We start from the raw sequence: 72,089 nt of genomic DNA on the forward strand, positions 1-72,089 counted from the left end.
GCTCAACATCATGAAGGTCCTTAATGATCGTGAGCAGAGGGGCAGGGACTCCGAAAGCACGAAGAACAACCCAGAGCCCAGGCCTACTGATGGTTTCATAGGCCTTAACCAGGTCAATAAAGCAGAGATGTAGCTCTTGTTGGAATTCCCTACACCTCTGCTGTAGCAGACGGACAGAAAATATGGCATCTGTGCAGGACCGCCCCTTTCCTGAAACCGTATTGGGGCTCCGCAAGCCTCTCCTCAGCGTGCCTAGCAAGGCGATGTTGAATATTCCTTGCCAGGACCTTTCCCGGCACACTGAGGAGTGAGATGCCCCTGTAGTTGTTACAGTCTGTGCGGGTCCCTCTTCTTAAAGAGGGGGACCACCAGGGCATCCTTCCAATCATGCGGAATCCGTCCAGTGGTCCAGACTGTTATGATGTCATGTAGGGCAGTCTGTGCACAAACGCCACCCTTCCTCAGCATTTCGCTTGGGAGATCATCTCTGTCTGGTGCCTTTCCTGGTCTCAGACTCTGGATCGCCTTCAGTACTTCCTCAACAGATGGCACCTCAGCCATACACCCACACACGCCAACATGCTCCACACGCCCCCATACACCCCATGCACACGCATACCCACACACACCCACACACTCCACACACTCCACACACTCCACACACTCCACACACACCCACACACTCCACACATACCCACACACTCCACATACTCCACATACACAACCACACACTCGATACACCCACACACACTCCACCCACACACACTCCACACACTCCACACACACTCACGTGTCCCCACACACACACACGGGTCCTCACACACACACGTGTCACCACACACTCCACACACTCACGTGTCACCACACACACTCACTCACGTGCCCTCACACACACTCACGTGTCCCCATACACTCGCTCTCTTTTATGGGCCAACTGCCAACGTGTGTGGTCACTGCCTGTCACCCCCCCACACCCCCCCTGTGAACCCGTGGGAGGGGGGAAGGTCGGGAGTGATAACAGCACTTGCCCTAAAAGTCAGGAATGGGCCCATCCATTTAGTAGGTACGCTAAAATCTATCAAAACTTGACCCTTCCCCCCCCTCCCTGTACGCACACGTACTTTTTACACCCCCCCCCCCTGAATCATATAGAACGGCCGATATTTAATGCACGCAGAAACGATGAAGGATTGATAATATTCACGTGTTTAAGCAAACAGTCCACCGTGGGACTAACTCATTTGAAGGGCAATGTCGACAAATTATTATCGAGGCTTCACCCCCCCCCCCCCGTTTCCTATGTGTACGTACATTGTCAGTAGACCCCCCATACGCAAGCGTACACATTTGGGTTAACCCTCCTCCTCCCCCCTCCATGCGTACTTACTAAACGGATGGCCCCAAAAGCTTTACAAGGGGAGGCTGATCGATGCCCGGGTGCGGTCAAGGGATGCCTCCCTATTGGTCAACCATGTTATGCATGCTGATTGTCTGGTGATTGCTGCTCACTCAGAGGAGGAGTTGGAGGCACTGCTGCTGAACCTGGAGCGTGCCACTCAGAGGTGGGGGCCTTACCATCAGCCCCTCCAAAACTAAGCACCTGCCTGGCTATTTTGAGTCACACAACACCTCGCCCCCTGCACTCCCCATTGGTGACGGGGCAGTTGGAGAGAGAGTGGATAGGCTTCAGTACCGAGGCCGTGTGCTCATTACCAGCTCCGATTTTGCAGCCGCGATTTCACTGTCTCATTCGAGCCGCATTATCTTTTCATCGGCTGCGTTTGGCTGTGTGGAAGCTGCCTGGTCCATCACTCCACATGAAGCTTCGAGTCTTCTCGGCCACAGTCATGCCCTCCCTTCTCTTTGGTTGTGAAACGTGGAGCCCTCTAGAGATACATCTGTGCCAGTTTGAAACATTCATGGCTTGCCTGCCTACAGTTTATCTTGGGTTTAACCAGGCTGGATTTTTTGAGAAGCTCACAGATCCTTCAACATCTGGACAGAGTCCCATCGGTGAGCTCGTTCGGCAGGCGAGGCTGCGTTGGTTGGGTCATATAGCCCGCATGACCAGCCACCGCATGCCCAAGCAACTCCTGTTTGGCCAGATAGAGGAGGCTAAACGGGCGTGGCACGGGCTGAAGAAGAGATGGGTTGATGCAGCACGGGAGGATGTGGAGCTGGGTGGACTTGCCGACGACTGGTACCGGCGATGTCAAGATCAACCTATGTGGAGGAGGCTCGAGAAGGACGCTGGGCAGTTGGAGACAATCGCCCTTCACCAACAATGGAGGGCAGAGGAGCGACGCTCACAACAACGGAGCGCCGGGTGGATAAAATGCAGTTGGCACAGTGGGGGGCACAGGTGGTGCATCGGTCAGTCATCTCAGTCGGTTAATCCATGGCACCTCGGTCTATTCCATGACTTCCTGCCAGGTGTGCTCCGTGGCCTCGGAGCACACCTGGCCTGGCACAAGCGCTGTAGCGACATTACCGCCACTTAGTGGCGAATGGCGGTTGTTGTGTGTGTGTATCTGTGTGTGTATCTGTCTGTGTATCTGTCTGTGTATCTGTGTATTTGTGTGTGTATCTGTCTGTATCTGTGTATATCTGTGTGTGTGTCTGTGTATCTGTCTGTGTGCGCAAAGATGAAATGCCCTTTTCATCTCCGCGCCGTTCCCTTTCCATGGCATTTATTTATTTATTCCACTGAATCGTTTTCTCCTGTTTCCTGCTGCTACCCACTGACCCACACACCTGCCTGCCTGCCTCTCTACGCACCTGAAGATAAACAGTTTTTTTTATTTTACCAGGTTAGGCCCACTGAGCTACGTAGCTCTTCTTCAGAAGCCACCCAGCTATCGCAAGTGGTCGCTCAACGAAAGTGGCTTATCATCATCACCACGTGGACATTTATAGCAGCCAAATACTCCTCCCCCCCACCTGCCCACCCACACACCAACCTACCTACGTGCCTATCTACACACCTATCCACAGACCCACCCACCTGCCCACGCACTTCCCCACGGGCATGTCTGCCCACGTGCCTCCTGAGGTACTTGCCCGGCCCCGTCGCGTGGCACGTGAGCGGGGCGCGTGCTGGCCGTGGAGGGCTCGAAGCGGCGGTTACCCGTGCCCCCCACGTGCTCTCCGTGCCTCCCACGTGCTCCCCGTGCTCCCCGTGACCCCACGTGCCCCCCACGTGCCCCCCACGTGCCCCCCACGTGCCCCCCACGTGCCCCCCGTGGTCCCCATGACCCCCACGTGCCCCCCCCCAAGTGCCCTGCTGGGCACCCTCAGCTGATTGGGCACTGATTCAGCACTCGGGGCTCCTTACCAGGGCTCTGGGGGAGGGGCGGCGGGCAGTGACGGGGGGAGGGGTCGGAGTTGGGGTCTCTGACAGTATCCGTGTGTACCTCCACGCCCGCCTCCCTGCCTACCTGCCTGCCTACCTGTCTGATTACCTAGTCACACGCCTACCCACCTACATAGCGACTCGCCCACCTATCCAATCGCGTACATACCACTCGCCTGGCTTCCCACCCTTCTAACCACTCACCCACCCATCCACCCGCCCTTCTCGCCCACCCATTCAATCACTTACCTACCCAATCTCCTATTTTAGCCCGCCCCCCCACTCGTGCCTGGTCACCGTAGTGGCGGGGCTATCGCGCTGTAGAGAGCAAAGGTTGCTTGTCCAATGCAATGGCAAAGATCCCTCGTACAGCCTTTAACAGACTGTTGGGGTAAGTGCTGTGCGGAGCGAGTAGCAGCGGCCCATGAAGGCCGGCACGGCACACGAGGGGGGTTGATGGCCACCACCACGCCCCGACCGCCTTCGTCTGGCCAGTGTAGATATTTACAGCGCACCGCACCTGGTACTACTCATTTAAGGCTGAGTCGACCTAGGAGAGGCCCAGGGCCGGTTCAGGTAATTGTTAGCGGTGTTGACCGTGAGCGGAAATCGAACTCTGGTAGCCCGGTTCGTAGCACACGACACTAACCACTGCGCCACCGCTCCCAGCACACGCGCACACACACACAGGTACATACACACAGGTACACACACACCCACACAGGTACACACACCCACACAGGTACACACACACAGGTACACACACACACAGGTACACACACCCACACAGGTACACACACCCACACACACAGGTACACACACCCACACACACACAGGTACACACACACAGGTACACAACAACCGCCATTCGCCACTAAGTGGCGGTGACGTCACCACGACGCTTGTGCCAGGCCATGTGCACCCTGAGGCCACGTGAAGTGTCGAACGCCCGCTGGCAGGAGGTCACGGGGCAGACCCAGGTGCCACAGGTCGACTGACCGAGATGACCGAGATGACTGGCTGATGCACCACCTGTGCCCCCTACTGTGCCAACTTGCTGTGCTTTAGCCACCCGGCGCTCCGCTCGTTGTTGTGAGCGTCGCTCCTCCGCCCTCCGTTGTTGTTGGAGGGCGACTGCCTCCAACTGCCCAGTAGCGTCCTTCACGAGCCTCCTCCACTGAGGCCGATCTTGACACCGCTGGTACCAGTCATCGGCAAGTCCACTCAGCTCCACGTCCTCCTGTACCACATCACTCCATCTCCTCTCTAGCCCGTGCCGCGCCCGTTTAGCCCCCTCGATCCGGCCGAACAAAAGCTGTTTAGGCATGCGGTGGCTGGGCATGCGGGCTACATGACCCAGCCAACGCAGCCTTGCCCGCCGGAGGAGCTCACTGATGGGACTTTGCCCAGATCTTTCAAGGACTTGTGAACTCCTCACACAATCCAGCCTGGTTAAACCCAGGATGGATCGTAGGCAGGCCAGCCTAAATGTTTCCAACCGGCGAAGATGCTCCACTAGGGGGGTCCACGTTTCGCAAGCGTAGAGAAGGGAGGGAATGACCGTGGCCGAGAAGACCTGAAGCTTCGTGCGGAGCGACAGACCAGGTAGCTTCCACACAGCGTTACGCAACCGATGAAAAGATATTGCCGCTCGACTGATTCGGAGTGAGACCTCTGCTGATAAACTGGAGCCGGTCATGAGCACACTGCCCAGGTATGGGAAACTCTCCACTCTCTCCACAACTGCCCCATCACCGATTGGGAGTTGTGGGGGCGGAGTGCCCGATGGTACAAAATACCCAGGCAGGTGCTTAGTTTTGGTGGGGCTGATGGTAAGGCCCCACCTCTTAGTGGCACACTCCAGTCTCAGCAGCAGCGTCTCCAACTCCTCTTCTGAATGAGCAGCTATTACCAAATCATCGGCATACATAACGTGGTTGACCAATAGGGAGCCATCCCTTGATCGCACCCGGGCGTCGATCAGCCTCCCATTATATCTGTACCAAATGGAAATTCCCCCGGTACAGCTATTGAAGGCTTCACGAACTACGCAGTCGAAATAGATGTTAAATAATGTGGGAGCCAGAGGACATCCCTGTCGCACCCCAAGGTGTACAGGGAAAGGCTCCGACTCCCGGCCACGTAGTTTTACCCGGGCCCGCTCACCATCATGAAGGTCCTTAATGATCGTGAGCAGAGGGTCAGGGACTCCGAAAGCACGAAGAACAACCCAGAGCCCAGTCCTACTGATGGTATCATAGGCCTTGACCAGGTCAATAAAGCAGAGATGTAGGTCTTTTTGGAATTCCCTACACCTCTGCTGTAGCAGACGGACAGAAAATATGGCATCTGTGCAGGACCGCCCTTTCCTGAAACCACATTGGGGCTCCGCAAGCCTCTCCTCAGCATGCCTAGCAAGGCGATGTTGAATAATCCTTGCCAGGACCTTACCCGGCACACTGAGGAGTGAGATGCCCCTGTAGTTGTTACAGTCGGTACGGTCCCCCTTCTTAAAGAGGGGGACCACCAGGGCATCCTTCCAGTCCTGCGGAACCCGTCCAGTGGTCCAGACTGTTGTTATGATGTCATATAGGGCAGTCTGTGCACAAACGCCACCCTCCCTCAGCATTTCGCCTGGGAGATCATCTCTGCCCGGTGCCTTCCCTGGTCTCAGACTCCGGATCGCCCTCAGTACTTCCTCAACAGCCGGTACCTCAGCCAGCCACTCACAGGGGGTGACCTCTTCCACATTTGAGGCACCGCAGCCTCAGCAGGGTTATCCCCACTTTGTGCCATGATGTTTTCCTGGCTGAGAGATTTTCCCTCCCCCAGGACCTCACAGAAATGCTCAGCAAATCTGCAAACCTGTTCCTGGGGGTCGGAGATTGGATCACCGTTTTTTCCTCTAATGATGGTAATAGGTGTGGCGCTACAGGTTACTTTTTTGATGGAGTTAAATAGTGATTTGTGATCGCGGGCTACTGAGGCAGACTCCATCTCCTCAGCAACCCGCGACCACCACCCATCCATACAGCGCCTCACGGCTCTCCGAACCTCCGAGCGAAGACTGCGGTAAACCTCCTCATTCTCTGACGTGGGATGCTGTAGGCGATGAGAGTGGGCCTGTCGCTTTTTCTCAATTAACCTGAACACCTCCTCCGTCAGCCAGGGTTCCCGGGGAGGTCTGGACCGCGTACCCAAAGCAGCCATTGCAGCTGCATGAGTCACAGTCCTAAACCTTGCCCATTTACCCTCGACATCAGGTGGAGTGGGGGACGATGCCAACCCCAGCTGCAAGCGATGATGAAATTCTCGCTTGCAACTTTCATCAGCTAACTTAGACCAGGCCACTTTTGGTTGGAATGGGATCCTGGGTGTACACCCACCACCGGAGTGGAAGAAAGGCAGGCGCATCTTACAGATGACTAGTCGATGGTCAGAGGGCAGATCAGCTCCACGGTAGGTCCTGGTGTCAAGGACATGGGCTCGCATCCGCTGGTCCGTCACTACGTAGTCCAGCAGATGTTCTTGCTTGGACCCGGCATGCATCCATGATGTTGTGTGGATGCGCCGATGCCGGAAGAGCGTGTTGGTAATTACAAGCCCATGGGCTGCACAAAAATCTAGCAGCCTCCTACCGTTATTATTGAGCTGATCTGGCCCATGCCTTCCAATCACTCCAGACCAGGTGCCAGCATCATGACCAACTCGGGCATTGAAGTCACCCAACAAGATGACTCTGTCCCGAATGGCCACTTTAGCCAGCACCTGTGACAGGAGGTCATAGAAAGCGTCCGACTCATCGGCTTTGCCTGCATCCCTCCACGGATGTTCGTCTTCGGTGGGGGCATAAGTAACCACGACCACCACTCCTCGCCTCTGGTTGATGGGAAGGCGAGCCCAAAGTATCCTGGGGCTTACAGCTTCCCACACCTCACCGCCACGCTCCCACGCCCCCTTCATTCTTTTGTTCAGAAGAAGAGCCACACCCTGTTGTTTGGCAGTCTCCTGCCCCGAGTAGAGGACTGTCCACCCCTCATGGTGGCAGGAGCCAGAACCGGTCCACCGGACCTCCTGAATACCACAGAGATCCAGGCGGTACCGGTCCAGCTCCCGACAGAGGAGTGGCAGCCTCTCCTCCGCAGTGAGCGTTCGAACATTCCACGTGGCCATCCGCAATGGTTTTTCGTTGTTTCTGGAGGAGCCCCGAGGGTTAAAATTCAATCTCCTGGCTCCGCCAAATGGGGTTTGGCCAGGAGACGTCATAAAAGCCTGACCCCCCGGGGCCTCCGGCACAAGCTTATTAATTACAGGTTTATGTTTAATTCGTAGTTTAGTGGTGGTTAATTGAAGGTGGAGGGGTTACCAGCCCCTCGCACCCGTCCAGAGCCCCCGTTTAGCCACTGTGGTGGTCACAGACGCCATGAGGGGAGAAGCCAATGGGCATTGGCCCTCCCCCCACAGCACTGCCCACGACAGTGTTGCCCGTCCGGCACCGCGAGGAGGTAGGAGGTTGTTTTGCCGGACTCAGGTAAAACAGGTACACACACACAGGTACACACACACGTACAGACACCCACATATGTACACACACACACGTACAGACACCCACACAGGTACACACACCCACACAGGTACACACACCAGCACGCAGGTACCCACACCCACACACGTACACACACCCACACACGTACACACACACACAGGTACACACATACAGGTACACACACACATGTACACACACCCACACACATGTACACACACCCACACACATGTACACACACCCACACACGTACACACACACACGTACACACACAGGTACACACACACAGGTGTGTGCAGGTGGGGGTGGGGGGATGGTGGCGGTTTGGGGGGGGGCGTGGCGTGGCGTGGCGGTTACATCATGGAAACTACACGCTTGTGTGTGTGTGTGTGCGCGCGCGCGTGTGTGCGCGCGCGTGTGGTGGTGGGGAGCGGTGGTGTAGCAGTTAGCGCTGCGCTCCGAACCCGGCGGCCCGAGTTCAATTCCCGCTCACGGCCAACACCGGTGACGATTATCTGAACCGGTCACGGGCCTCCTCTCGGTCGACTCAGCTTCAATTGAGTACCTGGTGCGGTGTGTAAACATCGCCGCTGGGGAGACAAAGGCGGCCGGGCGTGGTGTTTGCCACCCACCCCGTTGTGTGTCATGCCGGCCTTCATAGGTGCTCGCTAACAGCAATTGCCCTAACAGTTTGTTCAGGCTATACGGGGGATATTTTTCTTGTTGTTGTGCACATGTGTGCGTGTGTGGGCACTCGCTATGGTGGAAAGATGTTAACTACCTCGCTCGGTATACAGAAGGTCGTGGGTTCGATCCCGACCCTGACGCTTGTTGTCTATTTGGAGTTTGCGCGTCTCTCTCTCAGTGATCACGTGGATTTTTTTCTCCGGCTCCTCCGATTTTCACCTGCACGTTTAGAAAGAACACCGACGCGTTTAGAGAGTGTGGCTTCTGCTATAAATTTCCACGTGATGAGAAGCCACTTCGTTGAGCTATAAATTTGTGGCCCGGTCGCTTCTGAACATGAGCTATATAGCTCCGTGAGCCTTACCTGGTAAAATAAAAAATAGTTTATTGTGCGTGTGTGTGTGCGTGTGTACGTATTTGGGGAGCGGTGGCACAATGGTTAGCACACTGCGCTACAAATCCGGCGACTTCCTGAACCGGTCCTGGGCCTCCCTTAGGCTGACTCGGCCTCAAATGAGTACCTGGTGTGCGGTGTGTAAACATCACCACGAGGGAGACAAAGACAGTTGGGCGTGGTGCCGGCCACCCACCCCCTCGTGTGCCATGCCGCCCTTCGTAGGTGCTGCTCGCTAACAGCACTTGCCCCAACAGTCTGTTGAAGGCTATACGGGGGATTTTATCTTTGTGTGTGCGCGCGAGTGTGTGCGTTTGTGTGTACTTGTGTGTGTGTGTACGTGGGCGTATGTACATGTGTGTGTATGTGTACGTGTATGTACATTTGTGTGTGTACGTGTGTGTATGTACATGTGTGTGTGTATGTACGTGTGTGTATGTACGTGTGTGTGTGTATGTACGTGTGTGTATGTACATGTGTGTGTGTGTGCATGCGCGCGTCTCCAATTTCCTTGCCACTGGTTCGGTCCGCGCCGGTTTTACCTCCCCAGCCACAGAGGCATCGCATATCACGTCCTGAGTGGGGGGGTCGTAGGGGGGGAGTTGAACCAAACGCCCCCGCCTTGTCTCTGTGTCCCTGTGTCTCTGTGGCACCGTGTCTCTGTGGCACCGTGTCTCTGTGGCACCGTGTCCCTGTGGCCCTGTGTTTTTGTGGCCCCGTGTCTCTGTGGCACCGTGTCTCTGTGGCACCGTGTCTCTGTGGCCCCGTGTCTCTGTGGCCCTGTGTCTTTGTGGCCCCGTGTCTCTGTGGCCCTGTGTCTCTGTGGCACCGTGTCTCTGTGGCCCTGTGTCTTTGTGGCCCCGTGTCTCTGTGTCTCTGTGGCCCCGTGTCTCTGTGGCCCTGTGTCTCTGTGTCTCTGTGGCCCCGTGTCTTTTTGTCTCTGTGTCTCTGTGGCCCCGTGTCTCTGTGTCTCTGTGGCCCTGTGTCTCCATGTCCCTGTGTCTCTGTGTCTCTGTGGCCCCGTGTCTCTGTGTCTCTGTGGCCCTGTGTCTCCATGTCCCTGTGTCTCTGTATCTCCGTGGCCCTGTGTCTCTGTGTCTCTGTGGCCCTGTGGCCCTGTGTCTTTGTGGCCCTGTGTCTCCATGGCCCCGTGTCTCTGTGTCTCTGTGGCCCTGTGTCTCTGTGGCCCTGTGTCCCTGTAGCACCGTGTCTCTGTGGCCCCGTGTCTCTGTGGCCCTGTGTCTTTGTGGCCTCGTGTCTCCGTGTCTTTGTGTCTCCATGTCTCTGTGGCCCCGTGTCTCTGTGTCTCTGTGTCTCTGTGGCCCTGCGTCTTTGTGGCCCCGTGTCTCTGTGTCTCTGTGGCCCTGTGTCTCCATGTCCCCTCTGTCCCGTATCTCCGTGTCTCCATGTCTTTGTGTTCCTGGCACTGCGAGAGATGGCGATGGCTCACGAATGCTTCATCCAGCAGTGGATTGATCCTGACTCGCCCCGTGTCTCTGTGTCTCTGTGGCCCTGTGGCCCTGTGTCTTTGTGGCCCTGTGTCTCCATGGCCCCGTGTCTCTGTGTCTCTGTGGCCCTGTGTCTCTGTGGCCCTGTGTCCCTGTAGCACCGTGTCTCTGTGGCCCCGTGTCTCTGTGGCCCTGTGTCTTTGTGGCCTCGTGTCTCCGTGTCTTTGTGTCTCCATGTCTCTGTGGCCCCGTGTCTCTGTGTCTCTGTGTCTCTGTGGCCCTGCGTCTTTGTGGCCCCGTGTCTCTGTGTCTCTGTGGCCCTGTGTCTCCATGTCCCCTCTGTCCCGTATCTCCGTGTCTCCATGTCTTTGTGTTCCTGGCACTGCGAGAGATGGCGATGGCTCACGAATGCTTCATCCAGCAGTGGATTGATCCTGACTCGGCCTATCATCCATCGTTCCCTCTGGGGGTCGATAAAACGAGCACCACTTCGTGGAGAAGATTGACAACAACAACAGTGGTTGTCCTTTGAGTCAACTCGCCTCCACCATAGGAATGTGGAATTTCCAGTCGTGCCTGTAACCAGGAGATGGGCTTGCAAGCGGTTGATAGGTTAATGACCACGACGATGTTGTTGCACGTGTTCCGACCGTAGCGGTTAACTCGCTCCATTCTCCCCCCCACTCCATCCACCCCCCCAGGGCCGCTGCGCTCGCCTCACGGGGCCCGACGATGGCCGCTCGCCCCTCGGCCGCCGAAGTTGCCCGCGGCTAGCGGCCGCGTCACTCGCCCGGCGTCGTTGCGCCACCGACTCCTGCTGCACCTCCTGCTCCTTGTGGCCTCATCAGCAGCAGCAGCCAAGGGGGGAGCAGCCAGGGGGGAGCATATAGGGGGAGCAGCAGGACGGAGGAGACGGGAGGAGGAGGGGGGGGGAGGAGGAGGAGGGGAGGGGTGGGCGGGAGGGAGTAGAAGGGAGTAGGGTGGAAGAGCAGCAGCAGCTGCCAGCCCAGTTAGTCGCAGTTGGCAAATTCATTCCACGTCTACATCCACCACCGCTGACTGCTGCGACTGGCCGGCGACGTGAGGCTGCGATCGGGAACGGGACGACGAGAGATCTACGGGAGCTCGTCGATCGCTGGGGGCGGGCGACACCACGCCGGCCGACATGGCGGACGGGAACAGCACCACCGTGGACTTCCTGCCGAAGGGCGGGGGGGGCGGCGCTGGGGCCGCCGGGGGGGGGCCCCTTTGGCTGCTCGCTGCAGGAGCTGCGCGACCTCATGGAGGTGCGCGGCACGGAGGCCATCGCCAAGGTGGCGGAGGCCTACGGTGGCGTACACGGCCTGTGCCACAGGCTCGGCACCTCGCCCACCGACGGTGAGAGGGGGGAGGGGGGGAGGGAGGGGCGCGGGCCTTTGCTTACACGGGGGTGGGTGGGTGCGTGTGCAGCGTGTAAAACGGGCGTGCATCTGGATGCTGCGTGTGCAGACTTGCACATGCGTGCACATGCCGTGCGTGCGCGTACTTGTGTACGTGCTTGTTGCGCGTACAGGTTGCGCGTACACGTGCGCGCGTGTACATGGTGCGCGTGCGTGCGTGCGTGGGCAGGGCTGAGTGGGAGCCAGGCGGACCTGGAGCAGCGGCGTGCGGTGTTCGGAGCGAACCTCATCCCCCCCAAGAAGCCCAAGTCGTTCCTGGCACTCGTGTGGGAGGCGCTGCAAGACGTGACGCTCATCATCCTCGAGGTGGCGGCCCTCGTGTCGCTGGGACTCTCCTTCTACCACCCGCCCGAGGGCAACGACGAGTGTGAGGGGGGGTACACGCGGGGGGGTACATGCGGGGGGGGTACACATGGGAGACACGGGGGAGACATGGGGACGCGGGGGAGACACGGGGACATGGGGGAGGATACACGGGGGAGACACAGGGACATGGGGATGCAGGGGAACACGTGGGGACGCTTGCGCTCGGATAGAGATGTGATATCACCTGACCAATAACGCAGTAAAAGTATTCTTTGGTTCTTTCGGTAAAGTCACGACGATAGAAATATAATAAAAAATAAAGTGAATAAAAATAAAAAATAAATAAAAAATAATAAAAACAAAAAAACATTAATGTACTGGTTATTAATCGGAGTGGGTGTACTGACAGTCTATAATGTAGACTTATTATTGGTTCTTTCAGTAATAAAAATAAAATAAACAAAACCACGACGTTTCGATCGCAACACAAGTGTGCTGCATGCTGCTGACATACTGGGGCTACGCCCATCCCGAAACCTTTTCAACAGTTTGCCTTTAGAGGCTAACCCCCCTTTTCCTGGTGACGACCGCTGGTGTTGCAATCAAAACGTCGTGGTTTTTGTTTTTTATTTAACATTTATTTTATTTTTATTACTGAAAGAACCAATAATAAGTCTACATGAAAACTCACTCAGCTTAATAACCAGGTTAAAGTCTACATTATAGACTGTCAGTACACTCACTCAGCTTAACAACCAGGTTAAAGTCTACATTATAGACTGCCAGTACACTCACTCAGCTTAATAACCAGGTTAAAGACTACATTATAGACTGCCAGTATACTCACTCAGCTTAACAACCAAGTTAAAGTCTACATTATAGACTGCCAGTACACTCACTCAGCTTAATAACCAGGTTAAAGTCTACATTATCGACTGCCAGTACATTCACTCAGCTTAACAACCAGGTTAAAGTCTACATTATAGACTGCCAGTACACTCACTCAGCTTAATAACCAGGCTACAGTTTACATTATAGACTGTCAATACACTCACTCAGCTTAATAACCAGGTTAAAGCCTACATTATAGACTGTCAGTACACTCACTCAGCTTAACAACCAGGTTAAAGTCTACATTATAGACTGCCAGTACACTCACTCAGCTTAACAACCAGGCTACAGTCTACATTATAGACTGCCAGTACACTCACTCAGCTTAATAACCAGGCTACAGTCTACATTATAGACTGTCAGTACACTCACTCAGCTTAATAACCAGGTTAAAGTCTACATTATTGACTGCCAGTACACTCACTCAGCTTAACAACCAGATTAAAGTCTACATTATAGACTGCCAGTACACTCACTCAGCTTAATAACCAGGCTACAGTCTACATTATAGACTGTCATTACACTCACTCAGCTTAATAACCAGGTTAAAGCCTACATTATAGACTGTCAGTACACTCACTCAGCTTAACAACCAGGTTAAAGTCTACATTATAGACTGCCAGTACACTCACCCAGCTTAATAACCAGGCTACAGTCTACATTATAGACTGCCAGTACACTCACCAGCTTAATAACCAGGCTACAGTCTATATTATAGACTGCCAGAACACTCACTCAGCTTAATAACCATGCTACAGTCTACATTATAGACTGCCAGTACACTCAGATTAGTAACCAGGTTAAAGTCGACATTATCGACTGCCAGTACACTCACCAGCTTAATAACCAGGTTAAAGTCTACATTAGTATTTTTTTTGTTTATTCTTTTTATTTTATTTCTATTAACTTAATTTTGTATTATTATTATTATTATTTTTCTATCTACGAGACTTTACCGAAAGAACCAAAGAATATTAATTCCTGCAGTCACGAAAGTTTTAAGTCAAAATGTAACGCAGTAAAAGGTGCAGTAAAGTATCTACCAGGACGGGATGGGACACGGGGGGGGGGGGGCAGGTGGGGGGGACACTGACGTCACTGGGACAACGATGGAGACCCGGAGAGATGGGGACGTGGAGACGTGGGGTTGCGGGGACATGAGGACACGGGGAGACACGAGGGGAGACGAAAGGGGAGACGGGAGGGGGGAGGGGATGATGGGAGGGGTGACGGGAGGGGGACAGTGACGAGGGGAGACGTTTGAAGGCGGCGGTGGCTTTGAAGTGGCAGCTGCAGTAAAGGGAGGCGCCGAGTCGTCGGCCGTTAGCGCACGGGGAGAGCTCGGGACCGAGACGGGGCCATGACGGGGGTGGGGACGGCTCTGTTAATAACCGTGGTGGTGGTGGTGGTGTTTGTGTCCGTGTGTTTGTCTGTGTATGTCCTTGTTTCTGTGTGTCCCCTTGTGTCTCGGTGCCTCCCCATATGTCCCCCCCATGTCTCCCCCCGGGCGTACCCCCGTGAGTGTCCCCCCGTGTGTGTCCCCCCGTGTGTGTCCCCCCGTGTGTGTCCCCCCCGTGTGTGTCCCCCCCTTCCCCGTGTCACCCCGTCCCCGTGCGTGTCCCACTGTCCCCATGTCTCCCCTTTTCTCCCCGTCTCCGTGTCCCCGTGCGCAGCGTGCGGGAATGCGGCGGGCAGCGGCGGCGAGGAGGGCGAGGCGGAGGCCGGCTGGATCGAAGGAGCGGCCATCCTCCTCTCCGTCATCGTCGTGGTGCTTGTCACGGCCTTCAACGACTGGAGCAAGGAGCGACAATTCCGAGGCCTGCAGAACCGCATTGAGCAGGAGCAGAAGTTCACCGTTATCCGCCAGGGCCAGGTCATCCAGATCCCCGTGGCTGACATTGTGGTGGGGGATGTGGCACAGGTCAAGTACGGTGAGAGGGGGCGGGTGTAGGGTTGGGGGGGGTGCGGCGGTCACTTCACCACCGCAGTCACCGCCACCACCACCATCATCATTATCAACAACACAATGACCATCATCATCACCACCACCAACATCATTGCTACTATCAGCACCACCATCACTACTACCACCATCACCTTCACCACCACCCTCGCCACCACCATCATCATTGCTACCAACACCATCACCACCAACATAATTTCTACCTTCCATCGTCACCATCGCAACCATCGCAACCATCACAAAAACCACAACCATCACCACTACCATCACCACTACCATCAACCATGACAATCGTCATCGCTACTCCTACGACCACCACCACCACCACCACGATCTGGACATCTGTGAAAAAGAGCTTAATAGCTCATAGTTTTTCATCCAGCCAAAATAAAGATTATGATATTGATTTTGATCATCGCAGCCACAACCACCACCATCGCTGCCACCACCACCACCATCGCTGCCACCATGATCATTACCACCACCATCGTTGCTACCACCATCGTTGCTACCACCATCGTTGCTACCACCATCGTTGCTACCACCATCGTTGCTACCACCATTCACACCATCATTGGTACCAATACCATTATCACCACCAACACCCACCATCATCATCATCGCTACCAACACCATCGCCATAGCGACCACCACCACCACCATCTCATTGATGCCACCACTAACGTTACCTCCTCCCCACTCCGGTGCTATACCTGTTGCCGTGGTTGCTAGGCGACCTGCTCCCGGCTGACGGCGTGGTCATCCAGAGCAACGACTTGAAGATCGATGAGAGTTCTCTCACCGGGGAGTCGGACCACGTGCGCAAGGCCGTCGACCGCGACCCCATGCTGCTCTCCGGTATGCACACACACACGGAGACCAGCACTGGCGAGACTTGTACACACAGACACACACACACACCCACACTGGGGAGACTCACAGACAACAACAACAACATCCGCCATTCGCCACTAAGTGGTGGTGACATCACCACGACACTTGTAGCCAGGCCATATGCACCTTGAGGCCACGTGAAGTGTCGAACGCCCACTGGCAGGAGGTCACGGGGCAGACCCAGGTGCCACAGGTCGACTGACTGAGATGACCGAGATGATTGGCTGATGCACCACCTGTGCCGCCTACTGTGCCAACTTGCTGTGCTTTAACCACCCGGCGCTCCGCTCGTTGTTGTGAGCGTCGCTCCTCCGCCCTCCGTTGTTGTTGGAGGGCGACTGCCTCCAACTGCCCAGTAGCGTTCTTCACGAGCCTCCTCCACAGAGGCCGATCTTGACACCGCTGGTACTGGTCATCGGAAAGTCCACTTAGCTCCACGTCCTCCTGTACCACACCACTCCATCTCTTCTCTAGCCCATGCCGCGCCCGTTTAGCCCCCTCGATCCGGCCGAACAAAAGCTATTTCGGCATGCGGTGGCTAGGCATGCGGGCTACATGACCCAGCCAACACAGCCTTGCCTGCTGCACACAATCCAGCCTGGTTAATTCTAGATTTTAAGCTTTCGTGACTGCAAGGATTCATACTCTTAGGTTTGGTTAAACCCAAGATGGATCGTCGGCAGGCCAGCCTAAATGTTTCTAACTGGTGAATATGTTCCATTAGGGGGGTCCACGTTTCGCAAGCGTAGAGAAGGGAGGGAATGACCGTTGCCGAGAAGACCTAAAGCTTCGTGCAGAGTGATAGACCAGGTAGCTTCCACATAGCGTTACGCAACAGATGAAAAAATAATGCCTCTCGACTGATTCGGAGTGAGACCTCCGGAGCCGGTCATGAGCACACCGCCAAGGTATGGGAAACTCTCCACTCTCTTCACAACTGCCCCATCACCAATTGGGAGTTGTGGGGGTGGAGTGTCCGATGGTACAAAATACTCAGGCAGATGCTTAGTTTTGGTGAGACTGATGGTAAGGCCCCACCTCTTAGTGGCACGCTTCAGGTTCAGCAGCAGCGCCTCCAACTCCTCCTCTGAGTGAGCGGCAATTACCAGATCATCGGCATACATAACGTGGTTGAGCAATAGGGAGCCATCCCTTGACCGCACCCGGGCATCGGTCAGCCTCCCATAGTATCTGTACCAGATGGAAATTCTTCCGGTACAGCCATCAAAGTCTTCACGAACTACGTGGTCGAAAAAGATGTAAAGTAATGTGGGAGCCAGAGGACATCCCTGTCGCTCCCCAAGGTGAACAGGGAATGGCTCCGACTCCCGGCCAGGTAGTTTTTAGCCGGGCCCGCTCATGATCATTAAGGAAGGTCCTTAATGATCATGAGCAGAGGGTCAGGGACTCCGAAAGCACGAAGAATAACCCAGAGCCCAGGCCTACTGATGGTATCATAGGCCTTGACCAGGTCAATAAAGCAGAGATGTAGGTCTTATTGCAATTCCCTACACCTCTGTTGTAGGAGACGGACGGAAAATATGGCATATGTGCAGGACCGTCCTTTCCTGAAACCACATTGGGGCTCCACAAGCCTCTCCTCAGCGTGCCTGGCAGGGCGATGTTGAATAATCCTTGCCAGGACCTTTCCCGGCACACTGAGGAGTGAGATTCCCCTGTAGTTGTTACAGTCTGTGCGTTCCCCCTTCTTAAAGAGGGGGACCACCAGGGCATCCTTCCAGTCCTGCGGAACCCGTCCAGTGGTCCAGACTGTTGTTATGATGTCATGTAGGGCATTCTGTGCACAAACGCCACCCTCCCTCAGCATTTCGCTTGGGAGATCATCTCTGCGCGGTGCCTTTCCTGGTCTCAGACTCTGGATCGCCTTTAGTACTTTCTCAACAGATGGCATCTCAGCCAGCCCCTCACAGGAGGTGACTTCTTCAAATATTTGAGACACCGCAGCCTCAGCAGGGTCATCCCCACTTGGTCCCATGATGTTTTCTATGCCGAGTGATTTCCCCTCCCCCAGGACTTTATGGAAATGCTCAGCAAATCTGCACACCTGTTCCTGGGTGTCGGATATTGGATCACCGTTTTTCCCCTAGTGATGGTAATAGGTGTGATGCTGCAGGTTACTTTTTTGATGGAGTTAAATAAAGATTTGTGATCGCGGGCCATTGAGGCAGACTCCATCTCCTCAGCAACCCGCGACCACCACTCAACCTTGCAGCGCCTCACGTCTCTCCGAACCTCCTCATTCTCTGACGTTGGATGCTGTAGACCAGGGGTCCTCAAACTACGGCCCACGGGCCACATGCGGCCCACCGAGGACATTTATCCGGCCCATGGTCACTGATTGCTAATTTAGCTGCGCTTGTGAGCACTTATTGGGCTGCGCTGGTGAGCACTAATTGGGCTGCGCTGGTGAGCACTCATTGGGCTGCGGTGGTGGGCACTGATTGGGCTGCGGTGGCGAGCACTGATTTGGCTGCGCTGGTGAGCACTGATTGAGCTGCGGCGGTGGGCACTGATTGAGCTGCGGCAGTGGGCACTCGGGCTGCGCTGGTGAATGGTTCAATGGGCCAATTGACTGGACTTGCCCCCCAGGCCTAAGGCTGCCAGCCCTCCCCTGGCTGCGCTTGACTGGCTCTCCTTCCCTCAGCTCCCTCACTTGCCCCTCGGCTCCACTCCCAGTGATATTCCTGTGTGCTGAGTAAATGATAGAGGGGTAATAACAGAGTGATCTCTGATCTCTGGAAGGGCTGTCTGCTGTTTTCCCGTGCTGGTCAGTGACAGACAGCCGAGGAGTAGGAACCCCAATTTAAATGACAGTAAGTGCATTTATATTCTGATTGCTATTCAGTTGTATGAGGTTATATGTTGTATGTTGTGTAAGCCCCGGTTCATACTGTTGCGATCTCTGAGCAGTGCGAGTTCAGCCATATGCTTGTATGGCTGAACTTGCATCAGATTCGAAAGAAAAAAGGCACATGTGCCTTCTTTTTTCCTGCAGTGGAATCGGATCGCATGGGTCTTCTCCCCCATGCGATCAGATTCCTATGCGAGTTCGCAGATCGCACTGCGATCTGTGAACAAAACTGCAGGTGTAATTAACTTTTTAATGGCACCCGCACCAGTGTGAGCCTGGGGTAAAAGCGGAGTTCCCCCAATCAGACTGCATTGATGGGCAGTGCAGTCTGTATGTCTCTGTGTGGGCAAAGTTATTGCTGGTATATTGTTTTTGTAGCGCTGTATATATATTGGAATTTTACTAATAGCAATTTTGACTCCCTAGGAAACAATGATGTCAAGAAAGAGAAAAATTGACTCGGAGTGTAGGATATTCAAAGAACAGTGGACTTATGATTACTTTTTCATGCAGTACAAGGAAAGAGCTGTGTGTCTGATATGCCAGAATATAGTGTCTGTGTTCAAAGAATACAATTTACGTCGACACTATGAAACTCAACATAAAGATAAATATGATTGTTTGGTCGGAGAAGTGAGAAAAGATAAAATATTAAAACTGAAAAATACATTAACAACTCAGCAAAATACTTGTGTGAAGCAGAAGCAGCTAAATATTTCATCACTGCGAGCGGGTGTTCAAGTTGCCAAGCTAATAGCGTGCACTGGCAGACCATTCGTGGAGGGAAAATTTGTTAAAGAATGCCTTCTTTCTGTTGCCAAAGAGATGTGTCCAGAGAAGGCCGATTTATTTAGTACAGTGAGTGTTTCAGGACCTACAATTACACGGAGGATTGAAGAAATGGTAGACAATTTGCATCAGCATTTGCAAAACTCCACAATAAAACTTTCCTATTTTTCCTTGTCACTCGACGAAAGCAATGATGTTCGTGATTTTGCACAACTTCTAATTTTTATTCGTGGGACAAATGACTATTTCGAAGTCATAGAAGAGCTTGCTGCACTGCAAAGCATAAAAGGAACAACTACAGGAGAGGATATCTATGAAAAGGTTTGCCAAACTGTGAATGGTTTGGAGCTGAACTGGGCTAAACTAGCCAGTGTGACAACTGATGGTGCTCCTAGCATGGTGGGGTCTAAGAAAGGAGTAATTGCTCGCATTAACCAAGAGATGGACAAACATAACCATTCTCATCCAATAGCCATACACTGCCTCATCCACCAACAAGCGCTGTGTAGTAAATCACTGAAGTGGGACTCTGTTAACTTCATTAGAGCTCATGCACTCAACCACAATTTCAGGAATTTCTGTCTGAGCTAAATGTTGACTGAAGATGTTCTGTACCACACAGAAGTCCGTTGGCTGAGTCGAGGGAGAGTTTTGAAATGTTTCTATGACTTACTTCCACAGATTACAGCTTTTATGCTTTCAAAAAACAAAGAAGTACCAGAGCTCAATGATGCAGAATGGAAATGGCACCTTGCCTTTCTGACAGATGTAACAGAGCTACTCAACAGTTTCAATGTGCAACTTCAAGGAAAGGGGAAGCTCATATGTGATATGCAATCACATGTCAAAGCATTTGAAGTAAAATTAGGCCTCCTCATCAAACAAGTGAAGGAGGAAAACTTCTGCCATCTCCCCACAACTCAAAATCGGTTAGCGGAAAAACCATTGGTTGCATTCCCAAACAAAACATGTGTGGATTCACTGGAAACATTGCAAAAGGAGTTCCAATTTAGATTTAAAGAGCTTCATCTCCATGAACAGGACATACAGCTTTTCCGTAACCCATTTTCTATTGACATTGAAAATGTGGATACAATTTACCAAATGGAACTGGCTGAACAGCAGAATTGTGACTCTCTGAAAGACGCATTTAAGTCAAGCAGCCTTCATAATTTCTATGCATCTCTCCCCTCTGAGACATATCCTCATCTCAGGAACCATGCACTCAAAATGGCAACCATCTTTGGCAGCACTTATGTCTGTGAACAGACTTTTTCCAGAATGAAACATTTGAAATCTACAACCATATCTAGACTAACGGATGCACACTTGCATCACTTGTTACGACTAGCAGTGACAAATATGGAACCGGACATTGACCATCTTATTAGCCAAAAGCAGGCCCATAGTTCCCATTGAAATACTGGCAAGTTTGTTGATTTAACTTTACTTGTTCTTCATTTTAAATATTGTATTTGTTCCCGTTTTGTTTGTTCACTTCAAAATAAGATATATGCAGTGTGCATAGGAATGTGTTCATAGTTTTTTTTAACTATAGTCCGGCCCTCCAACGGTCTGAGGGACAGTGAACTGGCCCCCTGTTTAAAAAGTTTGAGGACCCCTGCTGTAGACGATGCGAGTGGGCCTGTCGCTTTTTATCAGCCAGCCTGAATGAACACATCCTCTGTCAGCCAGGATCTCTGGGGGGGTCTGGACAGTGTACCCAAAGCAGCCATTGTAGCTGCATGAGCCACAGTCCTAAACCTCGCCCATTTCCCCATGACATTTGGAGGAGTGGGGGACGATGCCAACCTCAGCCGCAAGCGATGATTCAATTCTTGCTTGCAACTTTCATCAGCTAGCTGAGACCAGGCCACTAAGGGTTTGAATGGGGTCCTGGGTGTCCACCCACCACGGGAATGGAAGAATGGCAGGCGCATCTTACAGATGACAAGTCGATTGTCAGTGGGCAGATCAGCTCCACGGTAGGTCCCGGTGTCAAGGACATGGGTCCGCATCCGCTGTGTAGTCCAGTATACGTTCACGCTTGGACCCGGCATGCATCCATGATGTTGTGTGGATGCGCCGATGCAGGAACAGTGTGTTGGTAATTACAAGCACATGGGCTGCATAAAAATATTGCAGCCTCCTACCGTTGGTATTGAGCTGATGTGGCCCATGCCTTCTAATTACTCCAGACCAGGTGCCAGCATCATGACCAACTCGGACATTGAAGTCGCCCAACAGGATGACTTTATCCCGAGGGGCCACTTTAGCTAGCACCTGTGACAAGAGGTCATTAAAGCCATCTGACTCTCATCAGCCTTGCCTGCATCCCTCCACGTATGTTCGTCTTCGGTAGGGGCATAGGTAACCACATCTACCACTCCTCGATTCCGGTTGAAGGGAAGGCGAGCCCAAAGTAGTCTGGGACTTACCGCTTCCCACACCTCACCGCCTCGCTCCCACGCCCCCTTCACTCAAACACAGACACCCACACACGCACACAGAGATCTACACTGAGACCCGCACAGGGACCCGTAGACTCACACAGAGACCAGTAGACTCACACTGACCTCTTTACATGTGTACGCATCGCGTTGACTGGGACGTGCCGAGCGCTCCTCTCGCCGGGGGGGCTGGGCAAGTGCTGCCCCCTGCAGTATGTGCGACGTCACCCGACGAAGGAGAAACGACGTTTGTGGTGACCTCGGAGGCTGCTCCGCGGTGTCCAAGGTGACGAGGTAACAACGTCACGGTGACTGCCGGCCCCGCAGGCACGCACGTGATGGAGGGGTCGGGCAAGATGCTGGTGTCGGCCGTGGGCGTCAACTCCCAGACTGGCATCATATTCACGCTGCTGGGCGCCAGCAGCGAGGAGGAGAGCAAGAGCAAGGAGAAGGACAAGAAGGGTGGGCACAGGGGGGGTGGGCACAGGGGGGGTGGGCACGGGGGGGGGGGGGGGGCACCATGCACGCCTCCACTACACACCACCACCACACACCACGACACACCACCACACACACCACCACACACACCACCACACACCACCACACACCACCACACACCACTACACACCACTACACACCACTACACACCACCACACACCACCACACACCACCAGACTTCACTACACACCGCCACACACCGCCACACACCGCCACACACCACCACACACCACCACACCACCACACACCACCACACACCACCACACACCACCACACACCACCAGACTTCACTACACGCCGCCACACGCCGCCACACGCCGCCACACGCCGCCACACGCCACCACACGCCACCACACGCCACCACGCCACCACAGACCACTATACACCACCAGACACGACCACACACGACCACACGCCACCACACACCACGACACACCACGACACACCACCACACACCACGACACACCACCACACACCACTACACACCACTACACACCACCACACACCACTATACACCACTATACATAGGAGCACTGCACATGGCACCACTACACACCGCATCTAGCCTGGCAAAAGCGGTGACATCAGCTCCACTTAGTGGTAATCAGCGGTTGTGGGCGCGTGTATGGGGGTTCATGTGTGCGTGCCTCTGTAGGGTGCGCAGTAGCAAAGCGGTTAGCGAACTATACTGTGGCCCGAGTTCGATTCGCGCTCACAGCCAATATATAAACGCTACCATGATCCCCACACATCCTCCCACCCTCTCCTCTTGACCTTGATCTCCATATCCTAACCCTCTGTCCTCCAGGCAAGAAGCAGGATGCATCAGCCGCAGCGGCCGAGGCAGGCCGCATCAAAGGTACTCGCACCCCTGTCGCACTACTGGTAGCGAGCAGCGCTCGTAAAGGCCGGCACGGCACACAAGGGGCTGGATGGGCAGCACCAAACCCGACCGCCTTTGTCTCCCCAGTCGCGATGTTTACACACTGCACCAGGTATACATTTTAGGCTGAGTCGACCTTGGGGAGGCCCAGGACCAGTTCAGATAATCGTCACTGGTGTTGGCCGTGAGCGGGATTCGAGCTTGGGTTGCGGGTTTGTAGCGCAGCGCGCTACCCGCTACACCACCACTTCTACACTACCACTTCTACACCACCACTTCCACACTACCACTTCCACACTACCACTTCCACACTTCCACACTGCCACCTCTACACTACCACTTCCACACTGCCACTTCCACGCCGCCACTTCTACGCCGCCACTTCTACGCCGCCACTTCTACGCCGCCACTTCTACGCCGCCACTTCTACGCCGCCACTTCTACGCCACCACTTCTACACCACTACTTCTACACCACCACTTCTACACTACCACTTCTACACTACCACTTCTACACCACCACTTCTACGCTACCACTTCTACACTGCCACTTCTACACTACCACTTCTACACTACCACTTCTACACCACCACTTCTACGCTACCACTTCTACACTACCACTTCTACGCTACCAATTCTACACTACCACTTCTACACTACCACTTCTACACCACCACTTCTACACCACCACTTCTACACTACCACTTCTACACCACCACTTCTACACTACCACTTCTACACTACCACTTCTACACTGCCACTTCTATGCTGCCACTTCTACGCTACCACTTCTACACCACCACTTCTACACCACCACTTCTACGCCACCACTTCTACACTACCACTTCTCCACTACCACTTCTACACTACCACTTCTCCACTACCACTTCTACACCGCCACTTTTACACTCCCACTTCTACACTGCCACTTCTACACCGCCACTTCTACACAAACATTTCTACACTACCACTTCTACACTACCACTTCCACGCTGCCACTTCTACGCTGCCACTTCTACGCCACCACTTCTACGCCGCCACTTCTACGCCACCACTTCTCCACTACCACTTCTACACTACCACTTCTACGCCACCACTTCTCCACTACCACTTCTACACTACCACTTCTACACTGCCACTTCTACACTGCCACTTCTACACTACCACTTCTACACTACCACTTCTACACTGCCACTTCTACACTACCACTTCTACACTACCACTTCTACGCTGCCACTTCTACGCTGCCACTTCTACGCTGCCACTTCTACGCTACCACTTCTACGCTACCACTTCTACGCTACCACTTCTACGCTGCCAATTCTACGCTACCACTTCTACGCTACCACTTCTACGCTACCACTTCTACGCTACCACTTTTACACCGCCACTTCTACACCACCACTTCTACACCACCACTTCTACACCACCACTTCTACACTACCACTTCTACGCTACCACTTCTACACTACCACTTCTATACCACCACTTCTACACCGCCACTTCTACACTACCACTTCTACACCACCACTTTTACACCGCCACTTCTACACTACCACTTCTACACCACCACTTCTACACCACCACTTCTACACCACCACTTCCACACTACCACTTCCACACTACCACTTCCACACTGCCACTTCTACGCTGCCACTTCTACGCCGCCACTTCTACGCCGCCACTTCTACGCCGCCACTTCTCCACTACCACTTCTACACCACTACTTCTACACTACCACTTCTACACCGCCACTTCTACACTACCACTTCTACACTGCCACTTCTACACTGACACTTCTACATCGCCACTTCTACACTACCACTTCTACACTGCCACTTCTACACTGCCACTTCTACACTGCCACTTCTACACTACCACTTCTACACCACCACTTCTACACTACCACTTCTACACTACCACTTCTACGCTACCACTTCTACGCTACCACTTCTACACTACCACTTTTACACCGCCACTTCTACACCACCACTTTTACACCACCACTTCTACACCACCACTTCTACACTACCACTTCTACGCTACCACTTCTACACTACCACTTCTATACCACCACTTCTACACCGCCACTTCTACACTACCACTTCTACACCACCACTTTTACACCGCCACTTCTACACTACCACTTCTACACCACCACTTCTACACCACCACTTCCACACTACCACTTCCACACTACCACTTCCACACTGCCACTTCTACGCTGCCACTTCTACGCCGCCACTTCTACGCCGCCACTTCTCCACTACCACTTCTACACCACTACTTCTACACTGCCACTTCTACACCGCCACTTCTACACTACCACTTCTACACTGCCACTTCTACACTGCCACTTCTACATCGCCACTTCTACACTACCACTTCTACACTGCCACTTCTACACTGCCACTTCTACACTGCCACTTCTACACTACCACTTCTATACCACCACTTCTACACTACCACTTCTACACTACCACTTCTACGCTACCACTTCTACGCTACCACTTCTACACTACCACTTTTACACCGCCACTTCTACACCACCACTTCTACACCACCACTTCTACACCACCACTTCTACACTACCACTTCTACGCTACCACTTCTACACTACCACTTCTATACCACCACTTATACACCGCCACTTCTACACTACCACTTCTACACCACCACTTTTACACCGCCACTTCTACACCACCACTTCTACACCACCACTTCCACACTACCACTTCCACACTACCACTTCCACACTGCCACTTCTACGCTGCCACTTCTACGCCGCCACTTCTACGCCGCCACTTCTCCACTACCACTTCTACACCACTACTTCTACACTACCACTTCTACACCGCCACTTCTACACTACCACTTCTACACTGCCACTTCTACACTGCCACTTCTACACCGCCACTTCTACACTACCACTTCTACACTACCACTTCTACACTGCCACTTCTACACTGCCACTTCTACACTGCCACTTCTACACTACCACTTCTACACTACCACATCTACACTGCCACTTCTACACTACCACTTCTACACTACCACTTCTACACTACCACTTCTACACTGCCACTTTTACGCTGCCACTTCTACGCTACCACTTCTACGCTACCACTTCTACGCTACCACTTCTACGCTGCCAATTCTACGCTACCACTTCTACGCTACCACTTCTACGCTGCCATTTCTACGCTACCACTTCTACACCGCCACTTCTACACCGCCACTTCTACACCGCCACTTCTACACCGCCACTTCTACACTGCCACTTCTACACCACCACTTCTACACCACCACTTCTACACCACCACTTCTACACCACCACTTCCACACTACCACTTCCACACTACCACTTCCACACTGCCACTTCTACGCTGCCACTTCTACGCCGCCACTTCTACGCCGCCACTTCTCCACTACCACTTCTACACCACTACTTCTACACTACCACTTCTACACCGCCACTTCTACACTACCACTTCTACACTGCCACTTCTACACTGCCACTTCTACACTACCACTTCTACACTGCCACTTCTACACTGCCACTTTTACACTGCCACTTCTACGCTACCACTTCTACGCTACCACTTCTACGCTACCACTTCTACGCTGCCAATTCTATGCTACCACTTCTACGCTACCACTTCTACACTACCACTTCTACACTACCACTTCTACGCTACCACTTCTACACTGCCACTTCTACGCTGCCACTTCTACGCTGCCACTTCTACGCCGCCACTTCTACGCGCCACTTCTCCACTACCACTTCTACACCACTACTTCTACACTACCACTTCTACACCGCCACTTCTCCACTACCACTTCTACACCGCCACTTCTACACCGCCACTTCTACACTGCCACTTCTACACTGCCACTTCTACACTGCCACTTCTACACTACCACTTCTACACTACCACTTCTACACTACCACTTCTACACTGCCACTTCTACACTGCCACTTTTACACTGCCACTTCTACGCTACCACTTCTACGCTACCACTTCTACGCTGCCAATTCTACGCTACCACTTCTACGCTACCACTTCTACGCTACCACTTCTACGCTGCCACTTCTACCCTACCACTTCTACACCGCCACTTCTACACCGCCACTTCTACACCACCACTTCTACACCGCCACTTCTACACCACCACTTCTACACTGCCACTTCTACACTACCACTTCTACACTACCACTTCTACACTGCCACTTCTACACTTCCACTTCTACACTACCACTTCTACGCTGCCACTTCTACGCTACCACTTCTACGCTGCCACTTCTACGCTACCACTTCTACGCTACCACTTCTACGCTACCACTTCTACGCTACCACTTCTACGCTGCCACTTCTACGCTACCACTTTTACACCGCCACTTCTACACTACCACTTCTACACTGCCACTTCTACACTACCACTTCTACGCTGCCACTTCTACACTACCACTTCTACGCTGCCACTTCTACACTGCCACTTCTACACTACCACTTCTACGCTACCATTCTACACTACCACTTCTATGCTGCCACTTCTACACTACCACTTCTACACTGCCACTTCTACACTACCACTTCTACGCTATCACTTCTACGCTACCACTTCTACGCTACCACTTATACGCTACCACTTCTACGCTGCCACTTCTACGCTATCACTTCTACACCGCTACTTCTACACTACCACTTCTACACTGCCACTTCTACACTACCACTTCTACGCTGCCACTTCTACGCTACCACTTCTACGCTGCCACTTCTACACTACCACTTCTACACTGCCACTTCTACACTGCCACTTCTACACTACCACTTCTACGCTGCCACTTCTACGCTACCACTTCTACGCTGCCACTTCTACGCTACCACTTCTACACTGCCACTTCTACACTGCCACTTCTACACTGCCACTTCTACACTGCCACTTCTACACTGCCACTTCTACGCTACCACTTCTACGCTACCACTTCTACGCTACCACTTCTACACTACCACTTCTACACTACCACTTCTACACCGCCACTTCTACACTGCCACTTCTACACTACCACTTCTACACCGCCACTTCTACACTACCACTTCTACACCACCACTTCTACACCACCACTTCTACACCACCACTTCTACACCACCACTTCTACACTACCACTTCTACACTACCACTTCTACACTACCACTTCTACACCACCACTTCTACACCACCACTTCTACACTACCACTTCTACACTACCACTTCTACACTGCCACTTCTACACTGCCACTTCTACACTGCCACTTCTACACTACCACTTCTACACTGCCACTTCTACACTGCCACTTCTACACTGCCACTTCTACACCACCACTTTTACACTACCACTTCCCAGTAACTTTCCAACCAGCACCACGGTAATTCACTCAGCATCACCACGGTAACTCACTCAGCATCACCACGGTAACTCACTCAGCATCACCACGGTAACTCACTGGCCAGTACCACGGTAGCCGACCGGCACCGCGGTAACCGCCCGTCACTCACCGAGCGGCGCTGTGTAGGCAGGGCGGACGGCGTGGACGGTATGGAGATGGAGATGGAGCCGCTGAAGGGGGCGGAGAAGGGGGAGGGGGAGGGGGAGGAGGCGGCTCGCAAGAAGAAGCCATCGCCACCCAAGAAGGAGAAGTCGGTGCTGCAGGGGAAGCTCACCAAGCTCGCGGTGCAGATTGGCAAGGCCGGTGAGATCGGGGGGGAAGGGGGAGGCTGGGCGATATGGAGAGAGACTGGGAGAGATGGAGAGGGACGGGGGGATTTGGAGATTTACTGGGGGAGATGGGGAGAGATGGAGGGAGATTTAGAGAGACCAGGAGAAATTGTGAGATACTGGAAGAGACTGAGAGACTGTGAGAGATGGGGGGAGATTGGGGGGGAGATGTAGAGAGACCAGGAGAGATTGTGAGAGACTGTGAAAGACTGTGAGAGATGGGGGGAGATGTAGAGAGACCAGGATAAATTGTGAGATACTGGAAGAGACTGTGAGAGACTTAGAGATGGGGGGAGATGGGGGAGATGTAGAGAGGCCAGGAGAGATTGTGAGAGACTGAGAGATGGGGGGGGAGATGGGGGGAGATGTCGAGAGACCAGGAGAGATTGTGAGATACTGGAAGAGACTGTGAGAGACTGTGCGAGATGGGGGGAGATGTAGAGAGACCAGGAGAGATTGTGAGATACTGGAAGAGACTGTGAGAGACTGTGAGAGATGGGGGAGATGTAGAGAGACCAGGAGAGATTATGAGATACTGTGAGAGATGGGGGGAGATGGGGGGAGATGTAGAGAGACCAGGAGAGATTGTGAGATACTGGAAGAGACTGTGAGAGACTGTGAGAGATGGGGGAGATGTAGAAAGACCAGGAGAGATTGTGAGAGACTGTGAGAGACTGTGAGAGACTGTGAGAGATGGGGGGAGATGGGGGGAGATGTAGAGAGACCAGGAGAGATTGTGAGATACTGTGAGAGATGGGGGGAGATGGGGGGAGATGTAGAGAGACCAGGAGAGATTGTGAGAGACTGTGAGAGATGGGGGGATATGGGGGGAGATGTAGAGAGACCAGGAGAGATTGTGAGATACTGGAAGAGACTGTGAGAGATGGGGGGAGATGGGGGGGGGGAGATGTAGAGAGACCAGGAGAGATTGTGAGAGACTGTGAGAGATGGGGGGATATGGGGGGAGATGTAGAGAGACCAGGAGAGATTGTGAGATACTGGAAGAGACTGTGAGAGACTGTGAGAGATGGGGGAGATGTAGAGAGACCAGGAGAGATTGTGAGATACTGTGAGAGATGGGGGGAGATGGGGGGAGATGTAGAGAGACCAGGAGAGATTGTGAGATACTGGAAGAGACTGTGAGAGATGGGGGGAGATGGGGGGGGAGATGTAGAGAGACCAGGAGAGATTGTGAGAGACTGTGAGAGATGGGGGGATATGGGGGGAGATGTAGAGAGACCAGGAGAGATTGTGAGATACTGGAGGAGACTGTGAAAGACTGTGAGAGATGGGGGGAGATGGGGGGAGATGTAGAGAGACCAGGAGAGATTGTGAGAGACTGTGAGAGACTGTGAGAGACTGTGAGAGATGGGGGGGATGGGGGGAGATGTAGAGAGACCAGGAGAGATTGTGAGATACTGTGAGAGACTGTGAGAGATGGGGGGAGATGTAGAGAGACCAGGAGAGATTGTGAGATACTGTGAGAGACTGTGAGAGACTGTGAGAGACTGAGAGATGGGGAGATGGGGGGAGATGTAGAGAGACCAGGAGAGATTGTGAGATACTGGAAGAGACTGTGAGAGACTGTGAGAGATGGGGGAGATGGGGGGAGATGTAGAGAGACCAGGAGAGATTGTGAGATACTGGAAGAGACTGTGAGATACTGTGAGAGATGGGGGGAGATGTAGAGAGACAGGGAGAGATGGGGGGAGGGGGTAGGGGCGATGGAGAGAAGTCGGTGCTGCAGGGGAAGCTCACCAAGCTCGCGGTGCAGATCGGCCGGGGGGAGAGACAAGGAGACGTGGAGAGAGACTGGTGGAGATGGAGGAAGATGGGCGGGAGATGGGGGGAGTTGGAGGGAGGCGGGGGGGAGAGGGGTTGGGGAGAGGGGTTGGGGAGAGGGGTTGAGGAGAGGGGTTGGGGAGAGGGGGGAGATGGGGGGGGGGAGAGAGGGGAGTAGGGGGAGATGCCCGCCACAGTGAGCGGTGCGTTGGAGCCACGGGTGACTTGCCGGGGGCTGTGCGACGGCTGCGTCGTGAACCGCTCCCCACCGCCACGTAACCCCCCGACCCCCCACCACCGACCCCCACCACCGCACGCAGGTCTGGTGATGTCGGCCATCACCGTGGTGATCCTGGTGCTCTACTTCGTGATCGACACCTTCTGGGTGCAGGGCCTGCCCTGGCTGGCCGAGTGCACGCCGGTCTACGTGCAGTACTTCGTCAAGTTCTTCATCATCGGCGTCACCGTGCTCGTCGTGGCCGTGCCCGAGGGGCTGCCCCTTGCCGTCACCATTGCCCTTGCCTACTCCGTCAAGGTGCATTGTGGGAACCCGCAAAATATTGGGGGGGGGGGTTTGGCGCTCGTGGTAAGGTGCATTGTGGGAGACGGAGAGGGGGCGGCATTGAGGTGTGTGGTGGGAGACGGGGTGCCGTACGCGTTGAGGTGTATTGTGGGAGACAGAGAGGGGGGTGGCTGTGCTAGCGGTGAGGTGCAATGTGGGAGAGGGAGGGCTGCTCTAGCGGTGAGGTGCATTGTGGGAGAGGGAGGGCTGCTCTAGCGGTGAGGTGTATTGTGGGAGGATGTGAGGGGAAGGTATGAGTGGGCCGTTCTTTGCGCATCGCCGTGACGACCGTCCCGGTTGCGCTGCTGCTCCTCCTCCGCGTTGCTGTAACGACAGAAAATGATGAAGGACAACAACCTGGTGCGGCACCTGGACGCGTGCGAGACGATGGGCAACGCCACGGCCATTTGCTCTGACAAGACGGGGACGCTCACCACCAACCGCATGACGGCCGTGCAGGTCAGCCGCTAACCACCTCGTTCACCACCAAGCTCGTCACCACCACACTCACCACCACCATGCTCACCACCACCACCACGCTCACCACTACCACCACGCTCACCACCACCACCACGCTCACCACCACGCTTACCACCACGCTCACCACCACCACACTCACCACTAATCGTAGGATGGCCATGCAGGCGAGCCTCGCTGACCACTATGCTCACCAATAACAACGACCGCCATGAAGTGATGGTGACGTCGCTACGGCGCTTGCGCCAGGCTGAGGCTATGTGACGTGTCGAAAGCTCACTGGCAGAAGGTCACGGGACAGACCGAGGTGCCATGGGTTGACTGACTGAGATGACTGGCAAATGCACCAGCGGTGCCCCCTACTGTGGCAACTGCATTTTATCCAGCCTGCGCTCCGCTCGTTGTTGTGAACGTCGCTCCTTTGCCCTCCGCTGTTGCTGGAGGTCGACTGCCTTCAACTGCCCAGTAGCGTCCTTCACGAGCCTCCTCCATAGAGGCCAATCTTTACACCACTGGTACCAGCCATCGGCAAGTCCACTCAGCTCCACATCCTCCTGTACCGCATCACTCCATCTCTTCTCTAGATCATGCCGTGCCCATTTAGCTCCCTCTATCCAGCCAAACAGAAGCTGCTTGGGCATGCGGGCTACATGACCCAGCCAACACAGCATCGTCTACCAGGGTAGCTTACTGATGGAGCTGTAAGCTCCTCACACAATCCAATTTGGTTAAACCTAGGATGGATCATAGGTAGACCAGTCTGAAGGTTTCAAACCAGCGCAGATGTCCCTTTAGGGCAGGGGTCGGCAACCTACGGCTCCGGAGCCGCATGCGGCTCTTTACGGGCTGCTTCTTGACGATATGTACGTATGTACATAGATGCATTGCGGCTCTTGAAATACTGAATTTTGTACCGAATTGGAAAGAAATGGCTCTTTTTGTTATTTTGGTTGCCGACCCCTGCTTTAGGGGGTACCACGTTTTGCACGCATAGAGAAGGGAGGGGCATGACTGTGACCGAGAAGACACGAAACTTTGTGCGGAACGACAGACCAGGCAGCTTCCACATAGCAGCGTTATGCAGCCGATTAACAAATAATGCCGCTCGACTGATTCAGAGTGAGACCTTGGCTGCCAAACCGGAGCTGGTCATAAGCACATTGCCCAGGTACCGAAGCTTCTCCACTCTCTCCACAACTGCGCCATATCTCGTACGTGTGGGCATGCTTGTGTGTGTGTGTACGTGTCTGTGCGTGCTTGTGTGTGTGTACGTGTCTGTACGTGCGTGCAGCTGTTTATTGGGGGCAAGCACCACAAGAAGATCCCCGCTGCGGAGGAGGTGGCGGCGTCCACGCTGGACACGCTGACCACCGGCGTGGCCGTCAACTCGGCCTACACCACCAAGATCCTGGTGCTGCTGCTGCTGCCCCTCACTCGCTCACTCCACCTCCACATCCCTCACTCATGCACTCACTCCCTCACGCATTCACTCGCTCGCTCACTTGCTCACTCACTCCATTTCTCACTCACTCACTCCCGACATCACTCCCTCACTCACTCAGTTACTCACTCCATCCCTCACTCGCTCACTTGCTCACTCACTCCATGCCTCACCTACTCACTCACTCCCTCGCTCGCTCACTCCCTCACTCACTCACTCCCTCCCGACATCACTCCCTCCCGACATCACTCTCTCACTCACTCAGTTACTCCCTCACTCACTCACTCACTCCCACATTCACTCACTCCCACATTCACTCGCTCCCTCCTGACATCACTCCCTCCCGACATCACTCTCTCCCGACATTACTCCCTCACGCACTCAGTTACTCCCTCACTCCGTCACTCACTCCATCCCTCACTCGCTCACTTGTTCACTCACTCCATGCCTCACTCACTCCCTCACTCACTCTGTGTGACAACACCCACCCATTTTTCCATCGCTTCGACTCCCTCCATCCAATCTCCCCTCCTTCACTCTCCCCCAAATCCCTCTCCCCCCTCAGCCCCCCGAGCGCGAGGGGGGGCTGCCGCGGCAGGTGGGGAACAAGACGGAGTGCTCGCTGCTGGGGCTGCTGCTGGAGCTGAAGCGAGACTACCAGGCGGTGCGGGACGAGGTGACGGAGGAGCACCTCTTCAAGGTCTACACCTTCAACTCGGCGCGCAAGTCCATGAGCACCGTCCTGCGCACGCCCGAAGGGGGATACCGTCTCTACAGCAAGGGGGCTTCCGAGATCCTCCTCAAGAAGTGAGCCCTCACCTCCTCCTGCTCCTGCTCCTCCTCCTGCTGCTGCTCTTCACACCTCCTCCACACACCCCCACCATCACCCACGCCTTCTCCATCAGTGTCTAATACAGTGGTTCCCAAACATTTTTGGCACCAGGGACCGGTTTCGTGGAAGACATTTTTTTCATGGACCCGGGTGGGGGGTCATCATTGGGTCTTTCCCACTTTTCAAAGAAGCTCTCCAGCGACGTTTGCTTTTTACTCATTTTGGCTCGGGGTTAGCAGCTTGTGGGCTCACCAAAACGGTGACGGAGACAAGTGCGCAGTGCGGGAAGGAGGCCCGGACGGAAGTGGTGAATAATGAAACAATAGAGGGGGCAGGGGCCACGCTCGGACTCGGCGCTCGCCTCCTGCCGTGCGGCCCGGTTCCTAACAGGCCGCGGGCCGGTACCGGTGCTCGGCTAGATGCACGCAGATTGCCATCATCACGCTCCCATCACCATCGCCTCCACCTTCACCTAACCACTCTCCCCCGTTTCCTCTCGGCGGCGGTGCCCGGCTAGGTGCACGCAGATCCTGGACGCGAGTGGCTCCCCGGGCCCGTTCAAGGCGCGCGAGCGTGAGGAGATGGCTCGCCGCGTCATCGAGCCCATGGCCAACGACGGCCTGCGCACCATCTGCCTGGCGCTCCGTGACTTCCCGCAGGGTACCGAGCCCAGCTGGGAAGACGAGGCGTCCATCGTCTGCGAGCTCACCTGCGTGGCCGTCGTCGGCATCGAGGACCCCGTGCGCCCGGAGGTGACTGCCGCAGAAGCTGCCGCAACCCCCACCTCTCCGCGACCCGCCCATTGTCGACCATCCCCACACACCCTACCGCCCGCTCGCCCGCTCCACCCGCTCGCCCGCACGCCCGCCCGCTCGCCCGCCCATCCGCTCGCCCATCCACCCTCTCGCCTACCCACCCGACCACTCGCACACCCACCTGCCCACCCACTAAGTCTCGCTCGCCCACCCACCCGCTGACCCGCTTACCGATCCACCGCCCCACCCGCCCCCTCCGTCCCGTGCCAGGTGCCGGACGCGATCCGGATGTGCCAGCGTGCGGGCATCACGGTGCGCATGGTGACAGGCGACAACATCAACACGGCGCGCGCCATCGCCATCAAGTGCGGCATCTTGGCGCCCGGCGAAGACTTCCTGTGTATCGAGGGCAAGGACTTCAACCGGCGAATCCGCAACGAACGCGGGGAGGTGGGCGGGGAGGCGGGGGGTGGGGGGTAAGGCTGAAGGGCGGGCGGGGGGGGGAGACAGGAGCTCGCTGGGGTGCTGGGGGTGGTGTATGACGAGCAGGCCGGATTGTGTGAGGAGCTCACAGATCCTTGAAAGATCTGGACACTGTCCCATCGGTGAGCTCCTCCAGCAGACCAGGCTGCGTTGGCTGGGTCACGGAGCCCACATGCCCAGTCAGGCGAGTTGATGCCAAGTAGCTATTGTTTGGCTGGATAGAGGGGGCTAAACAAGCGTGACACAGCCTAGAGAAGAGATGGAGCTGATGTGGTACAGGAGGATGTGGTTTTGAGTGGACTTGCCGATGACCGGTACCAGCAGTGTCAAGATCGGCCTCTGTGTAGGAGGAGGAGGCTCATGAAGGACGCTATCGGGTAGTTGGAGGCAGTCGCCCTCTAGCAACAATGGAGAGCGGAGGTGTGGCGCTCGCAACAACGAGCGGAGCGCCTGGTGGCTAAGATGCGGCAAGTTGGCACAGTAGGGGGCACTGGTGGTGCATCGGTCAGTCATCTCAGTCGGTTAACCCATAGCACCTGGGTCTGCCCCGTGACCTCCTGCCAGCGAGCCTTCGACACTTCATGTGGCCTCAAGGTGCTCCTAGCATAATCGAATGGCGGCTGCTGTGAGCGTGAGGGTGTGGGGTGCCCCAACAGACTGTGAAGTCCATACGGGGGATCTTTGTCTTTGTGTCTCAGATTGAGCAGGAGCGCTTGGACAAGGTGTGGCCCAAGTTGCGCGTTCTGGCGCGGTCCTCGCCCACGGACAAACACACACTCGTCAAGGGTACGCAGCTACACACACACACACACGGCTACACACACACGGCTACACACACGCGGCGACACACAGCTACACACACACAGCTACACACACAGATACACACACAGACTCACACACACAGCTACACACACACACAGCTACACACACACACAGCTACAAAGATAAAGATCCCCCGTATAGCCTTAACAGACTGTAGGGGCAAGTGCTGTTAGCGAGCACCTATGAAGGCCAGAACGGTACACGAGGGGGTGGGTGGCCAGCACCACGCCCGACCGCCTTTGTCTTCCCAGTGGCGATGTTTACACACCGCACCAGGTACTCATTTAAGGCTGAGTCGACCTAGGGGAGGCCCAGGACCGGTTCAGATAATCGTCACTGGTGTTAGCCGTGAGCGGGAATCGAACCCGGGTCGCCAGGTTCATAGCGCAGCGCGCTAACCGCTACACTACCGCTCCCCACACAGCTACACACACAGACTCACACACACAGCTGTCCGTTATACTCACGCTGTGTGTAGCGCTGATGCGGTTGTGTTGGCACCGGTTGTGGTGGTGCGGTTGCCGTGGCGACAGGGATCATCGACAGCCAGACCGGGGAGCAGCGCCAGGTGGTGGCGGTGACCGGGGATGGCACCAACGACGGCCCCGCACTCAAGAAGGCCGACGTCGGCTTCGCCATGGTGACCACTGCACACACGCACATACATACACACAGATACACAACAACGACAACCGCCATTCGCAACTAAGTGGCAGTGACGTCACCACGCCCGCTGGCAGGAGGTCACGGGGCAGACCCAGATGCAATGGGTCGACTGACTGAGATGATTGGCCGATGCACCACCTGTGCCCCCTACTGTGCCAACTTGCCGTACACACACACTTACACACCCATACCGCACAACCGCACACCACACCCACACCACACCCACCCCTGCACACCCACACCGCACACCCACACCATACCCCACCCCGCTTACCCACACGGCACCACCACCACACAAACACCGCACCGCCCATTGATCCACTCACTCATTTGTAATACGAGCAAGGAAAGAGGGGGCGGAGTCTGGGTCACGTGAGGAGAAGGAGGAGTCAGGGTCACGTGAGAGAGAGGATTTAGGGGGAGAACCGGAAGCGATCTGGGAGTTGGGAAGGAGTGGAAATAGGGGGAGGCCACGCTGGGCAGTGGCGAGAGGGTGGCGCCATTTGCCACGTGGTGGGAGGCCACGGCATTGTCGGCCAGTGGTGTACGTGGGGCACAGCAGAGCTAGTGGGATAGAGTTAGTGGAGTCGAGCTAGGGGAGGAGAGCTAGTGGAGTGTGGGAAGCTAGCCGGGTGTGAAGAGCTAGCAGAGTGTGCGGGGCACAAAGAGCAGCAGTGTGGCTGCAGAGCGGAGCAGCGGTGTGGCTGCAAAGCAGGGCAGCGGTGTGGCTGCGGAGCGGAGCAGCGGTGTGGTTGCAGAGTGCACGGTGGAGGAGGTGCGGGTCTGAGTGAGGACGCCGCAGGGGCGAGAGAGACAAGAACCCGAATAAAGGACAACGGAGACCTACACCGTCTGAAGAGTCCTTTATTACACATTCACCCACTCATTAACTTGCTCACTCACATGTCTGTATACAAACTCGCTCACTTGCTCATGCACTCACTCACTCACGCACACACTCACTCAATCACCCACTCAATAGCCTACTCACTCATCCACTGACTCATTCACCCATTTACCCAATGAATCACGTACCATGCTCACTCCCTCATTTATAAACAACCTCACTCTCCCTTTCTCTCACTCACATGTCTGTCTACCAACTCACTCGCTTGCTCAATCATTCACGCAATCGCCCACTCAATCACCCACTCGCTCGCGCTCTTACCCACCCACTCACTCACTCACTCGCTCATCCACTCACTCACCCACTCACTCGCCCACCCACCCACTCACTTGCTCCCTCTCATCCATTCACCTGCTCGCCCACTCACTCACTCACTCACGCATCCACTCGCTCACCCACTCGCTCGCCTACTGACCCACTCATCCACTCACTTGTTCGTTCTCACCCACTCGCCGGCCCGCCCACTCCGCAGGGCATCGCGGGCACGGATGTGGCCAAGGAGGCGTCGGACATCATCCTGACGGACGACAACTTCAGCTCCATCGTGAAGGCGGTGATGTGGGGGCGCAACGTCTACGACAGCATCTCCAAGTTCCTGCAGTTCCAGCTCACGGTCAACGTGGTGGCCGTCATCGTCGCCTTCACCGGGGCCTGCATCACGCAGGTGGGGGCGGGGGGGGGGGGGGGCTCCATGCTGCACTCACGACAACTGCTGCTACTGCTGCTACAGAGACCACTGTTGCGGCTGCTACAGACTCCTACTGCTGCTGCAGATACCACGACTACTACTACTACAGATACTACTACTACTGCTGTGACTGCTACAGATACCACGACAACTCCTGCTACAGGGACTACTACTACTGCTGCTTCTGCTACAGATACCACTGCTGCTGCTGCTACAGAGACTACTGCTACTCCTGCTACAGAGACTACTACTGCTACAGATACCACTGCTGCTACTGCTACAGATACCACTACTCCTGCTGCTACAGATACCACTACTTCTGCTGCTACAGAGACTACTACTACTGCTGCTACAGATACTACTACTTCTGCTGCTACAGATACTACTTCTGCTGCTAATACCGCTGCTGCTGCAACTTGTACCCCCCTCTCTGCTCTCTGCCCACTGCCCCTCTCCCCCCCACCGTCCCGGTGTGCGTGCCCAGGACTCCCCGCTAAAGGCGGTGCAGATGCTGTGGGTGAACCTCATCATGGACACGCTGGCATCGTTAGCGCTCGCCACGGAGCCGCCCACCGAGGCGCTGCTCCTGCGCCGGCCGTACGGCCGCAACAAGCCGCTCATCTCGCGCACCATGATGAAGAACATCCTGGGCCACGCCGTTTACCAGCTCACCGTCATCTTCACGCTGCTCTTTGCCGGTGAGGCGGCCAGGCCTGGAGAGAGCGGCGGCGATAGTAGAGGTAGTAGTAGTTTTAGCAGTGGTAGTAGTTGCAGTAGTTGTAGTAGCAGTGGTAGTAGTAGCGGTAGTAGCGGTGGTAGTAGTAGCGGTAGTAGTCGCGGTAGTAGCAGTTGTAGCAGTGGTAGTAGTAGCGGTAGTAGCAGCGGTAGTAGTAGCGGTTGTAGTAGTAGTTGCAGTAGTAGTTGTACCAGTGGTAGTAGTAGTTGCAGTAGTTGTTGTAGCAGTGGTAGTAGTAGTAGCAGTGGTAGTAGTAGCGGTAGTAGCAGTAGTAGTAGTAGCGGTTGTAGTAGTAGTTGCAGTAGTAGATGTAGCAGTGGTAGTAGTAGATGTAGCAGTGGTAGTAGTAGTTGCAGTAGTTGTTGTAGCAGTGGTAGTAGTAGTTGCGGTAGTTGTAGTAGCAGTGATAGTCGTAGCGGTAGTAGTAGCGGTAGTAGCAGTTGTAGTAGCGGTAGTAGCAGTGGTAGTAGTCGCGGTTGTAGTAGTAGTAGTAGCGGTGGTAGTAGCAGTTGTAGTAGCAGTGGTAGTAGCAGTTGTAGTTGTAGCGGTGGTAGAAGCAGTTGTAGTCGTAGCGATAGTAGTAGTAGCGGTGGTAGTAGTCGCTGTAGTAGCAGTAGCAGCAGTAGCAGTAACGGTGGTAGCAGCAATAGTAGTAATAGTGGCAGTCGTAGTGGTAGCTGTATTGGCAGTAGTAGTAATATTAGTCGTAGTAGTGACAGTAGCAGTAGTAGTAGTAGTGTCGGCAGTAGTAGTGGTGGTAGTAGTAGAGGCGGGTAGTTGTAGCAATAGTAGCAGCGGTCGTAGTAATGGTGGTAGCGCTAGTAGTAGTAGCGGCAGTAGTAGTAGTGGCGGTCGGAGTAGAAGTGGCGGTCGTAGTAGTAGCGGCAATAGTAGCAGTAGTAGGAGCGGTAGTAGTAGCGGCAGTAGTAGTAGCGGCAATGGTAGCAGTAGTAGTCGCGGCAGTAGTAGTAGCGGTAGTAGGAGCGGTAGTAGTAGCGACAATCGTAGTAGAAGTAGCGGCAGTAGTAGCATCGGTAGTAGTACTAGTGATAGTAGTACTAGTAGAGTAGTGGGTTGGGGGAGAGAGTGGGTTGGGGGGAGAGAGTGGGGGGGGGGGGGTGAGAGTGAGGGGGGGGGGGCAGAGTGTGGGGGGGGTGAGAGTGAGGGGGGGGCAGAGTGTGGGGGGGGGGGGCAGAGTTTGGGGGGGGTGAGAGTGGGGGGGGGGGGCAGAGTGTGGGGGGGGTGAGAGTGGGTTGGGGGGAGAGAGTGGATTGGGGGGGAGAGAGTGGGTTGGGGGGAGAGAGTGGGTTGGGGGGAGAGAGTGGGTTGGGGGGGAGAGAGTGGGTTGGGGGGAGAGAGTGGGTTGGGGGGGAGAGAGTGGGGCGAGAGTGGGGGGGGGGGGCAGAGTGTGGGGGGGGGGTGAGAGTGGGGGGGGATGAGAGTGGGGGGGGGCAGAGTGGGGGGGGGGCAGAGTGGGGGGGGGCAGAGTGGGGGGGGGCAGAGTGTGGGGGGGGGTGAGAGAGTGGGGGGGGCAGAGTCTGGGGGGGGGGTGAGTGTGGGGGGGGGGGCAGAGTGTGGGGGGGGGGCAGAGTGTGGGGGGGGTGAGAGTGGGGGGGGGCAGAGTGTGGGGGGGGGGGCAGAGTGTGGGGGGGGGGCAGAGTGTGGGGGGGGTTAGAGTGTGGGGGGGGGCAGAGTGTGGGGGGGGGGGGGGCAGAGTGTGGGGGGGGAGGGGCAGAGTGTGGGGGGGGGGGGGGCAGAGTGTGGTAGCAACAGAGCAGACGGAGCGACTTCTGGCCACGCGAGGGTCCACGACCGTCACTCGTCCCCCGTGGCAACCTCCCCCCCCCCCCGCGTGCCCCCCAGGTGAGTTGATAATGGACGTGGACAACGGGCGCAACGCCCCGCTGCACGCGCCGCCCTCGGAGCACTACACCGTGGTGTTCAACACCTTCGTCATGATGCAGCTCTTCAACGAAATCAACGCGCGCAAGATCCACGGCGAGCGCAACGTCTTCCACGGAGTCTTCCGCAACCCCATCTTCTGCTCCATCGTGATGGGGACATTCATCCTGCAGGTAGACGCCCCCTGGAGGGGGGTTGGGGGGGGGGGGGTCGGGGAGGGGGTGGGCCCGGGGGGGAGTGTCGGGGTACCCCCCTCCTCCCGTCTCCACCCTTCCAAAAGTTCGGCTGGTGGAAGGGCCCGGCCCCGGTTAACGCTGCGGGGGCGCCACGCTAGGAGATGTTGACTTCCTCGCCTGGTAGGCAGGAGGTCGTGGGTTCGATCCCGACCCTGACGATGCCCGTTTTATATTTGGAGTTTGCATCTTTCTCTCTCTCTCATCATCATCATGGTGGCTAGGAGATGTCGACTTCCTCGCCTGGTAGGCAGGAGGTCGTGGGTTCGATCCCGACCCTGACGCCTGCTGCCGTATATTTGGAGTTTGCGTCTCTCTCCCTGTGATCGCGTGTATTTCTCTCTGGGTCCTCTGGTTTTTCCCTCCACATTTAGAATCAACATCAAGCGTTTCGAGTATTTGGCTAACCGCTATACATGTCACCGTGATGATAATGATGAAGATGATAAACCAGCGCTTCATTCACCTGTAATTTGTGATAGCCAGGTCGCTTCTGAACAAGAGCTACGCAGCAGCTCATTTGGTTTAGCGTCGCCTCGTAGCCACACAGGGACAGCTGCCGCTGTGGATGCCCCATGGCGGTGGGGTGAGGAGCGAGCTGCTGCCCCCCCCCCGCCCCCCCCCCCCCCAGTGTGGGGGGGGAGCCAACTCACACGCGTGGTGGTGGTGTCAAGTGTAGCGGTGCGGTTGTGATTGTTGTGGCACGCGTGGTGGTCTGGTTGTCATGGTGGCAGTGACATTCTTGTGGTTGTAGTGGTTGTGGTATGCATTGTGGTGTGGTGGTTGTTGTGGTTGTTGCGACACTCTTGTGATTGTGTTTGGTTGTGGCACTCGTGGCGGTATGGTTGTTGCGGTGGTTGTGACACGCGTGGTGGTGTGTTGTGGTTATTTTAACACTTGTGTTGGTGGTTGTGGCAATTGTGCAGATAATGATCGTGCAGTTTGGGGGGAAGCCGTTTAGCTGCACGGGCCTGTCGCTGGAGCACTGGCTCTGGTGTGTCTTCCTGGGCCTCGGGGAGCTGCTCTGGGGACAGGTGAGCTCTGCACGCTGCCTCCCCACGACTCCCCGTGTCTCTCCGTGTGTCTCTCCGTGTGTCTCTCCGCGTGTCTCCCCGCGTGTCTCTCCGTGTGTCTCCCCGCGTGTCTCTCTCCGTGTCTCTCCGCGTGTCTCTCCGCGTGTCTCTCCGCGTGTCTCCCCCGTGTCTCTCCGTGTGTCTCTCCACGTGTCTCACCGCGTCTCTCCTCGTGCGTTTCCCCGAGCGTCTCCCCATGACTTCCCGTGCCTCCCAATATCTCCCCATATCTCCCTCATCCCCTCCCCCTCGGTCCTCCAATTCCTCTCTACTACCCTCTCCACCACTACTCCCCACCCATGTAGTCCACTCTGTGCATCTCCCCCGTGGCGGTACAGCTGATCGCGTCGGTCCCGTCTCACCGCCTCAAGTTCCTGCGTGAGGCTGGTAAGGGCTCCACGGAGGAGGAGCAGCGGCCGGGCGAGGAGGATGAGGAGGAGATCGACCACGCGGAGCGCGAGCTGCGGCGCGGACAGATCCTCTGGTTCCGTGGCCTCAACCGCATCCAGACTCAGGTGCTGCGTGGGTGTGTGCATGTGTGCACCTGCGTACGTGCGTACGCTTACGCGTGTGTGTGTGTACGCGTGTATGCTAGTATGTACTGGTGTACACACGCGTGTGTGTATACGTGTGTGTGTTCACTTGCATGTGTATACATGTGTATACACGTGTATATACTTGCGTGTCTGTACACGTGTATACGTGTGTGTACATGTATGTATGTTTAACTTCTTTCGCACCATACGTAGCCAACTGTACTAATCGGAGGTGCAATTATCACGGTTCTATCCAAGTGCGGTCACTTGGATACAAACACAACCACCACCTCCTTGGTGGTGCCGTGGCTGTGAGCAATGACGTTAGGGGGTGGGGGGGTGATACCAATCAGCTGTTCCCCACATGGCGCTCACAGCCGCCACGGTGGCCAATGGGGGCTCTGGGTTCAAGTTCATTTATTAGGTATAGCCCTGTGAGCCATTCGGCTCTTGAATCGGGTGCAACCGTAACAAACAAAAACAAAAACACGAACAAAAAACATCTTAAAGTGAATATGTGACTGAGTGCAAACAGAAAATCCAAGAAAAGACAGTAAAATATTGCAGAAAAAGCACCGTACACAAAAATGTGCAAAAATCCCAGTGGGATGCAAGTCAAACAACAACAACAACCACAAGACAACTTAGATTAATGCCATCATTCTAACTCTGTACTACAACAAACAAACATGGCCAAACCAAAAAACTTTTCGAAAATCGCCAAAATAAAGCCATAAAAGCAATGAAACAGTGGTCATAGGAACTGTGACCGAATTTTCACAATAAACGACGTAAACAACATGTACTACCAAACTCTGCAGCCATAGCTGGCTGCATGAGTCACTCCATAACAGTAGGAGCATCAGTCTGAGTATCAACATTTTTCAATGCACCTTTAAGATCCGCACACTAAATCAAAACACAGATCATACTTTGCAGCGATCATCCGGAGCGAAACATTGTATTTTAGGCCACTAAATTGCAGTGGCAGCTAGGTGTGTACAACTCCTCTAGAGCAGTTTTGAGTGAAGATCTCATAGGTAGTGATTCAAGTTGCAGTTTATTGGCAATAGCATTCCAGACCCTGGGGGCATCAATAGCAAAGGCCCTTCAGTATTTGTACGGCAATAGGGAATGTGAAGCTGGTAAATGAGCGAAGACCTTAGGTCAAGTTTGTTCTTTGAAACAGAGAGGAGATCCAGCAGGTAATCTGCGGATTTTTTTGTAAGTACATCATGTATAAATAAGATCTGATGCACAAGCCGTCTAACATTGAGAGATGTTAAGTTTGACCCAATGTAGAGATCACAGTGGTGAGTCCTATATGGGCAGTTCAATGCAAATCTTAAGGCCGAGTGATACATTGAGTCAAGCTTCTTCAGTACAGTACTTGGGGCTGATTTATACACGATGTCACAGTAATCAAGTAGAGGCAGTATGGTAACTTTTATCAATTCCAAACGGAACATAGGGGGGAAGCAGTGCTTGTGTCGATACAGAAAACCAATTTTTATTTTTGTATTTTTACCAATATAATCAATGTGATCTTCAAATTTCAGTTTTGAATCAAGAATGACCCCAAGATACTTATAGATCTTGACTTGCTCTATTTGATAATTATTTAAGGAATGTAATTGGGGAAAAATAACTTCCTGCTTTAGTCCTGGTGAGAAGCATCGCACCTTGGTTTTGGAGGTATTCAGGACTAGTTTAAGAGCAACTAGCTGATGTTGTAGTTTGTTGAAATCACCCTGGAGCTTAGCAATCACGTCATCCGGAGAGCGGCCAGCAGTAATCAGTATCGTGTCATCTGCAAAAAGATTTACCCTGGAATGATCCAGGTCAGTGCCCAATTCATTGACATAAAGAGAGAACAAGAGGGGGCAGAGGATTGAACCCTGTGGAACCCCTTTTGTTATCTTAACACTGTTTGACCTCCAACCATCTGTGAGTACAGTTTGGGTGTGAAAAGAGAGGTAATTTTTTAACCATTCTACTGCGTGTTTGGAGAAACGGAGGCAACTTAGTTTACTAAGCAGGGTGTTGTGGTCGACTGTATCAAAGGCTTTGGACAAGTCAAGAAAAAGACTGGCGCAGTACTGCTTATTATCAAGGCTACTGTAAATGTGATTCAGAGAGTCTAATGCAGCAGATGTGGTGCTGTATTTTTTTCGGAACCCAGATTGTTTTCGATGTAATAGATTGTTGTCGGACAGGAAACTGCTAATTTGGTAGTTCAATAATTTTTCAAAAAGTTTCATCAACGGGGACTAAATTGAGATAGGTCGGTAGTTATTTGGATCATCTTTAGGGCCCCCTTTGTGAAGTGGACGAACATATGAATATTTCCATTCTAGAGGTATTGATGCTTCTTTGATGGACAGGTTGAAAATTTGGGCTATAGGTTTATATATTAGGTGACCAACAGTTAGCAGAGCAAAGACGCGAATACTATCTGCTCCGGTAGAGGAGGACCCTTTGAGGTAGGACAGTTGTTTCAGAACATTACTTTCGTGGATTGGCTGGAAACTAAATTCGTTTAATGTTTGGACAGGGGTGTAGGAATTTGCATGCGCAGGGGTGACTCCCAATACATTATCAAAAAGGTCACCAGCTTCAGAAAAATGAAGGTTAAAATTGTCAACTGTTTTTTGGGGCTCAGAAAAATATTCCCCATTTCGGTTAAGCTCAACGGGCAGATTATCTGTGTTAGATGCCTTTTCGATACTTTTGATTGTTTTCTAGAAGATCCTGGCATTTCCATGTGATTTCAGGAGAGTGGAGGAAAAGTATGCATTTTTTGCATGCCGTATTTTTTTGACGCATCTATTCCTTAAAATCCTGTATTCTAGCCAGTCATGGACCAAATTACTTTTCTGAGCACATGCCCAAGCCCCTTGTCCCTAGTTTTCATGAGCTTAGTAATCAAGGGATCAAACCATGGTGGACGGTTGCCTTTAGTTTTAAATCTAACCAACGGAGCATGTTTGTTAAGAATTTGGAGAAACGTGTACCTGAAAGTCTCCCAAGCCGTAGTCAGGTTTGGGATATCACAGACCTTGTCAATATCCGAGTGAAGCACATCATTAGTAAATGCCTGAATGCTGAAGTGTCTCATGGAGTGCTTCTCAACCAATTTAGGGGGGGCTTTGGGTCTGGCTGATGATCTCACCCCAAATATGAAGGAGTGATCACTAAGGTTATTACCCAGAACACCAGTCAGCGCGAAATTGTGAGGGGCATTTGTTAATAGGACGTCAAGCAGAGATGACTGTCCCGGGTTTTTTAGGTTGGGTCTTGTGGGGACATTTATTAATTGAAACAGGTTAAATTCATCTGTAAAATTTGTGGCCACGGCCGGCGGGTTTAGCCAATTCCAATTGAGATCACCCATTAATATGATTTCACCTTTAGGAAGGCCCACAAGAAGCTCCCTCAGTGCGTTCCCAGCTTCAACATTCTTACCACTAGGCGGTCTATAGCAGCACACTACCAATATCTGTTGATTTTTAGGGAGAGTGATTCTGAGAGCCAGACCTTCAAAGCAATATTTCTTTAACAAGGAATGAGCTGGTGAACATGCAATAGTACTACGAACATATATAGCAATTCCACCTCCTTTAGGCCCTCGGTCAAGTCGAAAAAGGTTGTAGTTGTCAATCGTAATCTGCAAGTCATTGACGGCCGGAGTGAGAAATGTTTCTGTAAGGCAGAAAATGTCCGGGTCCAGATTTGCCACTTCTAGTTTTAGTTGACTTAATTTAATCACAAGCCCTCTGATGTTGACGTGTAGAACACCAACACCTTTTCTGCCAGAAAAATCTACAGAATTAAATGAGTTCTTTACATTTGGGCCAGGGTGAAGCTCAATACCTCCCAGAAATAAGAAAAGTAGAATTAATAGTTTGCACAAGTATTTTCTGTGAATGGATTGGCGAGCGACGAACCTTGGACGAATAGCAGCTGTTTACGTATGGTGACATTTTTAAGAGTAGAATGAAGTTAGGAAGGAGTGCTGGTGAAGTAATAGGACAGAGATAGGGTTTAAAAGGATACAATGATGGAGTGTAGAAGTGGCTATAAGCTGTTTCACTAGCAGGTGTAGTGGCAAATGGAGCATCAACTATGGACTCGAAATAACGAGGGCTGCCAGTGGTGGAGTTGTGTTTGGCACTAGATATGGCCGGGAGGGACAGAAGTAAAATACACAGCAGAACTGCCATCTTTAAAATAACAAAGAACCACAACAGTTAAACACACACGTGAAAACGTACAGGTAGGCCGAGCGCGAGTAATGTCTTGCCGCACTCGTCGCACATGTACGGCTTCTCGCCCCCCCTCCATGTAGGCCTCCACGTAGGCCTCGACGTAGGCCCACACGTAGGCCTCCTCGAAATAGGCCTCCTCGAAATAGGCCTCCTCGAAGTAGGCCTCCTCGAAGTAGGCCTCAAAGCAGGCCTCGACGCAGGTCCCGACGTGGTTTGGGTGGTTGTTGTTGGTGTGGGTGGCTGCGGTCGTTGTTGTTGTTGTGGTGGTGTAGGTGGTTGTGGTTAGTGCTGCTGCGGCGGTGGCCGTGGTTGTGGTGGTGGTCCCCGCGCTCAGCCCGGCGCCCCTGAGCCGCGTGTGTGCACACACACTCACCACACGCACACACACTCACCACGCGTACACACATTCACCACACGTACACACACTCACCACACGTACACATACTCACCACACGTACACACACCCACCACACGTACACACACCCATCACCTACGCCGTCGACACCGCTGGGTGACACACACACCACGCGCACCACGCGCGCTCCCCACCACACACAGGACAACAGCGTTCTCAACAACAACAGCGATCTAAAAAAAAAATCACGTCTCCCTCTCACACACGGCCCACCCTCACACACGTCTCCACTCTCACACACACTCACAGGAGCCGGGGGGCTGGTTACCCTCTCCACCTTCAACTCAATCATCAAACACCCACATATTTTTTATACAGTCTCTGCGCACGCGCGCTTGCCAGGGATTTGGCTCTCGAGCGGTGGGGTTCAAGTTGAAGATTTTTTGCCAGCCAGCACGCCCTAAGCCACGCGGTGGGAATAGGTTATTCCTTTTTCACGTCCCTCACCTTTAAATTAGTAAAATTAGCGTTTTTTATTTTGTATTATTTAATTATTTAGTTTATCTGTTATTTATTTACTTCCCTTCGCCGCGCGCTGGGTGACAACGCAGCCAGCTGCACTTGCGCACAATGCCCACTCGCTTACCCCTAGCAATCTACACGCACCATCGCCCAAGGTAAGTCGCACACTTTTGTATTATATGCATTTCTATAGGCCGTAAGTCGCACGCATTAGTCTTATAAGCATTTATATAATTACACTTTGCACTGCTCACATGGGTTGCCCCTAGCAACGCACACACGATCGGCACTAATTTTCATTTACCTTACACATGCAGCAAAAACACACGAAACACGTACATTCTTCACTGTGCGATGTCCTCTTCTCCCCACTCCACCCCAATGATACCCCAATGCGTCCTGAAACTACTATAGAGCCCCTACATATAATTATTATAGCGCTTACATGCCATTATTGTCGCGTGGCCGGGGCGAGCGGCCCAGCCCCCAGCCTGCCAAGGTCACACCTCGGCGGGCTGGGAAATCTAGGCGAGGCCGGAGGCTCTGCACGGGACTAGGCCTCACCACGGCACTTTGTCTGCTTACTACTTTGTGCTATAGATTCGATATATATACAGTCAGTATGTACTACTGTAGTGCTAGCAGGTACCACCACAGTCACTATGTCAATGTGTGTGCGTGGTGTGCGTGTGTAGACAACTACAATTTTTAATTAGGTTACTTATTTTCACAATTATAATGCCTGCATCTAAGTCCATGTGTGCGTGTGGGTCGATGTGTCTGTGGGTGTCAGTCAATGTGTGTGTGTGTGTGTCAGTCCATGTGTCTGTGTGTCAGACTCGATATGTATGTGTGTTTGTGTCAGTCGGTGTGTGTGTGTGTTAGTCGCTGTGTGTGCGTGGCTCCATGTGAGTCATTGTAAGTCCATTTCTTTGTTTGTGTGTTTTGGTCCATGTGTGCATGTCTGTACATACATGTGTGTGTGTCAGTCAATGTGTGTGTGGCTCTATGTGCGTGTGTGAGTCCATGTATGTTTGTGTGGTAGTCTATGTGTGTACGGCAATGTGTGTGTGTGTGAGAGTCCATGTGTGTGTGTGCGTCGATATATGTGTGTGTGAGTCTATGTATGTGTGTGCGTGGCTCCATGTGTGTGTCTAAGTCCCTGTGTGTGTGTGTCTTAGTTGATATGTGTGTCTTTGTAAGTCCATATGTGTGTTTGTGTAGGTCAATGTGTGTGTGAGTCTATGTACCATCCGACACTCCACCCCCAAAACTCCCAATTGGTGATGGGGCAGTTGTGGAGAGCGTGGAGAGTTTCCCATACCTTGGCAGTGTGCTACTGACCGGCTCCGGTTTAACAGCAGACGTCTCACTCTGAATCAGTCGAGCCGCATTATCTTTTCATCGGTTACGTAATGCTGTGTGGAAGCTACCTGGTCTATCACTCCGCACGAAGCTTCAGGTCTTCTCGGCCACGGTCATTCTCTCCCTTCTCTACGCTTGCGAAACTTGGACCCCCCTAATGGAACATCTTCGCCGGTTAGAAACATTTAGGCTGGCCTGCCTACGATCCATCTTGGGTTTAACCAGGCTGCATTGTGTGAGGAGCTCATAAATCCTTGAAAGATGTGGACAAAGTCCCGTCGGTGAGCTCCTCCGGCAGGCAAGGCTGCGTTGGCTGAGTCATGTAGCCCGCATGCCCAGCCACCGCATGCCTAAACAGCTTTTGTTCGGCCGGATCGAGGGGGCTAAACGGACGCAGCACGGGCTAGAGAAGAGATGGAGTGATGTGGTACAGGAGGACGTGGAGCTGAGTGGACTTGCCGATGACTGGTACCAGCCATGTCAACATCGGCCTCTGTGGAGGAGGCTCTTGAAGGACGCTACTGGGCAGTTGGAGGCAGTCGCCCTCCAGCAACAGCGGAGGGCAAAGGAGCGACGTTCACAACAACGAGTGGAGCGCAAGGGTGGCTAATACGCAGTTGGCACAGTGGGAGATCACAGTGGGGAGCACAGGTGGTGCATTGGCCAGTCATCAACCAATGGTACCTGGGTCTATCACTCACACACTCACTATCACACACTCACTATCACTCACTCACTATCACTCACTATCACTCACACACTCACTCACACACTCACATACTCACACACTCACTATTAGTCACAGTATCACTCACATTCAATATCATTCACTATCACTCACTCACTATCACTCACACACTCACTATCACTCACACACTCACTATCAGTCACAGTATCACTCACATTCAGTATCACTCACACACTCACTATCACTCACACACTCACTATCACTCACACACTATCACTCACACTATCACTCACACACTCACTCACACACTCACTATCACACACACACTATCACTCACACACTCACACACACACTCACTCACACACTCACTCACACACTCACTCACACACTCACTATCACTCACACGCTCACTATCACTCACACTATCACTCACATTCAATATCACTCACACACTCACCCACACACTAACTCACACACTCACGATCACTTTCACACTCACACACTCACTATCACTCACACACTCACCATCACTCACACACTCACTATCACACACTATCACTCACACATACTATCACTCACTCATACACTAAAATACACTCTCACTCACACACTCACTATCACCCACCGAACCACACACTCACTCACACACTCACACTCGCTATCACTCACACACCCACCCACACACTAACTCACACACTCACGATCACTTTCACACTCACTATCACTCACTATCACTCACACTCGCTATCACTCACACACTCACTATCACTCAAAGACAAAGATCCCCCCTATAGCCTTAACAGACTGTTGGGGCAAGTGCTGTGAGCGAGCACCTATGAAGGCCGGCACAGCAAACGAGGGGGTGGGTGGCCAACACCACGCCCGGCCGCCTTTGTCTCCCCAGTGGCGATGCTTACACACCACACCAGGTACTCATTTAAGGCTGAGTCGACCTAGGGGAGGCTCAGAACCGGTTCAGATAATCGTTACCGGTGTTGGCCGCGAGCGGGAATCGAACCCGGGTCGTCGGGTTCGTAGCACAGCGTAGCGCTAACCGCTACACCACCACTCCCCACTCTCTCACACACTCTCACGTGAGTGTATATGTTGAACTGTATGTTGAACTTCTTTCACACCGTACCTAGCCAATCGACCCCACCCCCCTCGAGCTTCTCTACTCGTGCTGCCCCGAAGCCTTCTCTTTGCTGCTTGTCGGAAACGGAGGCCATGATGCCATGCCCGTCGTCATGGAAACGCAACTCCTGTCTCCGTGGCAACACTGCTGCCCCCCTTAGGCCTCATCCTCCGCTAGGCCGAAGCGGCCATTTTTGTCTTGCCCCCCCCCCTCCCACCTTCCCCCCCCCCCCCTCCACCGTCCCCCCTCCACCGTCCCCCCCCCCCCCCCAATGTGTTGGGGTTGCTGCGATGACACTGAGACAGGTCGTACAATGTCATGACCGTGGGCACCGTCATTCACTCACCCACTCACTCATTCACCAACTCACTCACCCACTCACTCACCCACTCACTCACTCATTCACTCACCCACTCAGCCACTTACTCACCCAACCACTCACCCAACCACTCACCCAACCACTCACCCAATCACTAACCCAATCACTAACCCACCCACTCACTCACCCACCCACTCACTCACCCACCCACTCACTCACCCAATCACTCAGCCAATCACTCATCCACCCACTCACTCACCCACTCAGCCACTTACCCAATCACTCAGCCAATCACCCATCCACCCACTCACTCACTCACCCATCCACCCACCCACTCACTCACTTGACTCTCACAGCCAAATTCGGCAGTCAGCTGTGGACTCCCGCATGTCACGACGGTTGATGCTCTAGACCAGCGGCGGTGGCGGTGAGATGTTAACTCTCTCGCCTGGTGTACAGGAGGTCATGGGTTAAATTCCGACCTTGATGCCTGCTGTATATTTGGAGTTTGCATCTCTCCCCCCTCCCCCCGGTTTATTTATCCTCCACATTGAGAATCAACGTTGCGAGGTTTGGACAGTATTCGTCTCCTGCTATAAATTCCCACGTGATGACGAGCCGCTCCGTCAGAGCTATCGCTTGCGAGTGGCTGGGGTCGCTTATGAAAATAAAATAACAAAAAGCTACCTAGCAGCTAAGTTGGGGGCCTTAACTGGTAGAGTAAAAAAAATAGTTTAAATAGTTTGAAAGTGGGACGAGCCTCATGATACAAAACTTTTGGGATATTTGGCGCAGCGCAGAGCGAGGGCGGAAGCACGGGGCTTACCACGAGAGCGGTTGGCCAGACGATCGTCACAGCAACCCCGGCTCCTCCCCGCCGCTGACCCCCACTCCCCCCCCCCCCCCCGTCCTGCCCCACTCTCTCCCGATGGCCCCCCTTTCTCCGGTACCCCCCTCTGCTATCGCTGCTGCTGTCCGCCCCCCCCCCCCCCCTCTCCGGCCCAGATGGGGGTGGTGACGGCGTTTCAGGGCGGACCCCCTTTCCAGGGGACCCTGCGGAGGCAGGCGACGGTGGCGTGTCACTACTCGCGCACGCACGACGCGGGCGGCTCCACCCCACACCACCCGCTCCTCTCCTCCGGGGGGTGTGAGTGCTTCCTCTCGCTTCCTCCTTGCTTCTCCGTCTTTGCCGTTTGTGGACGCTCTGCCTGCCGCGCTCCCTGGGTCATCCCCTCACTCTCCGTCTCACTGCATCTCGCTCCCCCCTCGCTCCCCCCTCGCTCCCCCCTCGCTCCCCCCTCGCTCCCCCCTCGCTCCCCCCTCGCTTGTCTCGTGCTCTCTAGGGACCTCCCCTCACTCTCGCTCCCTCTGGCCCCAACCATCGAGTGCTGATTCACCTCGCTTCCACTCGATTCACCTCGCTTCCACTCCACTCCCACCGTCCCCCTCCTCTCACAGCGCCTCCCTCCCCTGCCAACCTCCCATCATGCCCCTCTCTCCCCACACCCTCGTGCCTCCCTCTTCCTCCTCTTCTCCTCCCCCCAATGCGTCAATCTCCTTCCTCCTTCCTCGGTTTGAGTTCCCCTCGGTTTGAGTTCCCCTCGGTTTGAGTTCCCCTCGTTCCGACAGACATCTCGGGACATTTGCACGGAGTCCGATCTCTCTGTCTCTCTCTCTCTCTGTCTCTCTCTGTCTCATTCTCTCTCCTGCAGCAGTGGAGCAAGCATGATGCAATCATCGTATCTGTGTGTAGGGTGGATTGTGTGTGCGTCACTGTGTGTTGCCATTGCATGTGTGTGCATGCGTGCGTGTGTGCGTGTGCATGCGTGTGTGCGTGTTGTTTAGCTCTTGCACTTTTTGTTTTGTGTTTTTTTTTACCATCACTCGCATCACTCGCACCACTCGCACATCACTCACACATCACTCACACATCACTCACATCACCACCAACACTCATACATCACCACCATCATCACCACCATCACCACCATCACTTGCACATCACTCACACATCACCACCAACACTCACACATGACCACCATCACCACCATCATCACTCACATCACCACCACCATCACTCACACATCACTCGCATCACCACCATCATCACTCACATCACCACCACCATCACTCACACATCACTCGCATCACCACCAACACTCGTACATCACCACTATCATCACTCACATCGCCACCACTACCATCACCACCATCACTCACACATCACCACCAACACTCACACATCACCACCAACACTCACACATCACCACCAACACTCACACATCACCACCAACACTCACACATCACCACCATCACTACCATCACTCACATCGCCACCACTACCATCACCACCATCGCGCTGGTTTTGGTTGGCATGAATTGGTGTACGAGTCATGCATTACCACGAACCATGACCCCTAACCTTACCTGTGCATAATCCACAATCCCTAACCTCTAACTGATAACCCCAATTCCAAACCCATAACCCATACCCGCTTACCATAAACCAAACCCACGATCCCGAACTGTAATCCCTTTACAACCCTATACACGCATTACCCACAACCCCCTGATCCGTGACGCTACCTACCATGGTCACTCTGGTCTCTAAACTGACCCCTGACCCCTAAACCCTCGCACTACTAACACTAACTTTAACACTAACCCTGAACCCGTGACCCTAACCCTGAACCCGTGACCCTAACCATGAACCCCTAACACTAAACCTGAACCCTTAACACTAACCATTAACCCTTAACTTGAACCCCTAACACTAACCCTAAACCCCAAACACTAACCATTAACCCTTAACTTGAACCCCTAACACTAACCCTGAACCCGTGACCCTAACCCTGAACCCGTGACCCTAACGATGAACCCCTAACACTAACCTTGAACCCTTAACACTAACCCTGAACCCCAAACACTAACCTTGAACCCATAACACTAACCCCATACTCCTATAACCCTTAACATTAATCTCTACCCCCTAACACGAATCCCATTAACTCCTAACTCCTTAATCATTAAACCCAACACTTCCCCGCTATCTCCCTAAACCTTAACCCATAACCCCAAACCTCTACAAGTCCACCCCTAAACCCCACAAACCCCTCCTCCGTCCCCTTCACAACCGCACCTCCACAATGTCTTAACCGCCACTCCATCGTGCTGCCCCCCCCCCCCCCCCGTGTCCCCACCCCCCCCCCCCCCATGTCCCCTACCCGCCGTGCAGATCCGCGTAGTCAAAGCATTTCGTAGCTCGCTGTACGAGGACGTGGGGCGGCCCGAGACGCGCGGCTCCATCGACGACTTCATGCCCCACCCCGACTTCGACATTATGGCCGACATCCCCTCCATCGACGGCTCGGATGCCGACGAGGACGCGGAGCCGACGGCGCGCCACCACCACCACAACCACCACGACGCCGCCGGGGACGGTGGCGGCGCCAGCAACGGAGTCACCGTCGCTCCCGGCTCGGGCCAGCCGGCACCGCTGGCCACCAGCGAGTCATTCTCGTGAGGTCCGCCCGGCGTCGGCCTAACCCCGTCCGGCCCCTGCCGCCGCAGACCGCCGTCGCCGCACGCCCACCGTATCGGCGGCTGTCCGGCGCAGCGGCCACGCGGCGACAGAACGTTCTCAAGGTCGCCGGCACGGCCGGGCGACGACGGCTGCGTGGCCCTATGCCTTTGACCTCTCAGCCCACCTCCCGCACACCCCCCAAGGGTGTCGGTGGGGGCTATGGGGTCACCACGGCGGGGTCACCACGGCGGGGTCACGGTTGAGTTTGGCCGAGCGGGCGAGCGGCCGGGTCGGTCACGGTCGCCATGGTGGTCGTGTTCGGTGGGCGCCCCTCCCCCCCTCCCACCCCCTTCCCCCCCATCCCTCCTTCCACTGCTCCATTCCCCCCCACTGTGGTAAGACGACGAGGAGGATGATGATGATGATGGTGACGATGACGACCACGACGGTGACTATGATGATGACGACGACGATGATGATGACGACGACGATGATGATGATGGTGGTGGTACCTTCAAACCGTGAGCGCCCCCCCTTTGTTAGTTCTGCGGCCGCTGGAGGTGGCGAGCGCCCCCCCCAGGTTGGGCTCCTCGCGTGTCCGGGCGTCCTGCAGCCGCCAGGGGGCGCAACAGACGCAGACTCCACACCCCAAACACCCCCCCCCCCCTCAAGCCCCAACATCCCCTACGTCCCCTATAGCCCCTACGTCCACTACACGGCCTACACTCACAAACCCCTAACCCTAATTGCCACCCCTAACCCTAAATGCCACCCCTACAACCCTAACCCTAATTGCCACCCCTAACCCTAATTGCCACCCCTAACCCTAATTGCCACCCTTAACCCTAATTGCAACCCCTACACCCCTAACCCTAATTGCCACCTCTAACCCTAATTGCCACCCCTAATCCTAATTGCCACCCCTAATCCTAATTGCCACCCCTATTCCTAATTGCTACCCCTAACCCTAATTGCCACCCCTAACCCTAATTGCCACCCTTAACCCTAATTGCCACCCCTAACCCTAATTGCCACCCTTAACCCTAATTGCCACCCTTAACCCTAATTTCCACCCCAACCCTAATTGCCACCCCTAATCCTAATTGCCACCCCTATTCCTAATTGCCACCCCTAATCCTAATTGCCACCCCTATTCCTAATTGCTACCCCTAACCCTAATTGCCACCCCTAACCCTAATTGCCCCCCTTAACCCTAATTGCCACCCTTAACCCTAATTGCCACCCCTTCACCCCTAACCATAATTTCCACCCCTAACCCTAATTTCCACCCCTAATCCTAATTGCCACCCCTAATCCTAATTGCCACCCCTAACCCTAATTGCCACCACTAAGCAGGGGGCGGGGGTGCAGCCCTGTGGGGACCTGCAGGTTGGGGCGGCCGTGGTCTGGGTACGATCGCCCCTGAGCTCTGAGCTGTGGGGTGAGAGTTCGACACAGGCACCTGGTGCACAGGGGCGTGCATGCGTCGCACTCACAGGATATGCAGTATATGTGTGTGTGTGTACCCACTGTGTGTGTGTACCCTGTGTGTGTGCATACCCACTGTGTGTGTGTACCCTGTGTGTGTACCCACTGTGTGTGTGTGTACCCATTGTGTGTGTGCGTACCCAGTGTGTGCGTACCCAGTGTGTGTGTGTACCCACTGTGTGTGTGTGTGATGTGGTAGTTTAGTCCCACCTTGGTTAGGGGTTAGAGTTGGGGCTTAGGGGTTGGGGGTTAGAGTTCGGGATTAGGGGTTGGGGGTTAGAGTTGGGGGCATTTGGCGTCTCTCTGGGGTCCCTGGTCCCCTTGGCAACGCCACGCAAGGCTCTGGTGGGGGCCCCTCATGGCCCCCACTCGCATTCAGCCGCCAGTTTGTCATCCATACACACCACACATACCGCACACCACACACACCACACCGCACACCGCACATACCACACACCCCACACACCGCACACACCACACACACCACACATACGCACACCACACACACCACACACCACACGCACACGCCAAACACCGCACACACGACAGGACATTTGCTCGTGTGATTGGTCGAGGCGGCCACGCTCATGCCGCTGCTTGCTGCATGCCGGCCCGAGTCTCCGTGTCACTCCAATCCTGACACCACGCGCAGTCGTCTGCCTGCTGCCTGTACGCTGCTCCATGCCCCACGTCTCCCCCGCGTCTCCCCCCCCCCCCCACGTCCCCTCCCCCCGACGTCTCCCCCATCTCCCCCCGCCGTGTGCTCATCAACCACGCGACACCGGGCGACCTTAACAAGGGAAACATCTCGAGCGACGTTTCAGGCAATGTCCTTTCTCCATGGCACAGGGGGGGGGGAGCAGTGTCCATGGACACGGTGGCGGCCGGGTGTCGTTGGCCGTGCTTTGTGCATCGTTGCCACCGCCACCATCACCGTCTATGACGACGACGATAACAATGAAGTTATTAATTATAATAAACTTCAACAGCGATGACGATATGACGCCTTTGTTTGACCAACTTCGTCTCCCAGAGTGCACGTGGGCAGCTCAGATCGGCTTGCAGAGTGGGGGGTGGCAACCACCGACGCCGACCGGCAACGGGGTCTTAGTGCGCTCAGATGGCAGTCGCCTCGGGCGAGATGTCCGAGGCGACTCATCCAGCAGTGGATGAGCGGAGCCCTACACGGTCCGAGGGGCCCTACGCGGGGGTTGGTGGCCAGCGACACACACACACAGGGACACACACGGACGGACACACACACACGGACGGACACACACACAGGTACACACCCAACCCCCTTGCTGTACTTCCACCACCCGTCAACCATGCACGCTGGGACACTGCAGGGCGCTGTTGCCGCTGGTGTTGTCTCTGCTCTCCACTGTTCTGGTTTTGTTTGAATTCTTCGCATCATCTCACTGATTGGTGGACTCACTGATTGGTGGACTCACTGAGTGGTGGACTCACTGGTTGGTGGACTCACTGATTGGTGGGCTCACTGATTGGCGAGTGAGCTAATTGGCTAATTTATCTGATCGATTACAAAAGCACGAATCCATAGAGGTCCAGTGGTGGAAATTCCACATTCCTATGACGGGGCCGAGTAAATATCTTTTGAACTCACCTATACATACACACACACAAAGTGGTACTCATGTTATCGACCCTGAGAAGGAGGGCAGGATGATGAGCTGAAGCACCCAGCCGCCGGCTGTAGGTGCGGCTGTAACGCTACAAATACACTCGGACAAGGACTCACAAAACACTCACAAACACTCCCACCAAGACAAAGACGCTCACAAACACTCCCACAAAGACAAAGACGCTCACAAACACTCCCACAAAGACACGCGCAAACAAAGATCCCCCGTATAGCCTGTAACAGACTGTTAGGGCAAGTGCTGTTAGCGAGCACCCTTGAAGGCCGGCACGGCACACGAGGGGGTTGGGTGGCCAATACCACGCCCGGTCGCCTTTATCTCCCTAGTGGCGATGTTTAGTACCTGATACTCATTTGAGGCTGAGTCGACCTAGGGGAGGCTCTCAGGAACGATTCAGATAATCGTCACTGGTGGTGGTCGTGAGCAGGAATCGAACTCGGGTCGCCGGGTTCATTAGCACAGTGCGCGCTCACCGCTACACTACCGCTCCACTCACACACACTGACACACATACACTGACACACACACACTGACACACATACTGACACATACTGACACACACACTGACACACACACACACTGACACACACACACTGACACACACACACTGACATACACACACTGACACACACACTGACACTAACTGACACTAACTGACACTAACTGACACTCACGGACACACACACATTGACACGCACACACTGACACACATTGACACACACACTGACACACACATTGACACACACACTGACAAACAAAGATCCCCCGTATAGCCTTAACAGACTGTAGGGGCAAGTGCTGTTAGCGAGCACCTATGAAGGCCGGAACGGTACACGAGGGGGTGGGTGGCCAGCACCACGCCCGACCGCCTTTGTCTCCCCAGTGGCGATGTTTACACACCGCACAAGGTACTCATTTAAGGCTGAGTCGACCTAGGGGAGGCCCAGGACCGGTTCAGATAATCGTCACTGGTGTTAGCCGTGAGCGGGAATCGAACCCAGGTCGCCAGGTTCATAGCGCAGCGCGCTAACCGCTACACTACCGCTCCCCACACTGACACACACACTGACACACACATTAACACACACACTGACACACACACTGACACTCTGACACACTCACTGACACTGACACACTGACACTGACACACATTAACACACACACACACTGACACACACATTAACACACACACTGACACACACCCGCCCAGTCCCCTGCCTGGAGTGTTCCGCGTGACGGGGTTTTATCCCCGATTGGGGTGGGGCTCCTTTCGCTTCTGTTTGCCTTTTGCTTGTTAACGTTTTAACACGTTTTTAATTATTATTATGATTATTATTATGTTTATGATGATGATGTTGATGATGTTCGAGTTTTTTCGGGTGGGGGGTTTTTTTGACTTTGAGAAATAAATGACAACAAAAAATTCAAACTTAGAAGAAAAAATATATTGTTACGGAAAATGTTGTAACGATTACGAGAGAGGGTGGACGAGGGGGTGGAGCCGAGGAGTCGGGGTCACCTCCCAGCTGGTGGACTATTTTACACGTGGTGTGGACAACAACAACAACCAGGTAGAGCAACGGGTACACGACACTCGCAAACGGACGAATTGAGACGACGCAAATCAGTCAACAAAGACAAGTCAACAAAAACGAGTCAACCGAGGAGACAAATAGACACGTCAACAAAGACGAGCAAACAGACAAGTAAACAAAAACGAGTCAACATAAACAAGTAAACAAGTCGGACCGGTAAACAGGCGTCAACACGCTGGGATCCGCGTGTTCCTCAGACGCCGTTCCAAGGACATGTGGTCGTGCGTCACGTGGTCGTGCATCACGTGACCTCCAGGCCTTGTTGGGCCCCACGTGGTGATGACGATGACGACCACGATGATGGAAGGGGATGAGTTCACCACGTGGCCCGGGTGTGGGGAGGGGGGCCCCCACACTGGAAACCCGGGGGTCTGCCGCTGCTGTTCCTGGGGGTGTGCAGCCCCTCCCCCCCCATGTTGCGTTCAAAGGGACATCGTCTTGACTCTACGACGGGGATTGCAAGGGGATGTGTGGACCCCCCTATGTGGTCCTCAAGTGGGATGCCAAGGGAATGAGGGTGTCACTGGAGGGGACCTCAAAGTATCTCCCAGATATCCAGGGGGTGGGTTCCAAAGGGATGGACACGTCCATCAAGGGGGTTCTGAAGGGACTCTTGGATTGACCAGGGACTAGACAGGAACCGGAACTGGTCCCCTTCAGCCTGGGTGGAGGGGAGGGGGGTGTTCGGGGTATCTCCTTTATCCCCTCTAACCCCCCACTGGTGTTTGCTTTCCGAATCGGCTCGTAGGCGAAATTAGATCCAGTTCGACTCCGATGTTAATTCTCCCGAATCCGATTCCATTCTACCCCCCCCCCCCACCCTTCTACTCCAATTTAAAATCGGACTCTGACCCCCCCACGACCCCCCCCCACGACCCCTCCCCGAGCCCCGATTGAGTTTCGAGTCCAGTTTTCGAATTCCTTCATATGGTCGCGGTGCTGCGGAGTTGTATGAGAAAGGGGGACTGAGAGGGGGGAAGAGAGGGGGGGGGGTGTCCCTTCATCGGTGCTCTCCCTGCCATTCGGCCTCGCCGAGTCGATCGCGGATTCGTGGTCGGTGTTTCGATCAACGCGGCAATTTGTCGCGGACTGGCGACTTATAATTAACTAATTAACGAATTAATTATTCGCCGGCTTCGCTTGGATTGGCCAATTGCGAGTGGCTGGACCCCGTGCGGCGCTGGTGCGCCTAGATCCACTTCGTGAGGAAATCCGTACAGGCGAATAACGCTGCCGGAAACGCGGTGTGGGTTGTGATGGTGGGTGGGGGGGTGTTTATGTAATGAACTCTGACTGATTGGCCACTCGTGTGACACGTGGAATCACCAGAATGGCTTAATTGTGACGTCACTCATCTCGCGAATCGGCGTGCACGGCCCCACTGTGTGACGTTGCTTCCCCACCGACCGCCACCGTCACGCCACGTGTTGCCTCGTTATGATTTGTGAGTGTTTTGTTGCGTGTACATCGGTTGGTTGGTTTGTTTGTTTTGCTTCGGGTGTTCGTTTCTTTCTCTCGGCAGTGTTCACCGAATTAATCTCGACCGACTGTCACGCCAGAGCTGCGTGACTCCTCACGTGGTCGTCGTCGTCGTCGTTGTTACTGCTGTTGTTGTTGCGGGGCTATGGGAGGGGGGAGTTCATTGTTGGGGAACCGAGCGAAGTGGCGGTGTCTTGCTGTGCTCTCTCGGTGTGCCCATCACGACTATGCAAATTGCTTCCATCACACAGCCCGTATCTCACCACCATCATAATCAGCAGTAGAACCACACAGCCCGTGTCTCATCATCATCAGCAGTAGAACCACACAGCCCGTGTCTCATCATCAGCATCAGCAGTAGAACCACACCGTCCGTGTCTCATCAGCAGTAGAACCACACAGCCCGTGTCTCATCATCATCATCAGCAGTAGTACTATACAGCCCGTGTCTCATCATCAGCATCAGCAGTAGAACCACAGCCCGTGTCTCATCATCATCAGCAGTAGAACCACACAACCCGTGTCTCATCATCATCATCAGCAGTAGAACCACACAGCCCGTGTCTCATCATCATCAGCATCAGCAGTAGAACCACACAGCCCGTGCCTCATCATCAGCAGCAGTAGAACCACACAGCCCGTGTCTCATCAGCATCAGCAGTAGAACCACACAGCCCGTGTCTCATCATCAGCATCAGCAGCAGAACTACACAGCCCGTGTCTCATCATCAGCATCAGAACTACACAGCCCGTGTCTCATCATCATCATCAGCAGTAGAACCACACAGCCCGTGCCTCATCATCATCATCAGCAGCAGTAGAACCACACAGCCCGTGTCTCATCATCAGCATCAGCAGCAGAACTACACAGCCCGTGTCTCAGCATCAGCAGTAGAACTACACAGCCCGTGTCTCATCATCATCAGCAGCAGAACCACACAGCCCGTGTCTCATCAGCAGCAGTAGAACTACACAGCCCGTGTCTCATCATCAGCAGTAGAACCACACAGCCCGTGTCTCATTATCATCAGCAGTAGAACCACACAGCCCGTGTCTCATCATCAGCAGTAGAACCACACAGTCCGTGTCTCATCATCATCAGCAGTAGAACCACACAGCCCGTGTCTCATCATCAGCAGTAGAACCACACAGTCCGTGTCTCATCATCATCAGCAGTAGAACCACACAGTCCGTGTATCATCATCAGCAGCAGCAGTAGAACCACACAGCCCGTGTCTCATCATCAGCAGTAGAACCACACAGTCCGTGTCTCATCATCATCAGCAGTAGAACCACACAGCCCGTGTCTCATCATCAGCAGTATAACCACACAGTCCGTGTCTCATCATCAGCATCAGCAGTAGAACCACACAGCCCGTGTATCATCATCAGCAGCAGCAGTGGAACCACACAGCCCGTGTCTCATCATCAGCAGTAGAACCACACAGCCCGTGTCTCATCATCAGCAGTAGAACCACACATCCCGTGTCTCATCATCAGCAGTAGAACCACACATCCCGTGTCTCATCATCAGCAGTAGAACCACACAGTCCGTGTCTCATCATCAGCATCAGCAGTAGAACCACACAGCCCGTGTATCATCATCAGCAGCAGCAGTAGAACCACACAGCCCGTGTCTCATAATCAGCAGTAGAACCACACAGCCCGTGTCTCATCATCAGCAGTAGAACCACACATCCCGTGTATCATCATCAGCAGTAGCACTACACAGCCCGTGTCTCATCATCATCAGCAGCAGTAGAACCACACAGCCCGTGTCTCATCATCAGCATCAGCAGTAGAACCACACAGTCCGTGTCTCATCAGCAGTAGAACCACACAGCCCGTGTCTCATCATCATCATCAGCAGTAGCACTATACAGCCCGTGTCTCATCATCAGCATCAGCAGTAGAACCACAGCCCGTGTCTCATCATCATCATCAGCAGTATAACCACACAGCCCGTGTCTCATCATCATCATCATCAGCAGTAGAACCACACAGCCCGTGTCTCATCATCATCAGCATCAGCAGTAGAACCACACAGCCCGTGCCTCATCATCATCAGCAGCAGTAGAACCACACAGCCCGTGTCTCATCAGCAGTAGAACTACACAGCCCGTGTCTCATCATCAGCATCAGCAGCAGAACTACACAGCCCGTGTCTCAGCATCAGCAGCAGAACTACACAGCCCGTGTCTCATCATCAGCAGTAGAACCACACAGCCCGTGCCTCATCATCATCATCAGCAGCAGTAGAACCACACAGCCCGTGTCTCATCATCAGCAGCAGAACTACACAGCCCGTGTCTCATCATCAGCAGCAGAACCACACAGCCCGTGTATCATCATCAGCAGCAGCAGTAGAACCACACAGCCCGTGTCTCATCATCAGCAGTAGAACCACACATCCCGTGTATCACCATCAGCAGTAGCACTACACAGCCCGTGTCTCATCATCATCAGCAGCAGTAGAACCACACAGCCCACGTCTCATCATCATCAGCAGCAGTAGAACCACACAGCCCGTGTCTCACCATCAGCAGAAGTAGAACCACACAGCCCGTGTCTCACCACCACCATCACCACCACCATCATCACCGCCACCATCAGCATCACCACCACCATCATCAGTATCGGCAGCAGCTCTGTGCGGTGTCCGCTGAGTCCCTGCATCGTCTCCGAGTCGTCTCCGGGTGTATTGAGGTCTTGGTTCAGGTACCGCCGAGAACCCAGAGACTCCTGCAGACGTCCCTCGTCTAACGCTTCCCCCCCCCCATTCCCCCTCTCCCCCCCCATAGCGCAAATCCGCAGTTAAGCGATGAATATTTTAGGAGCAGACTTCACACTTGCGATTACGTGTTTCCACAGTTACGTGCTCAAGACAAAAAAAAATCAAGAAAAACTAAAAACATTCGTGCTTTTCCTTCGTTTGGTTCATTTTTCAGTCCATATCTCCCTTTCCCTGGCGACAGACTCTAGCACTATTGCACTCTACACTACTACACACAACTAGACACTACTATACACTATCTACTACTATACACTACTACACACTACTACTATACATTACTATACACTACTACTATACATTACTATACACGACTACTATACATTACTATACACTACTGTACACTGCTATATACTATACAATATCTACTACTAAACACTACTATACACTACTACTATACATTACTATACACTACTACTACACACTACTACTATACACTACTATACATTACTAAACACTACTATACACTCATATACACTACTGCACACTACTACACACTACTAGACACTATATACTACTACACACTACTAGACACTATCTACTACTATATACTACTACACACTTCTAAACACTACTATTATACACTACTAAACACTAATATACACTATCTACTACTAAACACTAATATACACTATCTATTAAACACTAATATACACTATCTACTACTAAACACTACTACTGTACACTAATACACTACGTTACTATACACTATACACTATCTACTACTATATGTAATAAAGGTCGTGGAAGCGACTTCTGGAATCCGGTCTTTATTTTTCTTTCGTTCACAACACTCCTATCTTACTCCTTCACGCTGCTGACAGACAGCGTGAGAGGGATAGAGAGAGAGAGACACGCGCGGCCACGTGGCAGCCTGGACCCCGCTCCAGCGTAGCCTCTCCCTCCGTTCGTTCCAGATCTGACCACGTGTTGTTCGTCTCCACCCCTTTTAATACCCGGGTCACGTGGTACCTTTCCACCAATCCTGGTTAACCTCTGGAATCTTCTAGACTCCATCGTATGCTCCCGGGACCACGCCCCTGACTCGTCCCCCCATTGGCTGTGGCTAAAGCCAGCAGAACCAATCCTCTACTTACAGATGTCACCTTCCCATTACGTCAGGACCACGCCCCTAGACTTCCCCCCATTGGCTATGGGCCAGGACCGGCAGAGCCAATCATCGTAACGAGGTGTGATCCATCAGCAACCCGGATATATCCTCACATTACATATACACTACTATACATTACTACACACTACTAAACACTACTATCTACTACTATACACTACTACACATTACTAAACACTACTATACACTACTACACATTACTATACACTACTATACACCATCTACTACTTTCCACTACTATACACGACTATACACTCCTATTCACTACTACACATTACTAAACACGACGATACACTACTATACACTACTGTACACTACTATACACTATCTACTACTATACATTACTATACACTACTATACACTACTAAACACTACTATACACTATCTACTACTTTCCACTACTGTACACTACTATACACTATCTACTACTATACACTAGTATACACTACTAAACACTACTATACACTATCTACTACTTTCCACTACTTTACACCACTATACACTATACACTACTATACATTATTTACTATTATACACTACTATACACTATCGACTATTATACACTATCTACTACTATACACTACTGTACACTAATACACTACTATACACTATCTTCCTGGTTCTTTCGGTAAAGTCACGTAGAAGGGAAATAATAAAATAATACAAATTAAACATAAAATACAATTCTCACGACGTTTCGGCCACAACGCAAGCAGCCTTTCCGACAGCCCTGTTCTTCACCTGAGGACGGCTGCTTGCGTTGTGGCCGAAACGTCGTGAGAATTGTATTTTATTATGTTTTATTATATTATTATTTCCCTTCTACGTGACTTTACCGAAAGAACCAAGAAGATGAATCCCTGCAGTCACGAAAGCTTTAAATCGATACTATACACTACTATACATTACTATACACTACTACTATACACTACTATACAATACACTACTATACACTACACTGCTTTACACTATGCACTACTATGCTATACTATACACTACTATAGACCACTACTATATACTATACAATACACACTACTATACACTACACACTACACTGCAATAAACTAATACACTATACACAATACTATACACCACTTCTATATACTATAATACACCACTACTTTACACTGCACTACTATGCACAACACTACTATACACTACTAAACACTACTGACCAGCTAGTTGTGCCTCAGGCTTGTTCCAGCTGGCCCGGCCCTCTAGCTGCTGCCGTAAGCGCACACCAGGCTCAACATCCCTGGTGAGTTGCTACAGTCAGCAGCTGACAACACACCAGGCTCAACATCCCTGGTGTGTTGCTACAGTCAGCAGCTGACAACACACCAGGCTCAACATCCCTGGTGAGTCGCTACAGTCAGCAGCTGACAACACACCAGGCTCAACATCCCTGGTGAGTCGGTACAGTCAGCAGCTGCCAACACACTAGGCTCAACATCCCTGGTGAGTCGGTACAGTCAGCAGCTGACAACACACCAGATTCAACATCCCTGGTGAGTCGCTAGTCAGCAGCTGACAACACACCAGGCTCAACATCCCTGGTGAGTCGCTACAGTCAGCAGCTGACAATACACCAGGCTCAACATCCCTGGTGAGTCGCTACAGTTAGCAGCTGCCAACACACCAGATTCAACATCCCTGGTGAGTCGGTACAGTCAGCAGCTGCCAACACACCAGGCTCAACATCCCTGGTGAGTCGCTACAGTCAGCAGCTGACAACGCCGAACCCCGGGCGGCGGTTAACTAACCCGGAAAACTCAGCTTTTCTGTGCCTGGGCATGTGGAACCCCTGGTGGAGGAAATTCCACCAAAAAGGGTCTTTGGACCTTCCACTGCAACCAGGACCATCTCCAGTCGTCTTGACTACGTCTTGCCACTGGGTACAGATGGGGCTGGTCGAGAGAGTGAGGTTGACGCCGCGCAAATCACCCTCACTTAAATCCAAGTTATCTGCGCAAGTCATGGCACTTTTTACCATAGTCATTATCCAAGTCCTGTGGCGATGGGTGAGCGACGAAGCAGCAGGCACGGATATGCTGGAAGCTGTAGCCGCAAACCTGCATGCAGGCGGCTCAGGATATTGGTCGTTACCTCACTGGACCGAAGCAGCAGTGAAGTCTGGCAGCACCCTGAGTGACTGAGCAGCCCTATTCAGGATCACACTGCTCATCTCCGTAGTGAGGATTAGAAAAGGTACCCTAAACATTGCCTGCTTCAAAACATCCTGGCCAGCCTACCGCAACTAAAAGAAAAACAAATGAAATGAAAAAGACCAAAGTGATACCACTAATCTTCTTGGTTCTTTCGGTAAAGTCACGTAGAAGGGATCACAAAAAAGATCTCCAAAATCCTGATAAAACACAAGATCCAGGCCCGATTCAACACAGTACATAAAATCCGTAATCTGGTCCCGTCTGTAAAAGATGTGGTTCCAGACATATAGTACCCTGGCGTCTACAAACTAAGTTGCCTCTGTGGTAGCAGTTACATTGGAGAAACCAAACGACATGTCTCGGACCGCATCCGTGAACATAAAGCAGACTTGAAACACGGTAGGACAAACACCTCAGCCGTGGCAGATCACTGTTACAATTCAGTGGGCTCACATGATATTGACTTCTCCAAGACAGAGGTTCTCTGCAAGCCATCTGGCTACCATGAGAGATTCGTTCATGAGGCGATCCACATATACAAACACAGAGACAATTTCAACCGAGAAGATGGATTCTGGCTTAGCAATCATTGGAAGGATGTAATAAACCATTTCGGATCTTAACTGATTGTGTTCACAGTTACGGTGACTTTCAGACCGCGTTCCACTCACTGGCATTATATTCTCCGCAGGGAATGGATTCTTTGCTCCGCTGAAAGTTTTCCTGCTACTACTCTCCCATTGACATATTTCGTTGCTTCCTCTTAGTATCTTTCACACGACGGTCAATGGTACAGTGTATAATAACAAATAGTATAAAAATGTATATGCTTAATACAATGTACAAAGTAATATATAGTATCGTAATTGTATAGTGAATATACAGCAGTGTGATATACATTAGGGTGGGTAGAATAATACATAGGTTTATAGCAATACAGTATGTAATTTAATGTTGGGTTTGTCTATGGCAGTATATAGTACGGGGTAGACTCGTGTGATGTAAGATAAAACAGTTTAGATGGAAGCATATTATATATTTACGACTTAGAATTGTAATGTATTACTTACTGTTAGTAACTCAGCTTATTGTAGAGTATATTTAGTATACTGATGATACTATGTAGTTTATACTTTAGTTGTTTACGTGGTGGTTTCAGTTACTGCAGCTACATGCTAATAACACTTCTTCCCTTTATTAATGCTACCCCTATCCCCTCCCTTTGATGCTGCTAATCCTGCATAATGCACGGGCATAATTAGTACTAATCACATACCTGCATTTCCCATAAATATGCTAAATTCCTCTTGATATGCAAATTCTTTTGTCAAGGCGCCCTTTCCCCCCCTTCCAACCCAGCTTATATATATGCTCCAAGCACGTGTGCTGTTTCATTCAGACGCTGTCGCCTCGACAGACCTGGTTTTCACCTGTGGACGGCTGCTTGCGTTGTGGCCGAAACGTCGTGAGAATTATTTTATTATGTTTTATTTTTATTATTTTATTACTTCCCTTCTACGTGACTTTACCGAAAGAACCAAGAAGATGAATCCCTGCAGTCACGAAAGCTTTAAATCGAAATGATACCACTCACTGTTGGCGCCTGGAATGTGCGCACTTTGATGGACACATTTGGATAAAAAAGACCTGAGAGACGCACCGCCCTGGTGGGCAAAGAGCTAGCCAGATACAATGTGGATGTTGCTGCCCTTATTGAGACCCGACTGGCCAATACTGGACAGGTGACTGCAGTGGGTGCAGGTTACACATTCTTCTGGAGCGGACGAGGCCAGGAGGAGAGACGTGATGCTGGTGTTGGTTTTGCAGTAAAAAACACCTGGTCAACTAACTAGCAAGCCAACCCAAGGGTATAAACGACCGTTTAATGACCTTAAAGCTCCATCTATTGGGTAAAAATGAGGCCACCATCATCATTGCCTATGCCCCTACCATGACCAACTCTGACGAGATCAAAACCAAGTTTTATAATGACCTGGAAGTCATTATTGCTGCCACAGCCAGCTCGGACAAACTCCTGATACTTGGTGACTTCAACGCCAGAGTTGGAAGTGACCATCAATGATGGAATGGAGTCATAGGTGCACATGGCATTGGAAAATGTAACAGCAATGGTCTTATACTACTGGTATGTTGGCCAGCGTCAGAGACCAGCAAGAACTCCCTGATCCATTCCCAATCACAAACGGGGTGAAGCAAGGCTGCGTTTTAGCACGAATGCTCTTCAGCATGGTGTTTTCTGCCATGCTGCAAGACTCATTCCAGAACCACAACACTGGGATTAGCTTCATCTACCGTTTTGACGGGCTATTCAATCTGCGGAGGATGCAAGCCAAAACTAGTTGGAGGAAGTCACTGTTCGAGAAATTTTGTTTGCTGATGACTGTGCTCTGGCTGCTGGCTCAAATAAAGATCTACAGGACAATATGGACCACTTCTCCTTGACTTGTAACAACTTGGGCCTAACAATCAGCACAAAGAAGACTGACGTCCTATACCAACCTGCTCCTGGAAAACCCTACACTGAGCTCACCATCTTTGTGAATGGGCAAAAGCTTTCAGCCATTGACAAGTTTACTTACCTTGGTAGTACTCTGTCTCGCGCTGTGCACATAGATGATGAAGTTAACATTAGAATAGTCAGGGGCAGTGTAGCCTTTGGACGTCTACGTGACTCGGTATGGGAAAGGACTGGCATCAAGCAGGATACAAAACTGAAGGTCTACCAGGCTGTTGTCTTGCCAACTCTTCTGTATGGGTGCGGCGAAGCCTGGACAGTCTACCAGCGCCATGCCAAGAAATTGAATCATCTCCACTTGAGCTGTCTGAGGAAACTGCTGAGGATCAAGTGGCAAGACAGAATCCCTGACACGGAAATCCTCAGCAAGGCCAATATCCCCAGCATCTACACCTTGCTTGCGAAGGAACAGCTTAGATGGACTGGCTACGTGACCAGAATGCCCTGCGTGAGACTTCCAAAACAAGTCTTCTTTGGCGAGCTGAAGAATGGCAAGCGAGCACAAGGTCGCCCCAAAAAGCGCTACAAGGACACCCTTAAAGCTTCCTTGAAGAGCTTTGTATTCGACCTGAAAAGCTGGGATCCCTTAGCACAGGACCGACCTGCCTCGAGAAGAAAAGTACAGGACTGTGCAGTCCTCTGTGAGAATAGGAGAAGCTCCTGTGCTATCTTGAAGAGGCAGCAGCGCAAATCTACCAAGGAAGGACTTGTGGCTGCACCTCAAAGCTCCACTGACCTGTCCAGTGTGCCACAGAGAATTCCGGGCTCGGATTGGCCTGTTCAGCCGTCTGCACACTCATCAAAACCCAACAAAATGACAAACGTGCCATGGTCATCATCAACTATGATGGACGAACAAGAGAGAGAGAGAGTGTATAGTAATGTAGTGTATAGTATTGTTGTGCATACACTACACTACTATACACTACACTATACACCAGAGGTGTGGACTCGAGTCATGTGACTTGGACTCGAGTCAGACTCGAGTCATGAATTTGATGACTTGCGACTCGACTTGGACTTGCATAACAATGACTTTGTCCCACCTATGAGATGTGGACTCGAGTCATGTGACTTGGACTCGAGTCAGACTCGAGTCATGAATTTGATGACTTGCGACTCGACTTGGACTTGCATAACAATGACTTTGTCCCACCTCTGCTATACACTACACTATACACTACTATACACTGCTATACAGAGACTCCAGCTCTTCCTGGAGAATTCCCAGGCGTTCCCAGGCCAGCAGAGTGACGCATTCTCGCTGATAGCCTGTCCTGGTCCGGGCCCATGGAGTCTAAAAAAAGAATAGCACATTTACACGATTTCCCCTCAATAAACCAAAAATAACTTTCGATGATTAAAAAAATAAGTAAATTGTCGAAAGTTAATGGGAAAAAACATTATTTCTGACGTCGTCACCGCGTCACGGTAGTGCCCTGCGTCACGTGGTGCCGCGTGCTGCAGCCTTCACGAAGCCCCCAAGTAAGTAGTCAACTTCCTTTTTTAAACATTTTTTATTATTATCATTAGGTATTAAACTACCTCGCGATGCACATATTTAAGTTATTAAATGTATACGTGTTTTGTAAAGGCGGGGCTAAAGTAATGACGTGAAACGATACTTCATTTATTTTCGGTAACATGCATGTGTGATAACGCATGCATGTGTAGTGGTGATACGCGCTGGGTGTATATGTCGTGTGCCAGCGCGTATGTACGGGTGTGTGTGGTGACGCGCGCTGATGGGGAGGAGCAGGCGTCAGTGCGCGGGTGGGGGTAGTGCTGCTGATTGGCTGTGTGCCGGTGACGCGCCCAGAGGGAGTGATCGGGTAGCAGCGCGGTGTGATTGGTCGGGGAGTGGAAACACGCGCTGAGCGGAACCGGATCGTAGGGATAGCGCGTGGGGATTGGGTAACTGAGGAGCGGTGCCGACGTTGAGGTCCGCATCCGCTCCGTCTCCCGGGAAGAAGGGGTATATAAGGTGATGCACAGAGGAGCAG

General features: G+C 53.1%; 1 protein-coding gene across 1 annotated transcript; it reads left to right on the plus strand.

The window, feature by feature from the left end:
• The first annotated feature begins 11,459 nt into the window (after positions 1-11,459).
• LOC144945543 (plasma membrane calcium-transporting ATPase 2-like) lies at positions 11,460-56,962 on the plus strand. The gene is given in 22 exon segments (XM_078874000.1): positions 11,460-11,655; positions 11,657-11,801; positions 12,033-12,230; positions 14,734-14,991; positions 15,756-15,881; positions 22,356-22,490; positions 23,335-23,385; positions 28,964-29,140; positions 31,269-31,483; positions 31,847-31,969; positions 33,279-33,398; positions 33,994-34,235; positions 34,778-35,012; positions 35,286-35,465; positions 36,197-36,284; positions 36,854-36,960; positions 38,366-38,557; positions 39,066-39,279; positions 41,181-41,392; positions 42,379-42,486; positions 42,864-43,040; positions 54,949-56,962. Coding segments are annotated over 22 exon segments (3,657 nt in total). The 5' UTR covers positions 11,460-11,589; the 3' UTR covers positions 55,237-56,962.
• The last annotated feature ends 15,127 nt before the right edge of the window (positions 56,963-72,089 follow it).

This window comes from Lampetra fluviatilis, chromosome 38 (genome assembly GCF_964198595.1).
Source record: "Lampetra fluviatilis chromosome 38, kcLamFluv1.1, whole genome shotgun sequence".
In the NCBI taxonomy this organism is placed as follows: domain Eukaryota; kingdom Metazoa; phylum Chordata; class Hyperoartia; order Petromyzontiformes; family Petromyzontidae; genus Lampetra; species Lampetra fluviatilis.